We start from the raw sequence: 72,089 nt of genomic DNA, 5'->3' as shown, positions 1-72,089 counted from the left end.
CTTTCCATGGCTCCCTTTCCCCACTCCCTGAGATAACCCCTCAAACCACCCAAACTCAATTCTTGTCTCAGGATCCACTTTGAAGCCTCATAAATCAAGACACCTGGTTTAAGTCATGTGCAAGTAATTTATTGTAAGTGAAGCTAAATATTAAAATACAAAAAACGTGGAATATGGTGTTTAAAGGAAATAAACAATTTGGAGATACCAAAATAACTCTTAAAATAATTTATTTTTGTGTTGCAGGCATCTGTTTAAAGATAATACAGATATGCAGAAACTAATTTAGTTTCTATGGGAAGATAAAAAAGAACTGAATTATTGCACTCAGGTCTTTAAAATTCTCTTGCATTTATATTCCAACTCTGGCTTATTAAAGGGATCTGTGCTCTGTTAACATACACATGTGCTTACAATATAAACAGCTTAACTAGACATCTGCGTTGACTACATAGAAGAGGCAGTTAACTTTTTGCCTTGTTTCTGTTCAATGATCTTGATATTTTAGCCTGTTGGCCAGATTGAACAAGATCGTTTTTTTTTGATACCAGATGTGTCACAGTTTGGGCTTGCATTTTGCAGGTGCTCCCCCCAGCTGGGAAGATGGAAATTTGCCATCTCTCAGGGATGATGATTCAGGATAGAAATATAAGTGTGTTAAAAATAATTCAACATATTAATGGAGGGCTTTGTCCCTTGTGAGCTGCTTATGCATAACATATGAGCAGACCAGCAGCTGTTCTATATTTTAAAAGGAAAGTTAGAAAGTTAGATGCATACAGAGCTGTTCAAAACATGAGCAACTGCTTGAAGTCATGGAAACAAGATTCAACAATAACCTTTTATTTGTGAAGCTTCCCAAGAAATAATAATCCCACCAGGCTGTGTTCAGGTGGTCTCAGGGCATTGAGCAGTTGTTCGGTTCCATCATTTGGATTCACTCCATCTCCCTTATATAGTGGTAGAGATACTACCTTTATTAGATATGGGGATTGGTTTCTAGCTGATTTCTACTCTCCAATATTTAATCACAATTTTATAAGTACCTATTTTTTCCCCTTTCACTTAAATATATTGTGAAAGACCTAAAAGGTCTTTTATGATGGAGTTGTCAATTGTGATATCGTGTTCCAGCCTGTAAAGTAAGAAGCCTTTAGCAGATAATGTTCATTGTACCTATTTCTTTCTTCAAGAATCACTTAAGATTAATAATATGAACCAACATCAAGGAATGACACTATTCTTCACATTCACAACTTGTCTTACACTGATTCTGATGGCAGGAAGGACTCCATAAGCCTTTTTGTCCAGCTCCTGGACCAGGACAGTGTTAGACCCACTCCATATTCACCACTCTGCCTCTCAAAGCCCCCCACCCCCATCCCCAGCTCCTTTTGGATCTTTAGTAATAGGCTTTTCTTTTCTTTTAGAAATTGCTGTTCTCTCAACTATAGTAAGGTCTACATGATTGGTCCTTGCATTTCAATTTGTAGAGCTCAAGAATATTTTACGTAACACATTTATCTTTCTCTGGAGTTAAAAGAACAAATCAGCTACAGTTCTTGAGAGTCTGTCTCTCTTGGGTTGGTATCTGTGTTATTTCAACTCAACTACATGTGACAGTAGCAGTGACAACTGGTCATGTAGCCAGCAAGGTTGATCCATGACATGGAGTGAACATTTTACAGGAAATATAGCATTTTATAGGAAGAAGTTTGGAAGGAAAGGGATTGCCTGATGGTATTGGAATCTGGAGTGTGGCCAAGGAAAAGTGCTTCAATTTAAGTCTTAGGACCTGTGTTCTAGGCATCGTGCTCTTGCTTAACAAACTGTAACCTTGAGCAAATCTTCAAAACAAGATGGCGTCTAAGTTCTAGAATCCTGTTTTATTACTATTATTATTATTACAAGGAAGGGTGTGTAACAGGAGAGATTTTGCTTGGAGGAAATGGTGACTGCAAGTTGTCAAAGTATTTTTGCAGGGGTGGGGAGTTGGCAGCTGAGGGAAGTCATCCTTTTTTTGAGATGGCCTAACCCCCATCAGGCCTTGCCTAACCCAGTCAGAAAACAATTCCGCCTATCTGGAGGGCACTGAAGTCTCAGAGCCCAGGCCAGGGGCATTGGGATGGTGAGTGGTGGAAATGTCTAGGAAAGTTCTCATTACACTAAGGATCACCGAGTAGACATTTCCCAGAAGCACGTTTGAAGTGTGGGAACCCATGACTGGCCCTTTTTTCCATTGGTGAAACAAGGTAAAATGGCTTTCAATTTAACATGAGTAATTATATTTCAGTATCAGCAGAAAGTAACAAAAATGTAATTTTACAGAGTGAATACTAAAAAAAGAAAGGTATTTTGAATTGTAATTTAAAAACTTAGAGCTGAATTGGATTATTTATTGTATCTTCATCCTCGATAATGAACCCACATTGTTGAAGATCTGGTTTAGGGTGGGAACTGTTAATATTTTTTTCTTCTGCCAATGTCCAATATTCAAAGAATACTCAGGTGCTTTCAAAGATTTGGTAAATAGAACTATATCTTCTCTGAGTGCATCCTTGGGGTAGGACTTATAAAAACTTACAGTTTTATAAGCTGGAAAAACATCTTTTTTAAACATCCTGGTTTTGTAGATAAAGCATCATAAAGAATCCAAGATTTTGAGTGACTTTACTAAGGTCTCTCAACTGGTAATAGAGAAGAGAGACTAAGAATCTCGTGGTTCTTTAGGATGACATCACACTGTTAGATTAGCAGAGACATTTATCAATGAATGTTGGCAAAAAAAGATAGATTCTGACAATGAATTATTTTTCTATGATTTCCATATATGAGAGCTGGTTTAAATCAACCATTTCCTAGGATGACAGAAGGAAGGAGTCTTGTATAGTCTGAAAGAAAAGCAGAACTTTGTCGTACTGATTTGGTTTATTTTTAGTCATATTTATTTTGAATTTCAAATTGCATTTAAAGAGAACATAGTGGAATCTCCCTGCCATTTCCCTTTCTATCTCTTCCCCCTCCCCCTTATTTTGGATTAGCTTCTGCATATCAGATAAAACATTCAACTTTTGGCTTTCGGAGTCTGGCTTATTCCATTTAGTATTATAGTCTCCAGTTCTATCCATTTATGATCAAATGCTGTAATTTCATTCTTTATGGTACTCCATTGTGTATAAAAACCACATTTTCTTTATCCATTCACCTGTTGAAGGGCCCCTTGTTTGGTTCCATAACTTGGCTATTATGAATTGTGCTGCTATAAATATTGATGTGGCTGTATCCATTTAGTATGCTGATTTTAGGTATTTTGGATATATAAAGAGGAGTTGGATAGCTGAGTCATATGGTGGTTCCACTCCTACATTTTTGAGAAATCTCCATTCTTTTTGTTATAATGTTTGCACTAATTCTGTGCTTCTCCAGAGTGGCTATACTAATCTGCTGTCCCACCAACAGTGTATGGGTGTGTCTTTATCCCACATCCTCATCAGCATTTATTATTATTTGTATTCATAAAAATTGCCATTCTGACTTGAGTGAGATGAAATCTCAATGTAATTTTGATTGGAATTTCCCTGATATGGAACGTTTTTTCATATATTTGTTGGCCAATTGTATTTCTTCTTTTGACAAGTGTCTGCTTAGTCATTTTGCCCCATTTTTAATCAGATCGTTTGTTCTTTTGGTGTCAAGTTTTTTAAGTTCTCTATATATTCCGAGGGGCAGGTGACAAAGATCTTCTTCTGTGCTGTAGGCTCTCTCTTCACACTCTTGTTTCCTTTGTTATGAAGAAGCTTTTTAATTTTATGCCATCCCTCTTACTGATTTTTGGTTTAATTTCTTGTATGTTGGGGGTCTTGTTAAGGAAGTTGGTTCCTGTGCCAACAAGTTTGAGTGTTTGTTGGGTCTGTATTTTATTCCAGAAATTCAGAGTTTGTGGTCTAATTCCTAGGTCTCTCATTCACTTTGAGTTGATTTTTGTGCAGGGTGAGAGAGAGAGGTCAAGTTTCATTCTTCTACTTATACACATCCAATTCTCCTAACACCATTTGTTGAAAAGGCCACCGTGGTGGGCTAGGTGAAGGGGACTGAGGGGGAGGGAAAAGACATGGGAGAATGGAAGAACAGCTGAATGAATCGGACCTAATTTTGCTATGTGCATATATGGATATACCACAGTGAATCTCACCATCATGTCTATCCACAAGAAACTAACTCAAAAACAAAATAAAACTACCAAAGTAAATAGTAAAAAAGATCAGTATAGTAGAGGGAAAGGAACACAGGGAGTGGGGAGGGAAGCAAAAGGGGAAATACTGGAAACTGAATTAGATCAAATTATATTCCATGATTTTATGTCAAAATGAATCCTAATGTTACGTATAACTAAAAAGAACCAATTTTAGATTTTTTTCAATCTTTTTGTAGGCTTCTGTCCTGCATCCAGAGCCTAGGTCTCTGTACTATGCTGAAGCTGAAAACAAACCACAGGGAGAACGCTGAGAACCCTGAAAGCCAGGAAATGTCTCACACTTCAGAGTCACAGGTTGTTCTGCTGTGCAGGAACTGAGGATCCCAAGTAGCCCTACTCCTGAGAACCAGGCAATGGATCACTAGGCAATGCTGAACTGACGTGGATCTGGGGCGAACAGTCTGGGCCTCTCAGAACACACACTAAGCCTGGATCGGCTGAATTCAAGCTCCCGTTCGCCTGCTTCCCGCAGACAAACAGCTGTAACTCAGCACTAATCCATCCGGCTGAAACAACTGGTCAGCCCTTCTGTTCCTACGGAGGTAAATGCCAACTGAGCCTTCATAGGTAGTGGCCACAGGTTTGAAACGGGGCTTGGAGAGACAGTAAGGACCCACCCGTTGCATTGGTCACCCGGCAAAGGGAAACGAACTGTCGCCATTTGCAAGAGATACCACCATGGCAGAGAATTGACGTCACCAGACTGCGGCGGAGGAGATAACTTCATTGAAACCTGCGGCTACAGGTGTGTAATTCCCTAACCTTCCCTCTCCACACATTGGGGAAACCTTAAGGGCCCCTCCCAGCTCTCCCGTGAGCACGACAGCCAGACCGAGAGAATCAGACGTGGCGCGGGACCTGCGGCGCGAAACTCCCGGCTACCGCTCCCACCAGTGCTGACAACTGAGGTCTCTTGCACCAGCTACCGGAGGCGTGGCTACCGGAGGGCAAGTAAAATTTGCTGAGGATTCTCAGCCCCAAGCTCTACAAACTTAGGGTCTGAGGGAATGGCAAACTGGAAGAGTGTGCCCAGTCATTCATGAAAACAGGGCTCCTGGGAGCAGCAGACCTGGCGTGTAGCCAGTATTGTGGTGAGCGGCACCCGTGAGAGGGGCCTGGCTAGAGGAAAAGTGGGAAGTGACTAGACACAAGAGGAGGCCCTAGGCACTCAGGATTGGAGACTCGCCCAGTCTGGGAGGAGCTGCTGCACAGTGATTGGCTCCCGCGTATTGACAGGAGAAACTTGACCTGGTGGGCACAGCGCCACCTACTGGAAGAGAAGTTAATCAAACTCTAAGACTGCATTTATTAGTTTTTTTTTCTCTTTTTTTTGATTTGGGTTTTTTCTTTCATTTTCATTTTTCTTTCTTGTTGTTTTTAAAATTTTTTTTACAATTTTTTTTAAAAATTTTTTTCTTCTAATTTTAATTTTAATTTTTTTATTATTATTTTTTAAAATTCTTTTTTTCTTTTTTTATTTCCTATTTTTTTTCTTCTTTTGTCTTTTCATTTCTTTTCAATTTTCATATTCCCCCTTCCTTGAATTCTACCTGCTTACTCTCATTCTCTTTAGTGACTTCTTCCCTTCCCTTCTAATACCTTTTCTCCCAAGCATCAAATAAATTTATAGGAGTAAACAGTAACTCAGCAGTCAAACAGAACAAGAAGTAACATGAGCAACTTGAAAAAGCAAGGAAGAAAAGGAGTACAAACAATGCAGGACAGCCTAAATATTCAGGAGGACCTAGAGTCATCAGAAAAATGGTCATATAAAGAACTCAAGGAACACCTTAGACAGATGGAATGGAACCTTAAAGAGGATACAAGACAGCAAATTCAAGCAGCGAAAGAACACATTGAGAATGAATTACATAAACGGATAAAAGAAGAAGTTAAGCATCTTTATCAGGAGATAGAGATTATAAAAAATAATCAAACAATAATTCTAGAAATGAAGGAAACGATAAACCAAATTAAAAACTCAATTGAGAGTATCACTAACAGAGTGGAGCAAGTAGAAGCCAGAACGTCAGATAATGAAGACAAAATATATCATCTTGAAAAGAGTCTAGCCAACTCAGAAAGGCTGGTAAAAAATCATGAGAAAAACATGCAAGAGTTATGGGATAACATAAAAAAACCAAACTTACGAGTCATCAGGATAGAAGAAGGTACAGAGATTCAAACCAAGGGAATGAGTAACCTGCTGAATGAAATAATTACAGAAAACTTTCCAGAAATAAAAAAGGAAACAGATATACAAATTGAAGATGCATACAGGACACCGAGCACACAAAATCACAGTAGACCAACGCCAAGACACATTGTTATGAAGATATCCAATATACAGAACAAAGAGAAAATATTAAAAGCTACAAGAGAAAGGAGACAGATTACATTCAGGGGTAAACCAATAAGGTTAACAATAGATTTTTCATCACAGATGCTGAAAGCAAGAAGGTCATGGAACAATGTATTTCAAACACTGAAAGACAATGGATGCCAACCAAAAATTCTGTATCCAGCAAAATTAAGCTTCAGGTATGACAACGAAATAAAAATCTTCCATGATAAACAAAAGTTAAAAGAATTTGCAGCCAGAAAACCAGCATTGCAAAGCATTTTGAGCAAAACACTACATGAGGAAGAAATGAAAAACAATAACCAAAACCATCAGTGGGAAGTGCCCCGGTAAAGACAGAGGGCGAGGGGAAAGATAATCATGGAGAAACAAACTAAATTTTTTTAAAAAAGGATAAATAATCAAACATGGCTGGAAGTACAAACCATATATCAATAGTAACTCTGAATGTTAATGGCTTAAACTCTCCAATAAAGCGACATAGGCTGGTATCATGGATTAAAAAAACAAATCCAACAATATGCTGCCTCCAGGAGACACATCTGATTGGAAAAGACATACACAGGCTGATGGTGAAAGGATGGGAAAAAATATACCACGCACACGGTCCTTGTAAGCAAGCAGGGGTGGCCATCCTCATATCGAACAAAATCGACTTCAAGACTAAGTTAATCAAAAGGGATAAGGAAGGACATTATATACTGTTAAAAGGAACCATTCACCAACAAGACATAACAATTATCAATATTTATGCACCAAATAATGGTGCTGCGACATTCATAAAACAAATTCTCCTCAAGTTCAAGAATCAAATAGACCACAACACAATAATTATGGGTGACTTCAACACACCTCTCTCACCATTGGACAGATCCTCCAAACAAAAGATGAATAAAGAAACTATAGAACTCAATACCACAATCAGTAACCTATACTTAACTGACATATATAGAATATATCAACCATCATCAAATGGATATACTTTTTTCTCAGCAGCACGTGGATCCTTCTCAAAAATAGACCATATATTATGCCATAGGGCAACCCTCAGTAAATATAAAGGGGTGGAGATAATACCATGCATTTTATCTGATCATAATGGAATGAAACTGGAAATCAATGATAAAAGAAGGAAGGAAAAATCCTACATCACATGGAAAATGAACAATATGTTACTGAATGATCAATGGGTTACAGAAGACATAAAGGAGGAAATAAAAAAGTTGTTAGAGATAAATGAAAATACAGACACAACATATCGGAATCTATGGGACACAATGAAAGCAGTTTTAAGAGGGAAATTCATCGCCTGGTGGTCATTCCTCAAAAAAAGAAAAAAACCAAGAAATAAATGAGCTCACACTTCATCTCAAAGCCCTAGAAAAGGAAGAGCAAACCAACAGCAAATGTAGCAGAAGGCAAGAAATAATTAAAATCAGAGCAGAAATCAGTGAAATTGAAACAAAAGAAACTATTGAAAAAATTAACAAAACTAAAAGTTGGTTCTTCAAAAAAATAAATAAGATCGACAGATCTTTAGCCATGCTAACGAAGAGAAGAAAAGAGAGAACTCAAATTACTAACATACGGGATGAAAAAGGCAATATCACAACAGATGCTACAGAAATACAGAAGACAATTAGAAATTATTTTGAAAACCTATATTCCAATAAAATAGAAGATAGTGAAGACATCGATAAATTTCTTAAGTCATATGATTTGCCCAGACTGAGTCAGGAGGATACACACAATTTGAACAGACCAATATCAATGGATGAAATTGAAGAAGCAATCAAAAGACTACCAACCAAGAAAAGCCCAGGACCGGATGGGTATACAGTGGAGTTTTACAAAACCTTTAAAGAAGAATTAATACCAATATTTTTCAAGTTATTTCAGGAAATAGAAAAAGAGGGAGCTCTTCCAAATTCATTCTATGAGGCCAAAATCACCCTGATTCCGAAACCAAAGACACCTCAAAGAAAGAAAACTACAGACCAATATCTCTAATGAACCTAGATGCAAAAATCCTCAATAAAATTCTGGCAAATCAAATACAAAAACACATCAAAAAAATTGTGCACCATGATCAAGTAGGATTCATCCCTGGGATGCAAGGATGGTTCAATATATGGAAATCAATTAATGTTATTCAGCACATCAATAGACTTAAAGATAAGAACCATATGATCATCTCGATAGACACAGAGAAAGCATTCGACAAAGTACAGTATCCCTTTATGTTCAAAACATTAGAAAAACTAGGGATAACAGGAACTTACCTTGACATTGTAAAAGCTATCTATGCTAAGCCTCAGGCTGGCATCATTCTGAATGGACAAAAGTTGAAGGTATTCCCTCTAAAATCTGGAACAAGACAGGGATGCCCTCTCTCACCACTTCTATTTAATTTAGTCCTTGAAATACTAGCCAGAGCAATTAGACAGACAAAAGAAAGGCATAAAAATAGGAAAAGAAGAACTTAAATTATCACTATTTGCGGACGACATGATTCTATACCTAGAAGACCCAAAAGGATCTACAAAGAAACTACTAGAACTAGTAAATGAATTCAGCAAAGTGGCAGGATATAAAATCAACACGCATAAATCAAAGGCATTTCTGTATATCAGCGACAAAACTTCTGAAGCGGAAATGATGAAAAACACTCCATTCACAATATCCTCAAAAAAAAAAAATACTTGGGAATCAACCTAACAAAGAGGTGAAAGATTTATACAATGAAAACTACAGAACCCTAAAGAGAGAAGTAGAAGAAGATCTTAGAAGATGGAAAAATATACCCTGTTCATGGATAGGCAGAACTAACATTATCAAAATGGCGATATTACCAAAAGTTCTCTATAGGTTTAATGCAATGCCAATCAAAATCCCAACGGCATTTCTTGTAGAAATAGATAAAGCAATCATGAAATTCATATGGAAAAATAAAAGACCCAGAATAGCAAAAGCAATTCTAAACAGGAAGTGTGAATCAGGCGGTATAGCGATACCAGATTTCAAACTATATTACAGAGCAATAGTGATAAAAACAGCATGGTACTGGTACCAAAACAGGCGGGTGGACCAATGGTATAGAATAGAGGACACAGAGATTAATCCACAAAGTTACAACTATCTTATATTTGATAAAGGGGCTAAAAGCATGCAATGGAGGAAGGATAGCATCTTCAACAAATGGTGTTGGGAAAACTGGAAATCCATATGCAACAAAATGAAACTGAATCCCTTTCTCTCGCCATGCACAAAAGTTAACTCAAAATGGATCAAGGAGCTTGATATCAAATCAGAGACTCTGCGTCTGATAGAAGAAAAAGTTGGCTCCGATCTACATATTGTGGGGTCGGGCTCCAAATTCCTTAATAGGACACCCATAGCACAAGAGTTAATAACAAGAATCAACAAATGGGACTTACTTAAACTAAAAAGTTTTTTCTCAGCAAGAGAAACAATAAGAGAGGTAAATAGGGAGCCTACATCCTGGTAACAAATTTTTACTCCTCACACTTCAGATAGAGGCCTAATATCCAGAGTATACAAAGAACTCAAAAAATTAGACAATAAGTTAACAAATAACCCAATCAACAAATGGGCCAAGGACCTGAACAGACACTTCTCAGAGGAGGATATACAATCAATCAACAAGTACATGAAAAAATGCTCACCATCTCTAGCAGTCAGAGAAATGCAAATCAAAACCACCCTAAGATACCATCTCACTCCAGTAAGATTGGCAGCCACTATGAAGTCAAACAACAACAAGTACTGGTGAGGATGTGGAGAAAAGGGTACACTTGTACATTGCTGGTGGGACTGCAAATTGGTGCGACCAGTTTGGAAAGCAGTTTGGAGATTCCTGGGAAAGCTGGGAATGGAACCACCATTTGACCCTGCTATTGCCCTTCTCAGACTATTCCCTGAAGACCTTAATAGAGCATGCTACAGGGATACTGCCACATCGATGTTCATAGCAGCACAATTCACAATTGCTAGACTGTGGAACCAACCCAGATGCCCTTCAATAGATGAATGGATAAAAAAATGTGGCATTTATACACCATGGAATATTATGCAGCACTAAAAAGTGACAAAATCATGGAATTTGCAGGGAAATGGATGGCACTAGAGCAGATTATGCTTAGTGAAGCTAGCCAATCTCTAAAAACAAATACCAAATGTCTTCTTTGATATAATGAGAGCAACTATGAACAGAGTAGGGAGGAAGAGCAGGAAGAAAAGATTAACTTTAAACAGAGACATGAGATGAGAGGGAAAGAGAGAGAAAAAGAAAATTGCATGGAAATGAAGGGAGACCCTCATTGCTATACAAAATTACATATAAGAGGTTGTGAGGGGAATGGGAAAATAAACAAGGAGAGAAATTAATTACAGTAGATGGGGTAGAGAGAGAAGATGTGAGGGGAGGGGAGGGGGGATAGTAGGGGATAGGAAAGGTAGCAGAATACAACAGTTACTAATAGGGCATTATGTAAAATTGTGGATGTGTAACCGACGTGATTCTGCAATCTGCATTTGGGGTAAAATTGGGAGTTCATAACCCACTTCAATCTAGTGTATTATATATGATATGTCAAGAGCTTTGTAATGTTGTGAACAACCAATAAAAAAAAAGAAAAAAAAAGAACCAATTTTAAAATAAAGCATGAGATTTTTATGTTTAATGGGGATCTTTATAAAGGCACTCATATGTTAACTTCTCAAAGTTCTTTCCAAGGTTTCATTCCTATATAAAAAAAAAAGTTTACTTGCTACTCTTTTTAGTCAGAAAGGAAACTAAAATTGGGTGAATTTAGACTGTGAAATTAGTGGATGAATTGTCTGGGAATCAGTTTCTTTTCAACATCCCAAATAAGAAGGACTTATAGATGGACACCATCTGTTGACTGATATCTGTCAACTAATGAATGGGTAAACAGAATGTGGTATATCTATACAATGGAATACTAGTTAGTCACAAAAAGAAATGAAGTACTTATACATGAAACAACATGGTTGATCCTTGAAAACTGTTAAATGAAAGAAGCCAGATACAAAAGGACACAAATTCTATAATCCTATTTATATGACATGCCCATAATAGGCAAATCCACAGAGATCTGAGGTAGTTTCCACTGGGGCTGTGATAAGGAAAGAGTGGACACAGACTGCTGATGGGCATGGGGTTTGTTTTTCCAATGGTGAAAATGTTACGGAACTACATGGTGGGAATATTTGTATAATGTTTAAAGCACTACTGAAGTATACACTTGAAAACTGTGTGCATGACCACATTGAATTTTGTGATGTGTGTTCTACCACAAATTAAAAGAAAAGGGGATTGAATCAGTGAAGCTTCGGTATAGCATCCCTCTCCGTGATCTGTGATTTGTGAATAGGACCAAGCCTTGAGATTCAAGGACATTCATTATCTTGGAAGTTAATGGTTTCTATGGATTTTGATTTCATATACAGGATTTGGGGGTAAAGGGAGGGCCAGGGTTTATGTGCAAATATCCCAGAGACTCCTGTTACTTCTACTACAAAGACTCTGCCTTTTAGTTTAAGAGTGAACAATCTTGGAAGGTCTCAGGCTCTTTTCTTTTTTACTCTATGCAGACAAATCACTAGATTGATTACAAATAGAAAGGTTTAAACCAAGCCTTAATTTATCTGGACTCCTCAACAGTCATGTAGGCAGGTGAGGCGCATACCCTCACCTATTGGTCAGACCTGTTCCTCCTCCACTGGTCCTGCCCCTCTCTAGCCCTGAAGGGCCCATCCCCCACTCTAACATAAGGAGCTTGTGTTTTGTTCCTTGGTCTCTTGCTGAACTTTCTTTTTGACAATTCTTACACATTCAGTCCACCATGAGAGACCTTCATTTTAGCAGCAGGGTTACTTGGTGACAGAGGTTATTCATTTGTGCTTTGAAATTGGATGTAAGAAAAAAATTGGTTGTACACTTTCTTCGTGGCACGATTCTAATAGTCTTTGTTTCTCCATTTCTTAACACACACACACACACAACACGCACACATAAATATAATGGTTGTTCTTGCTCTGGGTCAGTGATTTTCCCCCAGATATAAAAGTTATATTGGCTGTTATTGGCTACATTAAGAGACCTCCAAAGATTGGGCAATCTTCTAAGAGAATATTTATTTTTATTTAAAAATATGACACATCAAAGTGAAGCAGTTACATTAAAAACAAAATAAGAAGACCTAAAACCTTTTCCTAGAATTGGAGGAAGGGATTTGCTTTTAGTTCACACTCACTCTTGATGCCAGGAATAAGAACCATCATCATTTTCCTCCTTTGTGGGCACTGAGTACAAATATGAAAAATTTTACTTATAAACCAGTGAAGTGTTAGGACTTTAATTTTATTTAGAAATTAAAACTCCCCCAGTAAAATACCTTTTCTTCATTTTGTTCTGCATCTTGTGAATCCCTGAATTCAGGGATGTTATTACATTTACTGGATTTGCTTCTTCTGTTCAACTCCAATGTGGTTTAGAAAAAAATTTTTTTTTCTCCTCTGTTTCTCATAGATTTCTCAACAGAATAATTTTCTAGGAGATACTTGATTCATTTGGGGGGAATTTGGGGAAATTTTTCTTATTGGTTTTTCATGTTCATAATAAAGGATTTCTGACAAAAATTTAAAATACCCTATGGAGACCAGCTTATTGTACAATAATGATTTATTGTATGTAATGAACAACCATCTGTAGACTGATCATGAAAATAAAGACCAACACAAATGTGGGAGTTCCTCATTTTCTAAAGAAATATATCTTTATTGACTTTTTCCATTTTCTTACAAAGCAGTTAAAAAAACCTCATTCCTGCCCTAGCATGCTATTCAATGTTAGGATGACTGCCCCCTTAAGAGACTGTTGGTGGAGCTGTCTTAAGGTTTTCCTAAGCACCACAGAAGAGCAACATCGCTTGGTCCCATTTTTACAGGATAGAATCCAAGATTCACCGGATAATGTATGCTTAGCTCTCTTGAATAAGACCAGTTTAGTGAATTAATGTTTGAAGAAGACCAGTTTAGTGGATTAATGTCTAATTTACACACATTAATACAGACAAACCTTGAATCTTTACAGATTAAATGCCCACTTTATACCATGGTGTAATTGTGTGAATTATGGGTGAGTGTACAGTATATAGATGTATATGTATATGTACTAGATATATCTATAAATAAAATAGTGCTTTAAGGTAACAATATTCTTTGGTTGATTTAAATGCCTGTGGTAAACTCTGGTAAAAGGCTAAAAGGCAAATGGCCCCACTATAATTGTCAATCTTAACACTGAGCTTGTGCGGAAGGTCCCTATACTGTTGACTGTTAGCATTTCCAGGTCCACGATGTATTCTCTTGGTCCTGTTAGTGACTTCACGAGTACAAGCATGGCACTTACAGGACTTGTTTGCTAAAATAAAAGAAGAAAGAAGAGGGAGAGAATTAGTTTTCTTGGAATAGAGTTTCTCTTATTATACTTCCAATGAGAATTAGGGGATAATTAACTACTAGATAGGTAAGAAGTGGGATAAAAAAAGACAAACTACTACTTATCCCTTCCTGACTCCAAACCTTCTTCATAGTTATCCTTGGACCTAGCTCCAAGTTTCAAGGAGTTGCTTTTCAAATAGTTTTTCTTTTCTATTCCTCCCTTTCTCTGAATGTTTCTTAAACCCTTGAGAAGTTTCAGCTATTATAGAGTCCAGAGCTTGGAATCAGATCATTTTTGAACTGGTAAACAAAGCTGTAATTTCTCATTTTCTTGACATTGTGCATCTATTTACATTCTAGTGGGTGAAGAGAGAGGGAAACAGTTAATTTCAATAGAATGTTGCAAATATTAAGGAATATGGGGATACTCAGGGTGTGTGCAGACAGGTGCAAATACATGGGAAAAAGAGGAGGAATCCTAAAATATTAAGGAAAGGCTTTGGAATACCCAGGGAGAGTCCCCAGGGATAAGTGGAAGTTCTGTAAAGCATCATGTTCAGAAGATTAATTAAAATTAATGCAGTTTAATTTTGATGAAAAATGTGACACGTGTTGGAAAGAGGAGAGAGATGATATTGGTGGGGTGGGTAAGCAGATGGTGAATCTGAATGACAAAGGATACAGAGAGAGATTCAGATTTAGCAATCACCTCAAGGGGTGGACATCAAACCAAGGGAGAGAATGTGGATATAGTAAAGCCAGAGTTCTAGGAGAGGATGACACTGAAGGAGTAGGTAGAGGAGAAACCAAAGAAAGAAGCTGAGAAGAAATAAATGATTAGGTGGGGGAACAGATGAGAGGCCAGTTGTGTCCACCAGAGCGGAGGAGGATGAAGATTCTGGAATTTTAAAGTGCCTTTTGGATTTAATGTATGGAGGTCATTAGTGGCTTTTTTCCCCCATATCAGCTTTCATATGGTAGTGGGAACAGAAGACAGGAGTGACCAGGAAGTGATAAAGCACAGACCATGATTACAGACTGCATTTAAACAAGCTAGTCTGGCAAGGGAGAGGAAAGGTAGGGCAAAATCCAGAGGGAAAAACATGTTGAATATGTAGGAAGTAGAGGGGAGTCTGTCAAAATAAGACTCTGGAAGAGATAAAATGAAAAATACACGTGCTGGATAGATCTTGATTGACAGAAGCGAAACCTTGTTTTTGGAAACTTGATGGAGGATCCAGAGACTTAAGTTTGCAGTGAGTGGCATGGGAAGTACAGCTGACTCATACCTATTTGATGTCAGTGGTTTCAGAGGAGTAGGAGGTGAGGTCACCTACTGAAAATGAAGAGTGCGAGGACTTAAAGAATATGGGGACATTTGAGACCAGGGAATAAAGAAAAATGGAATAAAAGAAATAAGAAAAAATAACAGAATTGTTGAGCATACTGAACACCCATCTGAAATAGGAGACCAGAATTTTATAGGATTACTAGTCCATACAAGCTGGGTATGAAAATATATATGGATTTATGGGATTCATGTGGGGCTGCCAGATGGAGGATTGATGTGTTGGTGACAGGGTAGTTTAAGTGTCCACCAAGTAGCTGATAGACTGGAAGGGGACAGGGGATTGGAGGATCAGGGAACTAGCATTACTTTGAGGGTGAAAAGCACTGTGTGAGAGTGATGACGTGAGAGAGAGAGCAGGGTGGTGGAGGGGAGGATGGTCACCAGAGACCAATACCTGAGTGTGGCCATGGGGGTTGGTGTCATTTTGTTCTGCATCTTGTGAAATCCTGAATTCAGGGATGTTATTACATTTACTGGATTTGCCATGGGAGATGAGATGGCCAGGGAACTATAGGCTAGGGCACTGGATAATTCTAACAGTGCCCAGATCAGGTTACAGAAAGGAAATGTCTTCATGATGTAGCCCTTCCTTATTTCAGACTCTTTTCTCTTCCCACTAATCACCCACTCCAATACACTCTCCCCGAGTGATCCTATCCATAACCATGGCTTTGGTTATTATGCATTTGCCAGGGACTTGGAAGTCTGCATTTTGAGTTCCAAATCCACAAATCCAGCTTCAAGTATCTCTACTTTGATTTTTCACAGGGACCTGGAATTAATTTATCCAAATGACCTTTCATCTTTCCTTCCACACTGGCTCCTTGTTCTTCTTTATCTCCACTATTTACTGTTGCTCAAGACAGAAACAAGAAGGGTCTTCTTTTTGATGCATCTTTCTCCTCAAACCTCCCAATAGCAAATGAGTTACCAAGTCATGTAGTTCTTCCAGTATCTTCTTAAATCTATTCTTTCTTTGTTTTTTAAAACTCCTGGCTACCACCATAACTTCCTATCTCTTGAATGTGTAACTGGTCTATTTCCATTTTTGCCCCACTTCAATCCATGTTCTGCAATGTAGGCAGGCATCATTTTAACCTGAAAGTCCAATAGAGACTCCTCTATCTGAAGGCCTTAAAATACTCTATAAGGTTTGTGAGATCTAGCTCGTTCTGCTCTCCAGGATCCTCTCAGGCTCCTCTGCCTCTAGCACTTGGAGTTCCAGACCAACTGCACTTCTATATACTCCTTTAGTTTGCTATTCTTCAATTTGTCCTTGAGTTTAAATCTATTTGTACCAGAAGGCTGATCTGATTAGGTCTTCTGCTTACATACTTGTGAGCAACCTTTAAACTCTTTGTTGCAGAGGTCAGCACCCTTCTGAGCACTTGCACAGAGTCTAAACTATTATCTCCAATGGGATAGGAATTAGCTTGCTTTTATTTATTTTTGTGCCTCTAGGATCGTCTATAGTGCTTGCTTCTTGGAAGCAATAGCTGTAGGTAACAGTAATACTTTGAAGGTGATACTTCACTTTCAATTTTGTGTACTACTTCCTTATAATATGTCCCCCTTTCTAGGGAAGGAGCTTTTCTCAGTATTCTCCCAAAAGGAATATAAATAAAATCCTATATTCCACATATCCTTTCAAGGATCAGGTCATGTCTCATGACTATCAAGAAACCTCCTTTATCTATTAATTTTTTGCTGTCTTTAAACCATGGATTAAGTATAATGCTGGCTCCTTCTTTTCCATAGATGTTAACTTTTGCTGCACAATTGTAGTCAGAAGTCTTTGAAATCAGGAACTGTGCATTACCTGTCTTTTTAATTCTTCACTATGGAGCCAAGAACATAGTAGTGCTTAATTATGGACTGCTGGTTGATTCTTAGATGTAAGCGGAATTTCAATGAGAAATTTTGTAGGATTTGATCCAAGTGCTTTTCGAATTATGTGATAAGAAATAGTATTGATGTATTTTTTTAGCATTTAAAATAGTTTTTTATTCAAGTAATTTAAAATGATTTAACTCTGGGATTATCAAAATTGGCAATATTTTATATTATTCATGGGAAAAAGGCTTTGTATTTGTATTTGAAAAATCAAGTCAATAACTCAATAAATCAAGTCAATGAATAAAAATAACTTTCAAAGTGTCCTGTTTATTGCAGAGAAAAACCATGTTGGAACTTTAACTGCTGAACCTACTAGGAAATTTTATTTCTTAAAATTATGGTGTAGAGTTCAAAATGGAAAGTTATTTTTAAAGGAGAATTTGAGATGAACCTATCATATTACCATGGGATTACTGATAATAATATCTGTTTGGGCTAGAATTAATTAATTGGTACTATCTGAACTGTGTAAAACTCATTTACAGGAAACTTTTTTCAAATAACCTAGTGCATCTCAAATTTAAGACACCAAATGCTAAAGAAGTTTATTTTTTCCTACTAGAAAAAATAATGATAGTAATAGATTGTATTTTGGGTTGGGTTTTTCTCTTCAGAAGTTGGTCATGAGAAATTAATCATTTCTAATTTACTGGCAAAGAAAGAGAATCACATTGCTTAAGCTGGAAAGGAAGTCAGTATATCAAAGAACAGGATAAACGTGTAAACATTAAAAAATCTGTAAATTCGACCACAAGGATGAATTTCCCAATTTGCTTTCATATTCTCAAAATGAAATATTGACTTTAAAATCTGATTAAAAAGGAAGAGTGCCCAAAGGAGTTTTGAAAAAAAAAAAAACTGTAACTGGATGAATAACATCCTGAGCTTGAAACAGTTACGGTAACCCTGCAAACTGCTTGGTGGGGTGCCATCATTTTCACATGAAGTGGTGAGCTGTATTTAAAATGTGTCAGAATTTTAACCTAAAATGAACTTGTTGAGATTTTGCGGGGGAGAATGGAGTCCGGGAGATCAGCTTGGAAGGCTCTGGAGAGACTGGGGAGGTGAAGCAAGCAGCTTAGAGAAAAGGAGGCTGGGGCTTTGGAAGCAAAGATAAACCAGGAGACACTATGAAGAGAGAATTCAGAAGCAAGATTTCACATAGGTAATAAAAGACAGGGAAAAGACCTGGGTGAGCCCACACTACCCGGAAGTCAGTGGTACATGTGTTGACTCATACTGTGCAGCGGGGTAGGTCACTTCTGAGACTGACAGGTTTTAGTTTTGCTGTGAATGTAAACTATCTTGCAAATGTAGCAATAAGGAATTCATGATTTTTGAAAAACTCTCCAGAAATTATTTTTCCTACATACAGTAAAATGTCATTGATTTGTAGGTTTGTGTTTTGGCAGTCACACACAACTCTAGTACTAGAGTCGGCAGTTTGGTATCTGTGATTTTAGGGAAGCTACTTAATCTCTCTACATGTTGTATTTGTCTTCTGTAAAAAATCAAAATCAATATTAGTATCTATCTTATGGCATTACCAGGGGATTAACTGAAATAAGATACACTGGAGGTCCTTACACATGCCTACACACAAAACTCTAAATGTTAGCTTTCCTTCCAAGTGAATACAACATGACAAACTTCCACCTTTCTTGATAGCTGCCTTCAGGATACTTACCCTTAGGTAGAACTCTCCATTTTCATTTCCAGATTTAATCCGAAAAGTATTGATGGTATTGGCATAAATAGTTGTGGCCTGTATCTGGAAGATATCTGATGGTACAGTCCTGTCAGAGCGGATGCTCATGTATTTGTAGACTATGGATTGGGGTAGTTCCCTGCACATAGCATTTGAGACTGGGCAAACACATCGGCTGTGGAGACAAATAAAAAAGCATTCATTGGTTTGGTTGGGGAGTAACAGAAGAAGCTCACTTTCAAAAGTTCTGATGATGTTTCTTACTTCTCTGATGTTAAAATATAGGGATCTTGACAAGGATTTCGTGGGTAACAACGGAAGCCACCATGATAATTCCAACACATTTCATCCTCTCGGCATTCATTGGCGGTCTCACACTCATTGATATCTGCAGACATAGGGTTTAAGAGTATATTGATCAAGAAGATTGTGTAAGTGGCAGGAAAATTGTGTAAGTTTCAAGGAAGGCAGTATATAAGAATCTGAACTGCTTTTAGGCACAAAACTGGGTGGAACCTGAATTCATTACATTGAATTCAGGACAGATGTAGTTGAGCCATTCTGCACAGATTAATATGTATCGTTCTGTGATTTTTTAAAAAATCAACTACCAATTGTTTATCTGTTAAATTCAAAGTCAAATGCTAACCATTGAATTGGCTTATATTAAAAAAAAAAAAAGAAGCCAACTGACCAAATACCCTACCAGATCCTTCCCTCAGGAAGATGATAATTTAGTTGGGAACAATTACTTATAAAGCAAAATGGAATTAAATAGGAGATAGGTATAAGGACACAGGAGGGCTTGAAGTGGAATTGATTCTTTCTGCCTGGAGGATTAGGGAAGGCTGAAAAAAGAAGTAGGCATCTCAGGTTGGCCTTGAAGGGTGGTAGTTAAATGGATTTTTCATTGCTAGGGTGGGGAAGGCTTCCCAGGATGAGAAAGCAGCAAGCAGAAACTATGCAGAGGGCAGCTGGTCCTCTGTCTCAGGAGCTCAGGAGAGAGAAAACATCTAGAAAGGTAGTTTCAGGAAGTAGGCATGCTGAGGGATAGATGAGGGGTTTCCATGGTCCAGAGGAAGGAGCACAGCGGAAGTGATGTCATGAGGTTTTCCGCCTTGTAGAACACAGATATTTAAGGACTGTGTAGAAGAAGGGGCTGGTGCCAAAGAGTCAGAGGGAAGAGTTCCAACTGTGAGTAGGCTAGGCTGGACAAAGGCTCATTTCAGATTTGGCTATTTGGAACTCTCAGGTGATATTTGAAAGAACACCTTAGTGAGCCATTGCAATTGTAACCACAGAAACAATTAAATTAATATCCATCTCCCTAAGTCTAACTCCTTTACATTTGAATACTGATTTATATTTTATCTCATATAAACACTTTCTGAATCATGCCTTCCCCATCATTGGATATTTTCATTCATTCATTTACTCATTCCACAGGTAATTTACTGAATCCTTGCTGCAAGCCAGGCATGGGCTGGGTGCTGGGATATGATCTCTCTTTTGTATTCCCATACCTGGTACTCCGCTTTTAGGATCTTTATTGCTTTCTGCTTTGCATTATTGAAATCTGCCAGTTTGTTTTCATCCTTCTATTGTGAATTCCTTGAGGGCAAGAGCATTGTACCCACATTTTAACCCTTTTTATCACCTAGTGTTATTGAGTTGGGACATTGGCTTTTAAGAACATTAAGTTTTGCTTCACAAAACTGTGTGAAGACAGGTGAAGAAGATGTTATCTCCTTTTGACATGGAGAAAAAAATCCACCATGGTTCAGTGGTGGATTCAAGTTCATGTAGTTAGTGACAGGCATCTTTCCAGCACAAGGTTCTCTAGGGAAGAATAATTCCATGCCTTGTCTTTAGAGAATTTTTTTTTCTTTTGACTTCCAATTGGCTAAACTTATCTGAATTCCAGGAGGAAACTGGAAAAGTTATGCAGTTTCCAAGAGTCAGCCATAAGAAGTGTCTTCTTGGACTGGCTATGGCTGAGGACAGAAAACCTAACTCTCTCTGAAGAAATTACAATTGACTTGCCCTTTCAGCCTTTTTTTTACCTTTTGGAAAAATAAAGGTGATGTTTAGCTCAAGGGAAAAATGAAGACTGGATTGTTATATGGAGTCCAACAACAGCACGAGGAAGCTTTATTCTATAACTTTGGTTATTACTTTTGACAGTGTAGAGTCTAGCATAATCAACAGCTTAACCATTCTGGAAGGCTGTTCAGAAATGAACAGTATTAAAATATTTGAGGAGCATGCGTCTGCATGTATGTTTTTTTTTCTGTCTGTTTAGATAAAACACACACACACACACACAGAGTTTTCATTTTTGTAAGCCTGTGGAAATGAGAAAAGTTATTTCATACCCAAAATAAGCCCTTAGAGGAACGTAAGAATTCAAATCTTCTGAATTCTACTTTGTTCTTATAGACAGGGCTCAGGAGGGATGGTTTCAGTGGGGGAAAGCAATTGGTTGATACTTTAAAAGAATGCAAGTCTCTTTCACAAACAATATCTTGGCTCACTCAGATAATTCTGAAGCTACATATCTTCAATATAACAACATTCATGAACCTCCATCTGTAATTTCAGTGCATTTTCCATCTTTACTCAAAACAGATATGTCTCTGGATATATAAGTCAGGCAAGTAAGATCCTACTGTACATTAATTTTCTTTTGTCTTTGTTCAATATCAACTCCATTTATGATCAGAAACACATGGACATTTGTTTGAAGGACTCCAGGGAAATTGGTTAAAATATCCTACTGGCTAACATTTTCCTGCATGTAATATTCATGCTAAAAGTCTCAATTAGGGTTCAGTAAGTAAGACCTATGGAATGCAATGTTTCCCCACAATTAACATTTACAGAGTTTCTAGTAAGGGTTATAAAGATGTTCATTAAGAAATGAACGACATTTTGATTATGCACATACCTAGTGGTTGGAGTCTAGCTTCATGCTACAAAAACCCAGGTCATGATGTTCCTCTAAGTTACTATTTCCCTACACAATTATTATATAGACTGAGACTTTCCAGTGTTTCCTTTCCTTGATCTTTTCCTTTCTTAAAAAGATCCTTATTGTCCTGTGTGTACTCTTTCCAATTCTGAGATTTTAAAAGTCTCTAAAAAAGACTTACTATTAGTTCCTGACATTGCTGAGCATATTCCATAAAAACACCTTGAATTGTAGGAACTTCATAGTTTATGAATTATTTTCACATTATATTGTTTCATTCCCACATCTCCTTTTTCCAAAAGAGAGAGCTGAGACTCAGAGAAGTTTGATTTGCTCACTATTGTGTAGATAGAATGTAGTACGTCCAGATTCAGTATGCAGAAAGGCAGTACATACAGCAGAATGCAATACATACAGATTTTTCTGTCCTCAAGTTAAGCCATTTTTTTATACTTTCACTGTTTTGTGGAAATTTAAGTATTTATAATAGTTTTCTCAGGATTATCTACATGTTTTGTTTTATCTACTAGTCTTTTTCCTCTTGAAGAAGTTTTAAACTACACGTGGTATTGGAGGTACATTTTCAAATTTTGGCACATTTTCAAATTTTCCTAAAAGACTCTGAAATCATACAATTGTAGATGGTAGTCTCTTGCATCTATGTGTAGGTGTGAATACCACCTAAGTATTTATTTTGTAGCTGGTACAAGATCATTAATTATTTTTTGGCTTAACAGTTTTTTTTCCTGAAGAATACAGGCACATTTTAGTACATATTAGGATGATTTTCTCATCATCTAAATTACTACATCATTTATAATCTTGGTATCTTAGAGAATTAAGACTAAATTGAGGTTATCTCTAACTCACATGTTAAATTGAGGCTCTAAGCTCAAACTCATGGTGAAACATTTTCATAACTGAATCTTTTCTGGTAGATGCTTGGAAGAGATTATATGTGCCAGTTAGTAGAGATATTAACATTTTCTTAAAACTATTTACACTTTTTGGAAAGGAAAACTGTTACTCTAAATTCCAAAGAAAGTCAAGACTAACATGGAGTCTCCTCTTTATGAGATGTGCATTATCTCATGATGAATAGAGACACAAAGAGCACTAATTGTGTATTCAATGTGGGAAAAATGAAAATCTGTAGTAGAGAATCCTGTAACTTCCTTCAGGTTCTTCCTGGGTAAAACTAAACACTTCACATGTAAGAAAACAAATTTACCTTGACATGTTCTGCCTCTCACCACTTGGTATCCCTGGGGGCACATACATGTGAATTTCCCAGGTTCATTGACACACTGATATTGACACAGGTAGTTTGAGGTTCTGCATTCATCAATATCTGTTGAATCAGACAAGATCAAAGACACAAAGTTGAAAAATTTTCATGCCACTATTTTGGTAATACACTTTTTAGATGAGCTAAAGGGAGAGAGAATTTTTTTAATATTTATTTTTTAGTTCTCGACGGACACAACATCTTTGTTTGTATGTGGTGCTGAGGATCGAACCCGGGCTGCACGCATGCCAGGCGAGTGTGCTACGGCTTGAGCCACATCCCCAGCCCCTAGGAGTTTTTATTTTTACCATTAGTTTTACTGATTAATTGTGGACAGTTTAGTTAACCTTGGACCTAACTATACTAGCTAAACAGACTTAATGAATTGGCTTGTGGGACATGTACTTCACTTTGTGCTCCCGCACAGGATGCAGATTCATGTTTGTCTTCTCAGAAATTGGGTGACTCTGCTACTAAATTCATCTGAGCTTTGAATTCCAAGCCCATTCTCTGTGCAAGTTTTCAGAGGTGACAGTTTGGCAGAGTCTTGTCTTCAGAGGAAGAATGCTTTGCATATCTGAATAGGGATGCCTGTATAGTTTGCTCAGAATTGCAGAAGCAGCTTCCTTGAGCTGTCTCCTTATGGTTTTGAGCATAATGGTATGATGTGAGGCTTCTCTGGGTAGGGTATGAGCTTTATGGTCTCAAGTGAATCTGAAAGGGATCATGAGGAATTTAAGGACATCAAGTGTTGATGGTATCCCCTTCATGGTATCTTATGCTGCTTGAATTATTCAGAGGAACGGGCACAGTCAGGACTCTGAAGGTCATCCATCCAGTAGATGGATGACCAGTGTGCTGTCTTTTTACTTATACGAAACTAAAACCTAGGTAGCTTAAGAAATATATCCCAGGCACACAGTGGCAGGAATAAAGCTAGGGGACAAGTGTCTTGTTTTTTTTTTATTGCAATGTTTTCGACATGCCTTCAGCATTTCTCAAATTCAAACATGCACAGCAATCACAGGGCATCCTTGTTAAATGCAGACTCTGCTTTAGAAAGTTTGGGCTGGGGTCTGAGATTCTGAATCTCTCAATAAGCTCCCAGGAGCACTGGTGTTATTGGTCACCAGCTCACACTTTGAGAAGCAACACACTAGAACATCCTTTCTAATGATTAGACCCAGCTAGCATCTAAAATTTCAGTTATTTCTGTTTTTTTTCCTCTTGGTAACATATGAAGAAGCCAACATTAAACTATATGAATTAGATTTTGGAATAGAATTTGTGTGAGTAAAAATTTGTTTTCATCAACAGCTACACGATCAGAGAAAGCCACACGAATGACAAGGGTGGACTCTTATTGCATGTTATTTCAAAAATATTTTACCTTCACAGTTGAGCCTATCACTGCTCAGCTCATATCCTTGATTGCACTGACAGATGAATGAACCGAGAATGTTGTAGCACTGCTGAGCACATTGGTTGCTGGCATCACATTCATTTATATCTGAAGGGAAAGGTTGTAGATATACACATGTCTTTAAACATATATTTGCTCTCTTGTACCTATATCATCTGATGATAAATGAGTAATTCCCTAGCTGAATTCTTTGCCCTGCAGAAGCTCATCCGAGAAAATCCATTCAGTTTCATATTTGTTGGAACAACTTCAAAGGTCTGTAATATACTTCTTTTAGAAATACCAGAATGTTTTCTTCTAGGTACGGCAGTTTGATGTTTGATAAATCTTCCCCAAAGAATTTAATGCTTCTAATAAATAAACATTCCAGTGTCTATTTTCTTTTGTTGTTCAGATTCAAAATGCCAAGTCTATAAATAATTGTTATAAGACACTCATACTGATACGGTCTCTCAGCATGCTGTAGTGAAGATTTGTCTGTGCTATTTATTACTTTTTAAATGGTTTCTGTTAAATTCCATTACAATTATAACATAAGCCTTTGAGACTCATACAGAGTTTTGCAATGCTCTGAGGCACTGAAAATATTGTGAAAAGGCATTTTTCCTGCACTAGATTCTTTCATTGTCATGCCAATCTTATAATTGTGTGTCGTGACATTGCATTCTGAAAGGGGAGAAGAAGCATGTAAAAATCAGATGCACTTTCAGTGGAAAGTTTATGTACTTGAACTTCCAGTAACCCCCTTGGCACCATTATCATCTATATCACACCCTGTTGACGAATTGGTGTGTATATCAATTGATCTATAATTTGAAAGAAATTTTGATACACTTACAGAGGAAAGCTAAAACCAAGCTTTAAAAAGGTTTCCGTTCACATGTTGATGTGTTTTAGGAAACACGTTAGTTATTGTCCTTTCAGCATTAAATGATTGCTCAAGGGAAGTTGATGGAAACCAGTTCATTAAAGAATGCTGAAAACTGGAAGTAGTGCACCTTGATATGGGGTCTCCTTTTTTTTTTTTTAAGACAGAAATCAGTTAGGATGGCAGTCTCCTCAAGACTTACCTACACAGGTGTAGTTGTTTGCCGCCAACTGAAACCCGGGGTTGCACTGGCAGTAAAATGAGCCTGGAGTGTTCACACATCTTTGGTGGCAATATGGAGGCACAGAGCACTCATCTATGTCTAGGTGACCAGCACACACAGAGAGACAAATTATTGACTTACCAAGTTTTCAACGGAGATGATCTAGAAAACCTATGTAGGGAAGACTTTATTTAAAAAAAAATCCGTTTGTTACTAAAATTCGGGTATAGGTGTTTTAAGTATACTTGAATCAGCATTCTGGAGTTAAATAAGATGTTAAGAACGAAGACTGCATACCCCAGTGTGTGATAAATAAGCCTGGCTAGGTGGGTTGAGACTTAAAAGAGTAAAGTAAATAAGACCACTTCACATACATAAGAGAATGTCCATGTGGGGAGCTAAAATCTTATGAATGAGGTAAAAACCAATTAAGCAATGCAGCATGAAACTAAAAGAAAGGAAAGGAATTGTAGAGTATGTGTGGCTGGTGACAGGGGCTAAGTCACTGAAATGTTCTGTGTCCTGGGGTTTCTTCTGCACACAGTGAAAGGAAGGCTTGCCATATGTATCTTAGGAAGTTTTTGTGAGAGTCAAATGAAAGAATACTGTGGAAAGAAAGGATGCACAACAAGTCACCTCTTGAGAGGGCCCTGCTGACACCGATGAGGTGTTCCAGATGGTGTCTTTCTCAGACAAATATTTCCAACCATAAGATGCTCAACTGAGAACTTGCAGAGGAAGACGAACACCTTAGAAGCATAATAAAATGTCACTAATTCATGACTCTATGCTTAATGACAACTCCCACATGGCATGTGTCATTCAGAGCAAAAAGTATGCAGGTACAAGGTAACACTGTATACAGACCCTGCCTTTTGGTAAAACGAAATGAAACAATGTGGAGCTGTTTGGGTACTTTAAATATGTGAGAGGCAGTGTGCTCAAGTGGCTTCAAGGTAACCTAAGTTTGGGTTTTCACTCTGGCAATTACGAGCTTGGTCTTAATTCTCAAGCTTCCATTTCCTCTTCCATAAGTAATAGTGTAAAAAATATGATGGAATTGCTGGGAGGATTATATGAAATCATGTAGGCAAAGTTCTTGGATCTCAGCAGGTAAAAATAAATGGGAGCTATTATTAATAAGCTGAAAATATTTTTAATTTAACCTGCATCTTTTAAGGATTTTTTTTATAGTTGTTGATAGACCTTTATTTTACTTATTTATATGTGGTGCTAAGAATGGAAGCCAGTACCTCACACATGCCAGGCAAGTGCTCTACCACTGATCTACAGCTTCAGCTCCTTAACCTGCTTATTAAAATAAAGTGTATTGTCTGATCAATGTCACCTCCTCAAGGAGGTCATTTCTCCCACACATATAAAATAGTTTATTCTGCCCCATCTATTTCTTTATCTTTATTTCTTTAGATGGATCACTGAAGGCTTGCTAGAGGAGGTACTCTGAACTGGGACTGAACAGAAATTTACTAGGAGGGAATTTCCTTGAGCCCTTTGCATCACTTGACATTGAGTTATATGTTTATCTGCCTCTTGTTTGTCTCCCTCACTGCAATGCAGGCCAAATAAAACCTGTATCTTCTCCTTAAGGTAAAAACAGTGGGTCTTTTTTTTTATTCCTGATCATGCCATTTGCTTAATATGTGGAACAAGGACTGGCATAGTGGGTGCCCCATAATCATTATTTGAATGAATGGAAATTTAAGGCTACTTAGCACAGTGCTTCCTAGTACCTTGTATTATAGGCAGGTTCCAGTATTGATAGTCAGTTATACAAATGGTAATTTCTAATAGTTACGATTTTGTATAATCTGTTTGTTCATTATTATAGCCAGTATGTAGAACAGCGCCTGGCACACAGTCATCCCTAAAATAATTTCTTGCTAAATAATGCATGTCTTCTCAACCAGTGGACATTCATCAACCATTGTTATATGGTAACATTGTGTTTGGCGCCGCCAGTTTATAATGATCTGCATCTGCCTAGTATGGAATATAGGCATGAAGCAAATTTCCCCATGGAATAATAAGATCAATAATAGACAGGTGTACAAGGGATAGAAGGAGCACACTGTGCTACACAAAGTGTGACCTGCTGGGTGCTGCTGGTCCATGGACTATTTGGATCGATACAGAAACTAAAAGTACATGTTTAGGTATAGCAATTTACATTACCACAATATTTTTTTATTATACCTTATAGATGTATTGGTCTTGCAACAGGTTAGAGATCTGCAAAAGGATATTTCATCATAGTTGATGAGGAAGGAGTGACCAATTATAGTTGGATGGATCACCGAAGGCTTGCTAGAGGAGGTACTCTGAACTGGGACTGAACAGAAATTTGCTAGGAGAGTATGTTCTTGGAGCAGGAAAGAACTTGGGTGGGGGTACTGAAGTGTGACAGTGTATGTGTATAATTAGTCATGAAGGTCTCTTCCTATTTTCTCACAAAGGGCTGTGACCATATTATGTTCCTGTCTTCTAGGTTCGCCCTGCAGTAGGATGAGTTAGTTCTTTCTTCTGGAACGTTTATTTTATTAACTAACACAATAGGCAAAGCTCTGGTGTCTGGGAGTTTCCCCACACTCTTTTCCCAAACCATGGCTCAGCTGCTACAAACCCTGGGTGCTCCTTAGAGGCTGGGCACTAACCCCAGCATCTAGGCACGGCCCATGGAAGGCAGAACTGGGCCACGGCCCACGAGGAGCTCAGTGCTGACAACCTAATGTCAACAGCTCACACTTGTGGGTGAAAAGTGATTCCCTATCTCCACATCCTCACCCTCTATTCCTAAGAGAAAATAAGGCCTCTTCATTGGCCTGTGGTAAGAGGCGGTATATAAATAAATGGACAGAGGGACTCAATTACAGAGTTTCAGGGCTACTGCTGGGCCTCACTATTGAGCCAGGATGCTTTATTTTACTTCACTATTTGCCTGTTTACCTCCTCACACTGTGTTCTTCCACTTTGAATGCAAAATATACCCATGGAGCATCCATCCTCTGTGTGGTGGGCTCTCTTTGAGGACTCTGGAGCCAGCAGTGACACAAGCTGACCTGGCCCTTGCCCCCAGGGAGCTGACACGCTCAGACCCTCAAGGGAGCAGGTATTATGCTTGGCTTTACACTTAAAACACTCGGCACAGGCTGGCAACAGTCTCTGGCCTTTCTGTTAATCTCTGCATGATGATGGCAAGCAGCTGCACCACACAGGGCCTGTCTCTGTGGTGAGTACTCCTGTGTGTGAGCTCCTGAGGTAGGGATGCCTGCTGTCTCCACAGGACACATGAACAAGGAAAGACACTGAGAACTTAAGTTCTCAGTGCTTAATGCCTAAAAATGCCTTGGGAGGATGGAGCTGGGATTTGAACTTTACCCTTTGCTCTGTGAGCTATGCAGCAGTGCCAAAGCCACATCACCAATGTATTGGTGCAATACCCGCTAATTTAAAATTATTTTCTTGGTTGCCCTGTGGTCCAATTTGTACCACAGATTTCTGCTTTGGCTTAATCTGTAACACTTTGCTGTTCAGGATAGGCTTAACCTTTAAGGCTAGTGGTTCTTGTTAGATGGAGAATGGATTGGTAGTCAGCGAAAGAGGAAGTATCATTACTATCATTCTTCAATGGATATGGGTGCTTTGCTGTGAATGCCTGAAGATGCTCAGGCAAGACTCTTGTTTACTGCCCCATGGGACTTACCCACACACTGCTCTCCTCGCTTCTGATACCCTGGCGGGCAATGGCATGCAAAGGAGCCTCGTAAATTGATGCACACTTGGTCTGCTCTGCAGTTGTGCGTCCCTGCAGTGCACTCGTCGATGTCTGTCCAAGACATGCAACACAAACAATGTTTTAGTAGATTGTGTGAAGATTTCATCATTTCTTCCATTTTGGCATTGCTTTTCTTAAACTGAATTTTGACTTTATTCTTAAAGCATTACACTTTTGTTACATTGAAAATATTTTAAATTATAAATCATTTCAAGAATTCAGTAAATAACTTCATAGATAATGGTTTGTTAAAACACCAACATTTTGCCATGCTTGTCTTGGCTGCTTTTGTTTTGTTAAGAAATAAAACATTGCAGATGCAGCTAAAGCCTCACCCCATCTTCAACCCCTTACCCATCATGTGCCAGTCTCCTAATAGGCAGAAGATGGTTTATACTTTTGTTAAACAGGGATTAGGTGTGCATCTAGTTGGATACAGTAGTTTAGTGTGTTTAAAAATTTTAATAAGTTGTATGATACCTGGCTTTTCCACCCATATATTACATTATAATTTCTATTTACAAGGCTTTAAAAATTTGCCCAGTAAGTGGGTATAACTAATATTATACATTTAATTTCCTGTTGCTTTTTAAATTTTTTTGCAAATGGTAGAGAAACATTTGTGTATAAATTTTTCATTGCAAATTCAAAATGCAAGGGATTCAATAAGATCATATCCCTCTAGGAGACAAAGACTGGTGTAGTTTAAAACACACAATTTCCCAAAGCCTTTTACTATTTCGCCAAATGTTCCTTAAGGAATAAGCAGGTCATTGTTCTAGAAAAGTAAAACAAACAAACAAACAACCCAAAACGAACAACTCAGCTGTACATATAAAACCAGTTTAGAGAATTTGTTTCATATGAAAATGTGATATAAAATCATGTGTGTACATTCAGGTTTACTGTCATTTATAAGTGAATTCCATTTTGCCTTATCTATATCACCTTTGTATTCATTCAAATCTCCCACATCATGAAGTTAAATAGAACAAATGAAAGCATTATACAGTTTTGGCATTCTCTAATTGAAGACTCTTAAGTGTCATTAAGAGTATCGTATGACATGTAATTCTGAGATGACACATTTTGCATGAAAACTGAGATAGAGTTAGGGGATCTTAAATCATCATGTCTTAAATCATCACTATGGTCTACATGGGGGTACTCTAGCAGAAATAGTGGACCAAGAATCAATTTTTTAAAAAATGACCGATCATCTGAGTTCATGCAATCTCTTCTTTCTCTTTCAGAAGCTTAGAGTGGGTGTTTGTGTTTTTGCCTCATTTTCCCATGTTTTCAAGGTGAATTGTTGCACTATGCAGTGTCCTAATGTAGGAAGACCTGGTTGTAAGAAGTCTGTCCTCAGATAACTGTTTCACTTAGCTGGGCATGGAAATGATAAAAGAGATTCTTCCACAAGAAAGAGGGACAGAAGGTGAAAATACTTGAGTGTTGTACGGCTATTTGTTGGATAATGAACGCATCTACTTACATAATTCTTTGAACCTGGTGATAAAGTTTTAGCTGAGTTTTCTTGGTATGTTTCTGGCTCTGTTTTGAAATTTATCAGTACTATTACTATTATTGTTAGTTTCAAATCAGTGATTGCAAATTGTGCTTTTTGGGTACGATACAATGGTTCGATAATCTTTTTGTGAGATTAATCTGCTCCTTTTTGTGTCTTTTATTATTTTCTCATATGCACTTGATGAAAACCTTTCTACTGGGGTTTCTTCAGAGCTTTATGACTAGTTAATGCAGAAACGACAGCAGAATTCCTATTGTTTTATGTCAAGAACCTTTGCCAGCATTTGCGGTGATAACAGCCCTGAGAGATATGGCAATGTCAGATTCAGATGTGGCAGGTTTCCTCAGCACACTCTGGCAGAAGATCAAGGACTTGGGCTGCTGCTGCATTTCTAAGGGAGGCCTCACCAGTGACTGAGGCTTATTCTTTTGGAGACATCTCTCTGCAAACTGCCTCCACCCCATTGCATTCTCGATGTCCTACCATTTCCTTCCTATTTTCACATTGTTTATTTCTCAGTCTCTTTGATAAACAAGCTAACATGTCCAGTGGAATCAATGCATCATTAAATAGTTTTTAAATACAGAAACCTGTGCTGCTACTCCTTAACTATAATGTCTCCTTAGCTCCCAGAGGGTTATTTAATAGAAACAAACAAAAGTTAAAGTAATTTAATAAAAACAAACAAACCAAAACCAAAATACCACTACCTCCACTCTCACTATGTTCTTTTCTCTTCTCTATCAAAAACCAAGCAAAGCTGGCAGTGGGTGCATGCCTGTAATCCCAGCAGTTCAGGAAGCTGAAGCAGGAGGATCACAAGTTAGAGACCAACCTCAGCAATTTAGAGAGGCCCTGACCCAGAATAAAAAAAAAAAAAAAATTAAAGGGGATTGAGGTATAGCTTAGTGGTAAAGCATCTCTGAGTTCAATCTCCAGTATCAATCAATCAATCAATCAATCAATCAATAAATAAATAAATAACATAAAACAAGCAAAGCTGCAGTGGGATCGGCCTCACCTAATGTTGACTAGTGATTATACTTTCTACTTACCTGGACTTCCAAAATGGTCAAAAAAGTAGTCTCTGTGACCAGGAAAGCAGGCTTTTTGTTTTGTTTTGTTTTTTGGTTCTGGAAATTGAACTCTGGGGTGCTTTACCACTGAGCTACATTCCCAGCCCTTTTATTTTTTGACAGGGTCTTGCTAAATTGCCCAGGCTGACCTCAAAGTTGCAATCTTCCTGCATCAGCCTCCTGAGCTGCAGGGATTATAAGTATGTGCCACCATCCCTGGCTCCAGAAAGCAGATATTTACTGTATTTCTACTTATTGCTTCTCTGACTTCAGTTTATAATATATTCCTCCTTGCTTTTAGCAGGTTATCTAGTGCTGAAGTCTCCCAATGGAATGAATTTCTTTGATCTATCATCTATTATAGTATACATTTATTTGTTTACTTAAACAATTACTTTCACTATTTAAAACAATTGCTCTTTAACATCCTGTTATTGCACATTTACACAGCTATACAAGGTCACATCAAAATCATTATATGTTGATAAACTCTCTTATATTTGTCTTTTCTACTTGTAGGCATTTCAATATGCTTCAAAAATCACTAATTCAGCCAATACAAACAATGTCTTTTGCAGGCACCTCTGCGGTGTGTAGTCAAAAATCCATTTTCTACATCTATACTGGGGGTGGGGGGGTATGTGCATAGGCAAGAACAATGCTTTATTTTTCAGGGAAACTATTCAAGTCTGTCAAGATTTTCCTGATAATGAAAGAATAAATACTCTGGGGAGAGGAGTTTGTATTGTGTTTTTAAATTATCTACCATTTATTCTCGATAGTTAAGCTTACTTGGTTTTTTAGGTAGTCAGCATATGCTGTGGGCCCTGGAATCAAGCTCTTTGAGGATGGAATCTATATCTTACTTTTTCTGTGTGCCTAGCCCAGTAGAGTGCATAGCACATGGTGATTTTTCAATACTTATTTGCTCAATAAATGGATGAATGAGTCATTACTGTTTGCTGGGAATTGATGCCTAGAGTTTAAGGAAAGTAGGGTCAGTGCTTTAATCTCATGGAACTAAAATTTATAGGATAGTGTAACGTGCAAGAACTGAGAAACAAACGCAGCAAAATCAACAAAGTATCGGTCAGTGGGAATAATGTAAAGCGATTGAGTGCAGAAGAGTCCATGAGGCATGAAGCAGCCTAAGAAGGAAGCAGCTTTAGGAGGTTTGCCAAGGAGGTGGGTCCTCCGTTGCATTTTGAAAAAGATGAGATACATGAATTAGCAGGAAAATGAGCTTGTTTCTAAGGAGAAAGCTGTTCCCATTAGAAAACAGTGGTAAGATCCAGTTGCTGTGCATGAGGAGAATGGAAGGAGCTGAAATCAGCACACTGGAGGCACTGTGTGTAAGGAGCCTGGTACAGTGCCTGGCAGAAGTTGCTCATAAACTGCTGGCTCAAGTCATGAATAAAATTCAGGGCCCTTCTATATGGGTAATATGAATTGTAATGCATTTTGCTGTCATATATGACAAATTAGAATACAAAATAAAGTAAAGCCCTAAAGGTGGGATTAGAGAGTTTGGATTATACAACACAGCAAGCAGACCTGAACTATGCAGTCATAACCTAATGTTGACATTAACAGAGAACAAAATAATAGAATGTGCTTCCTAAAATATCACAACATATTTCATCATTATAATATATTAAGAATAACTAATGGCAATATTTGGTGATTCTCTCATTTTTCAAAAATGTGTCCACGGTCTCCCTCCTAGTGATTTATACTATTCGTGGGTCCCTCTCTTGCTGACTTTGGCAACTTTAGTTGCTTTAAATAGTCCAGACTAATCTTTGCTCAACTGTTTCTTCTAGCGTCTTTATCACACTGGCCGTCAGTCGATGGAACCACACATTTGATCTCTTCTCCAAGCTAATGGAAGCAATGGTGTCCACATCACTGTGGTGTCCATTAAGTTCCTGCTTAGGCCTTCATTCTCTCTGTTTTTTGGCTCCCTCCTTTCCGTCTGACTCATATTTCCCAAACCCCTGACTCATGCTGCTTTCTCTCTCTTATGCAACATTTTAATCTCTGCAATGTTCTTTCCATAATTTGATAACTTACCACGACATGGAGTCACTTCAGTGCGTTTTTATGGGCAACAAATTATCTGCATTTTGAATGCTATTGACTGCTTATTTAGACTGTTCTAATTTGTGCTGCTTTAGGCTTAAGAAATAATTCAGAAGTACATTTGAATAAGCCACTATAGACTATTAATGGGTGTGCCCTGAAACAGGAGGAAGGGGATTGAAGTGATTTTTATTCTGTGATAGCTATGGGATCTAGGGTCATAGTATCAATGAAACTTTCTAAATGAAATAAAAGAGACTCACTAGATAGAAGTCTTATAGTAACTTGGAATATTCATCTTATTTTCCAGTATAATCCTGGAAGGTAGGAACTAGTTTAGCAAGAGCTGAGGGTGTTGTTGTTTTACTATTGCCTTATTTATTAATGGCAATTGATAATTATAATCTGAGTAAACAAGGTGTTAAGTTATATTGATTGAAATCATAATCAAAATATATAATATTTTATATAGCTTCATTTATAATTTATTAAAATTCTAAAATTAATTGGGATGAAAATGCTTTGCAGAATGAAAAGATCTATTAGTTGGTGAGGGAGTCAGATTTACAAAACCCAGTCCTGTAGAAAAGGTGATTGCATCATCCACAATTAACAGATGAGGAAGGAGGTTACTGAAATGTAGGCTCAGTGAGGTAGCTTGTCTAAGATGACACAAAGCAGAGATTCAAACCCAAGAGTTCCAGTTTACTTCTGTAGTTTAGTTCTTTAGAAAGGCTTATTTCCTAAGAGTCACTAGATAGCAGAGTTTTTCTTGTAGCCATACAGAATTTATATTTCTCGATAATCTTGTAGCACCTTGAGTCCTCCCTTGAGTCTTTCTTTTGCTTACAATAACATTCAGAGTGCTCCAAGTTTTCTGTTTCCCTCCCCAGTTCTTAGCCAATTATCAACAATTTTTGTCAAAGACCTTCTAGTTCCCTTGCTGCTTCCTTCACAGTACTGGAATCAGATTTATCTGGGCCAAATGCCCAGTTCTAGTTAGCTTTTCACCCTTCGGAAATTATCAGCTAGAATTCACCCAAGCTAAGCAGTTCTAGTGGAGAAAATAAATACTGATATTAAGTAAGAGAAGAGAACTGTCTTCATTGATGGCCAGCATTAGATTTATAGTTCTAGATTGTTATCAGTTCTGGCAAAACATATTGTTAATAATTTGGTGTGCTTTAAATGATAAACAAAAATATCACCAAAGTCAACGAATATCAGCCTCCTTTATTCATTGTCTTTGTTTTAGAAAGTGACAAATCAAGCATCCTGGCAGTCCTTGGCATAGCAGTGTTTTATCAGACTCTTGCAATATGCAGTTCCCATATGGAAACATCATGCTACATGTACTGGAGTCGTCTTTTTAGAAATGATGAAGAATTTGCATTGACAATGGACCCTCAATCTCTAGTTTCCTCTGTGGATAACAGCTTTCATTTGCAAGATGACTGGATGAGGTTAGACATATTCATAAATGTGGGAAGAAAACCAACTGATATATGTGAATGATCAATCTGTGACTCATCTGTACTATACACAAACCAAATTAAACAATCAGTCATAGGCTAAAACAGAAGAACAAGCAAGAAAACAAAGGCTTTCGAGCTGATTCATTTCAGCTTTTTTCACACACTGGCAAAGTGGAACTTACTGCTTTCACAACCTTAAGAAAACAACGTTTTCTATAGATAAATCCTTGTTTCGTGTCAGTGGTTATTTTCTGGCATCTCAGTGACTATATCATACCCAGCTAAACTCTCCTGTTTTTTTTTTTCTTTGTCTTCTTAACTTAATTATCCATTAAAAAAAATGGCTGGGGAAAGATACCCTGAAATTTGGGTTATTACAACCAATCATCAGTCTGTAACCTGTGGAATAAGATTGTATTTTGAAACAAGGAGTATTATTAGTCTTTGCTCCAAGGTGGCTCAGTACTAGGAATTAAAGACCCTCTGTGTGAAGGTTCAAATTTGTTTTATACGGGTTGGACTTCTGCTTCAAACTGAATGGGCTTGGGAGGAATTATGATCTCAACTTATTATGGGATGCCTTTGCACTGATATTTTAATTGTGTTTTCCTGAATCCTCACCACTTCATCTTACCTCTCCCCCATTCTCTGTCTCCCTGGTCTCAAATCAAACCCTGGAAACTGATGAACTGAATGGAGATCAACTACATTCAACTGAGCATCAAGCCCTACATGAGCCCTGTGAGTTGATTCTTGGCCTTCCTCCCTATGCTTTACAGCCAGCTTAGAGAGTCTCCCTAGCCCAAAGCATGCACATTCCAGGCTTACTCCTTCAGGCAAATCATCACTTGAGGTCACAAAAGCCCCTGGCTAAGGCAATGCCAATTATAACAAGCATGGCTTGGTGACCTCCTAATTATATGAGACCAATTACATTATATTTGTTCATTCAATAATAAGCAGCTTTTGTGCCCACTAAATTGAGGCATAGTACTAAATTTGGTGAGTGTAACTTGGCAATACTTCTCCAACTCATTAACTGCCTAAAGGTTTTTCAATAAAGTATGTCTTTGTGCCTCTTGCCTCCAGAGCATGTTGCCCTCTTGTGTGTATTTTCCTGCCCATTTCATCACATCTTACTTAGGTTATTTCTGCACAATGTTCCTCAAGTGTTTTTCTGAATTCCAAATGAAGTAAAGAGGTAGGAAGAAGGGTGATGGCAGATGGACTCACCAAATTTACACTAAATTCTTTTATTCCCCTCTTTTTGGCATAAAATTCCAGCACAAGAATGAGCAGTGTAAAGTATAAAAGTGAGTAAATCTAAATGAATGCTGACTATGCAAAATGATACTAGTAGGCGATTTATAGTTGGAGATTTATAAAATATTTAGAATTAAAATATATGAGAATAATAGCATATAGATTTACCAGAAGGTAAATGGAGTTTACAAATTTTAAGTTCTTCACATTGTCCAATAAGGGTTGAAATTTCTAATTTATTTTAGATCTTAATAAATCATGGAGGACCATTCAAGTAATCCCTAGGAAAAACACTAAAGGAAGAGTAAAAGAATATAAAACTACAACATTAATGGAAGTGAAAATGGAATCATACAAAATATTTCATCAATTTACAGAGAAGGCAAGAAAGAAAAAAAATGAAGAGGGGGAGAAGCTAAAATTTTCTGGACTAACAGATGGCAAATGGTAGAATGTAGTTTTAAGCCTAAATATGTCAGTAGTTGCATTAAATATAAGTGGACTAAATGCTCTCTGAACTGCTCCCCCACCATTATGAGACTGATTTAAAAACAAAACCAAAATATGCTATTTCAAGAGACATTATTTCAATACAGGGATACATAAATTAAAAGAGTTGGAAAATACACCATGCGAACACTAAATAAAATAAAGTTAACTTAGGAATTTTAATAGCAAGTTCACTTAAGGGGGAAAAAGATTATTAAAGAATAAAAAGAATACTACATAATAATGAAAATTTGAATTCACCAGGAAAATGCATATACATTTAATCACATTATCTTAATATAGATAAAGCAAAAGTGGATAAAACTAAAGGATAGAGCAGACAAAACACAATTTTGGTGAGATCTTAACACATTTCTCCCAAGAACTGAGAAAACAAGCCTATATTTTCAGAAATTAAAAAAAATATATAATTAACATGATTAAAATTTTTGAACTAATTGATATATATCAATATATAAAAAATTGGGCTGGGGATGTGGCTCAAGTGGTAGCACGCTCGCCTGGCATGCGTGCGGCCTGGGTTTGATCCTCAGCACCACATACAAACAAAGATGTTGTGTCCACCGAAAACTAAAAAATAAATATTAAAATTCTCTCTCTCTCTCTCTCTTTTAAAAAATTATATATATATATATATATATATATATATATATATATAAAATACACTTATTTATATATCAACTAGTTAAAAGTTTTCTGTATGTCTTTCTATATGGAATACATAACCTTTCTAAGGATTGAGGGAACATTAAAGGAAATACACAAATTCATAAAGTCAAGGATCATATTTTTTTTCAATTATATGGAAGCTGGAGAGGAAAAATAAGAAAGGCAAGGGGATCTTGAGAAAATTAGAAAGGAGGCTAATAAAATAAAGAAAGGGAATAGGGAAGGGAAAAGGGCAATACTGGGGAACAATATCAACCAAATTATGTCATTATGTCATGTGCATGAATGGATATGTAGCAATGAATCCCATCATTAAGTATAATGCACCAATAAAAATATGGAAAAAAGAAAATGGCTGTATGCTAGCCTTAAGGCAAGTCTAAAATAAATTGCGACATACAAACTATGTTCTCTAATTGTGCAAATAAGATAAAAACAAAGCAATGACAAAAACAGCAATGGCAGCAATAAAACCAGGGAGGGGGGAAAACCCTTGTTTTGGAAAAGAAAGCATACACTTTAAAACAATCTATGTCTTAAAGAAAATGGCCAAATCCAAATTGGAGAATAGGAGAAACTGAATGAAAATGAAAATATTACATATCAAAATCTGTGGGAACAAATACCAGTACATAAGAAAGCCTAGAACCCCCCCCCCACCCCTTCCTTGTACCTCACATCAATCTTATCTTTCTCCCTTATCCTCATTCTGTAAGAGTCATAATTGGCTATAAAAATGGACGTCAGGGTTTTGAAGGGCTGCTTAGAAAAGAAGGAACAGACTCAATCATGTATTTCCAAAAGGTGGAACTAGAATGAATGGGCAAAATTCAAGGAAAATAGATTTTAGTTTCATGTAAGGAAAAATGTACTCACTAGGTATTTGAATGTAGGAGGTAATATGCTTCCTATCTCTGGACATAGTGCAATGTGGAACCTAGCAGTGGGTGGGGATTTGGTTAGTTGTCTGTGTTTAAGAATGGTGGTAAGGTGCTGCAGGCCAATATGGTAGTGTGTAAATGGTGTTTTAATCTGGATGTTGAGGTTCAATGTTCTATGTTACTACACAATTAACTTTTCTCTAAACTTGGTAATGTTGATAATAAAAACAAAAGTTGAAAAACAGATGCTGCATCTACCCTAACATAGAAATTGAGAATATTTGACAAAATATGGAAGATCTGTATTCTTGTTTGACATATGGTGCACATGTATCTATCATTGTATAGTTGTGAAGTTAACTTTTACATTTTATAATGTCTCCTCTAATACCTGAAAAACTTGCTTGATGATAAAATGAATCAAGGAAAGATTTCATTTTTAAAGTGGTTATTTTGAGGGCTAGAGTGGTGGCTCAGCAGTAGAGCACTTGCCTAATATATGTGAGGCATTGGGTTCGATCCTCAGCACCACATTTAAAAAAAAAAGTTATTGTGGTCATCTACAACTAAAATATATTTTTTTAAAAAGTGGCTATTTGTTTCCTTCTTCCTCCTTAACCTAGAAAGCAGTTTGAGAAGTCTTTGACTTGTTATTCCTTGTTCTGTATTAGTATTTTTCATGTTTATTCAGTGATTAAAATGTTAAATGTGAACAACTTTCAGCTTGTGCCCAGATCTTTGATAAAGTACCATTAAACCAAGAATTTTAGACTTCTTGGTTTTGTTTCAAATTCACATTGTAGTTAGCATTTTCTCCAAGTTACCCATGAATATCACGCACACTTAAATCTAATTTTCTAATAAACTATGTTGGCAAAGACTGAGATTTTTTTTCCCTCTCTGTGTTAAAACACCTTCAGTATTGTGAGGCAGGAGTATTCAAACAACTGCTGAGCATCTGTAGAAGGAACGCCTCAATGTAACAGGGGACAAAAGAAAATACTGTTCAATAAAATGACTGACCCTATGAGTATTACAAGTCTGGGTATTTCTGAGAAGTCTTTGAACTTTTAAATGAGACTGGGGCGTTTTATCTTACATTTCCCTGGTAAGCTTGGACTATACAGTCTCTGAGATCTCTTTCAGTTTTAAGAATCTGAATTAATGGTTACTTTGATGAATTCTGGAGTGCTGTTTAAAAAGCGTTCATTTTTGTCTCTCTCATCTCTCCTCCCCTCTCTGACTGACTATGTTGGATTCTGGGAAATCTGAATAACATGCTCTTGATTTCATGAGATCTGGGTCACAGGTGTCTATTTCCTCTTCCTTCCTTTTTCATTTTTTTGGCAAACTTCTCCTGTCCTCTAATCTGGAGGATCAAAGCAGAGTCTAAAAATGGACTCACCTTCCTGGATCAGAGTAAATGGCTCTGTTAGCCGAGAATAGAAAGTTCACTTCAATCTTTAAATGCACTACTGTGTACCTGTAAATTTACATACTTGTAGGAATTTAGAGTAGCTTAATGTCTGTTTGGCAATGTAAACTGAAACACGTCTTGTGGGGAAACATGCCCTGTATGTGGTTTCTTGTGTTGGTAGGGTACAAAGGCATATGGACCTGTGCCAGTGATACAGTTGATGTGTAAAGGCAGATGCCAAACTAAGCCAGTCTTCAAGAGAATTTCTTGGCATGAATAATAACACCAATGGGGAAAAGAAACCCTACATTCTCAGACTTCTTTTATGTGTACTTTACATGGTTACCATATGCAGCACATCCAAGTTTTATTTTGGAAGAAAATGGAAACATTGAGCAATTCATATTGTTAATTTTAAAACTGGGCTAGGATAATTTTTCCCTAGAAATGTAATAATTTGTTTATGGAAACCCCTAAATAAAAACTTTTGGGTTCAGGCACTTATGTGGTTAATGTGGATGACTGTGAAGCGGCCAGATAGGTGTGAGGCAGTCCCCTGTAGGTGACCTTCATTACAGATCTCTTTTTATGATTCTGAGAAGTAGAAGTATCAGGCTATTCTCTCACTGCCAGTTCTAAATTATTTTATTTGAGATTATATCTTTCCATAGTTGCTTATGCCAGCTTTTTTTCTAGGCTTGTTAAAACAAGAATAAATGCTTACGTATAATTAATAGCAAGAATTAGCATTTGAGTGAGGACTTGATCTTTTTAGAAAGTCTGAGAACTTCAGAATAATTTTTTTTTCTTATGTAGCTCACTGGCAGAAAAATAACAGAGCAGAAGAGTGTGTAAGATCATGGGTTTTAGAATCTATTCAACTCCAAGTAATATCATGCTTTAGTTGCACCTCCTAGGAAAGTTATTTAGCCTTTCCAAGTCTTACTTCCACATTTATCAAGTAGGGATAATACCGAATTTATAATGTTATTGTGAGAGCTAACCACAGTAATATACACCTGTTCCTTAGTAAAGTGCTCAAAAAATTGTTCTTTGAGTGAAAAGGCTCTAAATTGATAATAGATCAGGGTGATATTTCTGTTGAATACAGATGGGAAGAAACAAAAAACTGCAAAAGTCATGATTTCTAATATAATATTCATGTGTTTGCATATAATTAAACATCCTATCTTCGTTTCCTTGCTTATTGTCATGTTTTGAATAGCATCCATCAGGATGACTGAAATCCAGTCAGGAGGAACATCATAGCATCGCATGACCTTCCCCTTCCTTTGACATATTCCAGACAAATGGATACAAGAGCAGGCAGTCAGCCTTTCTTGAAGTTATTTCTCATTAGGGAAATTGCAAATATTCAAACACAAGGGATCTGGCAAAACAAAATAAATCTAGCATCTTTTGCATTTCAAAATGTTTTGTGATGGGAAAGAACTGTTCATGACTACAGGACCCTTTCATGGCAATGGAGCGCTAATGTTTATAAAGACTTCTTAGCAAGCATAGCATTAACTAGAGCTCTGGTTAGAGACTATGTGTAAATCCAAGAAAGAACTAGTGGGTGAACAAATTCTGGCTATGGAAAAAGGCATGATCCTGTGGGACAGGACATTATAATCACCATCTTTGAAGGCAATAATGAAACCATAACTCAGAACTAGAGAACAAATGGAGTGATATTTTTCAAATGTCATCATAGTAACTGAATATAAGGTAGGATAAGGATCTCTGGCCATTTGTTCTAAGGAAAGTCTCAGATTTAGTCTAAGATGAATGGATTGGATTCACTAGATGCCTGACTTCTCAAATGAGCAGGTTGCAAACATAATGGTGATCTACAGCACTTATGCCTGTACTTAATGGAGCATCCATGAGTCACATCTCATAGGAGAGTTTGATCAGGAGCCAGTTTTTGTTTTTTAAATGCTCTGCTAGTACAGTAAAATCATGGCATATTAGAAAAGTATTCTTTTGGAAAGCTAATTTTGGTTTCTTTGAACATCAAACGATCCTTTCCAAATGCTTTCATTATAGCTACAGGTAAATTATATGTGCATATATGATTGCCTATTTGTCCCATATTAAGGGTGTAACAGAGAGAATTAGCAGGAAAAATGAAAAAGCTTAAAGCTTCAGGCTTATGGTGAGATCACGACAAATTAGCAGGTAGTCACGTTGACTTCCTTTGTTGTCCTTCAACCTATCTGTCTCCATCCTACATTTCTGGCTTCTTTCTTCTTCCTATTTTAAATTCAATTCTGCATCATGCTTCAGACCATTCTTCCAGCTGGAGAGCTCTGATTGCTGCCATGTGGCGGTGGTATAAAGACTCCTTTCTAATGGTCTGGAGGCCAGGGGTGCTGCTTCTTGGGGAATGGTTTGAGGGTGCTTCTCCTCTGGCCCAGGGTGGTGGCTCTCCATTGAGACCTCAGGAGCTTGGCCAGCCTGCCCCTGCCATTTTTCACCTTCCTAGTGAGGCTGGGTTGCTGTCAGGCTCTCTGGGCTCCAAGGCCTGCCTGTGACTGTACATGTATATGTTAATAAAGTGGCAGATGGCACTGTGTGATTGGTCTGAACTTCATTTCAACAATATAGGTGGTTCTATATACAAAGTAGCCTTTCCTTGGGCTCCAAGTCACCAGCGTATCTTATGGGACCCTCCACATCAGCCATGCTGCCCACTGCTATGTTCAAGACACTCTTGTCACTTGTCTGCTTTGTGAGCCTTCCCTTAATTAACTCCTCTACCTTACCAGGACTGATTCCTCTTCAAGGTCCTCCTTATATCTACCTCTTTAATATCCTTTTCCTAGGTTCATTTGGACAACTCAGGCTCACCAGTCATCCAACTGACCTTTGGGACAGCTGTATCTATGATTTATCCTTGTTACGGAAGAGAAGTAGTGAGCACACCTGCTATCACTGGAAACTCAACTGATTTGATGAGGTTCTTGATGACTATTCCCCACCTCATCTTTAAAGTCACCCAAGGATGAATCTGTGTGTCATAGAACTCTAATTGGCTCATGGTCCTATACAAGTTTTGCTCTAATCAACAAGTTCTGGCATTTTCCATTGAGAAACTAGCAGCTGGATAACCCCTGGCACATATAAGTGGCTATATAATTTTATAGTCTTAACCAGTTGAAGGTAGCAATTAAGCCCTCCATTAGATTTAATGTACACTTTCTAGCATTGTTACATTGTAAAGAGGCAAAACCCTTAAATAATATTTGATACTTCCCTAGTGTTTTACAGTTGTTGCTACAACAACAACAATTTTTTTTTGTTGTTACAAAATTAGAGAATGCTCTGCCAAGAAAGGCCAATATGTAGCTTCTGCAAAGGCTGAATTTCAATTTTGTTTTTCAAACCAGTGTTCCAATAAGTTTTAGTACAGGCTCTCAAATAGAACAGACCTTACATAGTAAAAATCCTTAAGACTTACAGTTATAGTCTGTGTGGAGAGAAATTAGAAGTGGCCTGAAACAACACACTAAATGCTGAGTGGACTTTTAAGGCTGATTTGATGTCTGCAGCTTTTCCTTGAGCTAAGATGTTTTCTCTACTGCATTGTTTGATAAAAACAAGCTTATGAACAGAAATGTTGCTATTTTTAGAATAAAATCCATAATTAATTTGGATTTGTAGCACTATCGTAAATGGAAAATAAAACTAGTCCTAATTAGTTATACTAAAATTATGTAAGCTCATTAATAAATTATAATTCAGAAATAAATTTAAAAGTAAGTGGTGTCTTTTGTGCACTTAATTCTTCAGTGAGCAAAGAACATGACTTCATTTAGATTTGCATATGTAAATTACAATTTGACCTGGGGCATTTTTCACTTCATATAAAGGAAAACTGATTATGTCATTTCTCATCACTTCAGGATGAGAAACCCAAACTTTTTAACATGACATGCAAGGCTCTTCATGATTTGACTCCCGCCTATTCTCACACTCTGCACACCGAAGTCACACAAAACAACTTGTTCCTTTCTTGTGTCTTCCACTTACAATCTTAGTAAATGCTTCTAATTCTTCCTGGAACATTCTTTCTCCTTCCCTCCTCCCCCAGTTCTCTAAAATCTAATTTCCACAATACTCTAAGACTGAGACCTGGTCTCTAGGAAGTCCCTAAAATGGGACTCAAAATGCTACCTTCTAATCACTGTTTCCTCCTAGACTGTGAGCTCTTTGAGGGCAGACTCCATAACCTTTTCTCTTTGAATTCTCATCACCTAGAACACTTTTTATAATAGTTACCCAGTTCATGTTTACTGAATAATGTCACACTTTGAAATTATGTGTAGGGATCTAGCAACAGGACACCTAGAGTGTTTCATGCCATCTCCTCAACATTAACTAACAAAGCAAGGTTAAATCCCACCTCCCGTCTTATTCCCAATCCACACAAAATAAAAAAAGTAAATCTAGACAACTAACACATCATCTCCAGATGACTCCTACTCTTGAGAAGTTAAAGTACAGGCACAGCTACTGCTTATGAAGAGTTTCAGAATGAAAACTTAAACAGGTCAATATGTGGACAAACCAGGTGTTTTTTACCTTTGCCAAGTATCTGTGGGGAGGCCTTTAAAGAAAACATCTACAGAGTTGAGAATGAAGTGAGATCTAAATCCAGCTAAAATTCCTTTGCATTATTCCATAAACTATATATTCTTATGTTCTTAAATTCTGCTAAGCTGATAAGCATTCTAGCCTCACCCCTATTCCTAAATCACTGGTCCTCTTTCTGCTCCCCTTTAAAATTTTATTCCACTCATCTCCCATGCTGCCATTTTTTCAGTACTTGGGATGGACCTCATGGCCTTGCACATGCTAAGCAAGTGCTCTACACTGAGCTGCAGCCCCAACCTTAAAATTCTTATTTTCAGATGAAGATAATTTTCAACTGGAAGATGCATTTCCCTTAGATGTATCAGGATAACTTATTGTTCTCTGTTTATGAGAAGATTACTTATTCATGTTTATTTGCAGATGGATAATAGGAAAGTATGCAGGACAGTGGGCCTATGGATAATTGCCTTTTGCCATGATTTCTGATAATTGTAAAAACCTAACAATCAGGGCATGATTTTGTTTAGGTTGAGTTCACTGCATTTTGAAGGGTCACAGTCTTGTTAAAATAAGAGTAATTGCTATTAACTGTCCACATTTAGGTGTAGTTTATAGTTGGAGACTTGCTCTGTATTTATTTGATCATATATTACAACTAATGAACATTCTCCAGTTTAAAGGATGTGGGCACAAGGCAGAAAAGAAAAGCTGATTGTTCAGAAAATCATTTAAGGGCTTAAGTAGCTCCTAACTGGTTATTTCACAGGATGTGGGAGCTAAAATTACATGATCTTATTAATTTACAATCGATGCTTACCTTTATAATACCTATGAATACATCGCTAAAGAATATCATAACCATTTACCCTATTTGCAGTTGAACATGTTTAGAATCACTGTTTGACTCAGGAGAAGCACTTACATGCAAAAATAATGAATATGTTTGTTAGAAATAGTTGGAGAATATAATGCTAAGCAAAGTTAGCCAATCCCAAAAGACCAAATGCTAAATATTTTCCTGATACAAGGAGGCTGATTCATAGTAGGGTTGGGAGGGAAGCATGGGAGGATTAGACAAACTCTAGTTAGGGCAAAAGGGTGGGAGAGAAAGGGAGGAGGCATGGGGGTAGAAAAGATGGTGGAATGAGATGGATATCATTACCTTAAGTACATGTATGAAGACACCAATGCTGTGAATATACTTTGCATACAACCAGAGATATGAAAAATTGTGCTCTATACATGTAATATGAATTATAATGCATTCTGCTGTCATATATAACAAAGTAGAATAAAAAATAAATTAAAACATAGCTTTAAATTAATTATTCATATCCTGAAAATAGTCCTTGGTCAATTTTCTGTCTCTTGTCAGCATTGTTACTGCATATACAGTACTTGAGAGTAATCAATTCTTTTCTGAGAAACTCACATTTCTACAAATTAGAGTGACATCTGCCTTCTCTATCCCCTCCCATATGCAGTTTTATTAGGATAATTTAACCCATTTAACCATATGTGTGTGTGTGTATTTATTTATTTTTCTTCTTCATCCTATAAGTGTCTGGAGGTAGTGTTTACATTATGTCACTCATTGATTAAAATCTTTCTTATGACAGTATTAAGTCTAAACTTCTTAATCAAGAATTCAAGGTCCTCCTTAACCATCCTCCAATGAATGACTCTTCCAATCTTTCCTGCTGCACCCACAGTGGCCTCACTTTCCTTTTCCCTGAAGAGTGACACAGACTCTCACCACTATGCTATACTCAGGGTGTCACCCATCAAAGCCTGCTCTTTTCAGTTTGAGTCACATCATTCATGACCCTCCACTCTCTCTCTGAAAAGTCTTAACCAGGCACCTGGTGGCAGCCACCAATCCTTCCTCTGACTTCTTCAGGGTTATTTGGTAACCACCATTTACAACTGACTACATGAGAATGAATGTTCTCAACTAGTTCATTAACTTGAATCGTTGAGATGAAGTATTTGTATCATTTAATTTTTTAAAATACAACCGTATCTACCTTTTCTGATGGACTGAAAAGTCCTTGCTAGAAAGGCAGTGTGCCTGGTGTCTAGTACAGTTTGCAGGCGCATTAACCTAATGCATGAATAGAGGACACAAATTGAACAGAGCATGTGTCAATGGCACAGATTTCAGGGTATATGGAGAAATATATCCCAAATTTACATTAACATATTGGGGTCTAGTGAGGAAAAGATAGAGTTCTTAAAAACCCAGGCTCTTGATATTTAAATTATCCTTTAATATCTATGAGACAAAAAGTAGTGATCCAACAAAGTATGGGCTTGAAACAGGCTCCTTTGTTTCCATAATCCCTTAGTGGAGCCCTACATGTTTGGGAATGTAAGAGCAGCATGAGGTTATGGTGATGATCTGACCACATCATGTCCTGTCTTCCCTTCTACCATAGGAGAGATTGTGATCTCATTCTCTGGGAAGTGGACTCTGCTCCAGGACATCCATAGACAGACACTTGGAAGGATTAAGTGCAATACAAAATGGGATAAAGACAGAACAAACCTTACTCAGAGAACACGCAGGAGTTGTGGGAATAGGAGAAAATCACTGCTGAGCTTTATAATGTTTTTCCTTCTGAACCTTTGAAAAGATCAACTCTGGTTTTAGTTTAGTACCCACTCCCACCTCTCCACCCCCACCCCCCACACACCAAAGAAACCTACATGGCCACTTCTTCAAATTTGTTCCAGATGGATTTAGTCATAGAATGATTGATTAACCGCTCAGTTGTGAGCTCTGTGGTTAAGCTCAAAACCTATAACAAACTGGTTTGGAGCCCTGTTTCATGGTAAGTGGCAGAAGAGATAATCCTTAAACTGTCATTTTAGAGTTAGTGATGAGGAAAGAGGAATTTAGTGGGACTACTTATGTCAAGAGAATGTATTAGCAAATGGATTGCTGAATATGAGGAAATCTTATGAGCATGATGCTTTTTTACTTCCCTCTGGGCTACAGAGTAAAGGAAACCAGACCCAACTGGGAACCCCCCCCGATGGTGACTCCAACTCTTATTGCTGGTTTCATGAACCAAACCAGCCTCCCCAGGATGCTCTAGGCCCAAGGCCAGAGGCTGGCCTCTATAGGGCTGTGAGGCACCCACTTATCCCATAACCCACTCAACAGGCCATAAAGAGTTTTATTATTGGCATCAGAGACACCTGAACAAATCTGGAAAATAGAGTGAACCAAGGGGAAAATGTACTATACTTCATGCAGAGCTACGTTATGTACTTTCAAAAGCAATTTAAGAATGTTTGGTTCATTTCAATATTCTTTACCAAATCTTCCTTTGGATTTTAGTTACTACTCCTCTCCTCCTCCTCCCCCTCCTTCTCCTCCTTTTTTTTTTTTTTTTTTTTTGGTACTGGGGATTGAACCCAGGGGTACTCTACCACTGAACCACATCTCCAGCCCTTTTTTATAATTCTTATTTTGAGATGGGGTCTTGCTAAATTGTTGAGGCTGGTCTTGAAATTACCATCCTCGTGCCTTAGCCTCCCTGATCACTGGGTTTACAGGCATGTACCATTGTCCCCAGCTTGGTTAGTCTTCTTAATAGCTGAATTTACCCTTCTTTATTCTTCCTCTTGGGTTGATTCGCAATCTGGCTACTAGACTGTTTGGGAAGAGACTGAATGTGGTTGGTGGGTTGGTGGCCATCCCTTCACATCACCGGCTGGTTTTATAGGTCCCCCTATACTATGTTCAATTGCTTGGTTTCTATCTTCACTGAGGTTTTTTTTTTTTTTTTTTTTTTTTTTTTTTTTTTTGTGTGTGTGTGTGTGTGTGTGTGTGATATATCTTTTAACAGAAGCCACCACCCTGTCTCTTATTAAGATACCTTCTCTGCTGGACCACAAGAAAGTTCACATGGAATTTTGTTGCTTCTGAATTTTTAACTCTTACATAATCTATTTATTGCGTGTTTTAAGCAATCATCCCCTAGTAGACTTTAGAGGCTAAAGAAGACTTACACATATTTAAATGTAAAGATGATGATTCTAGGAGCAGGTAACCAAAAGAGAACAAGAATTTCTATGGGAGAGATGAGAACATTTTTTTCCCCCTGTGATTCTCTAAGAAACACAGATATAACAATGTCTAGAGCAAAAGATAACATAAAGTAAGAACGGGTTTATTTTCTTTCTTTCATGTAACAGGCATGTAACTACATGTTAATCTGCAAAATGAAAGGGGATTTTTGTGCTTGCTCATAACATTTTTGTTTTATGGATATTGTTTATTTGTAAAGTGGACGAAAAGATTTTAATGAAAGAAGACATTTTAAAATCAAAGGAGATAAGAGATATTTAGGAGTGAATTTGGAGAGAAGTTCCAGGTCAATGAAGAAGAAAAGGGTGTGCTTATTCAACAGGGGCTGTTAGAAGCACCCAGTTTCCTCTTTTGGACAACACTTCACCTGTACTGCTAACCACACCCACTAGGCTGTATATCCAAAAGAGTTATCCAGTCTCTGGCATTGCTAGAGATCGGGGAATGCACTTTGCTTTTAACTCATATTTTGCTTTTTGAAATACTTTAAAATTCTAGATTTAACTGGAAAGATTGGGCTGGAGTGAATTCAGGGGGAATTTTAATTAAAGATTGTGGTGGCAGCTTCTGACCTGACTCCTAGTGATGCCAGCCTCCTGGCATTCACACCTTTGAGTATGGCTGGAGCTAGTTATTTATTTCTAAAGAACAGAAAATGGCAAAATAGGTGGGCTGACACTTTTTCAAGTAGGCTACAAAAGACAGTGACTTAGTGACTTTAATTAGCATTGTCTCTCTTGATGGCACCTTCTCTTGCTCCCTCCCTTACCTACTCTGTTGAAGGAAGCTGCCCTGTTAGGAGATGCTCTATGGAGAAGTGCATGCCCAAGGAATTGTGAGTGGAAGAACTCATGAGGACCTGAGGCAGGATGTGAGTCCTGCTGGCAGCCACTAATTAGCCATCTGGGAAGGGTATCCTTCCCAGGCAATCCTTGAGATCTCTGCAGCCTGTGAAAGACCCAAAGCCAGGGGACTCAACTAAATCACACCTCAATTCCTGGCCCAGAGAAACTGGGCTTATTGTTTCAAGTTGCTAAATTTGGAGTCATTTGTTATGCAGCAAGAGATAACTAGCACATAACCTTCCTTACGGTACATAAAAAGAACAATGCATAATCTCAGACAAAACCCACAGTTTGTGTTGTGTACCTGGTTTGAATCTAAGACTGAAAAAGATTCCAAAATGTGAAATGAATCACCCTGTAGACTTTAAATAGATTGCTCTTTGTTGAAAAGCACTCCTGTCCCAGTGAAGGCAGGAAATCTTAACTCAAAATCAAGAAAATAATAAAAGGTCGGTCATATTTAGTGCTGACACTTTTATATTTAAAAGAGTTTGGATTGATACATGCAAAAAGTATACTTACTGTGCACTGAAGTTAAAATAACTCCTTCCTGAGCTAGAATTCAGATGGATTCCTGGGCTGTGTCATGAACCATAATAATTGCTCATGTCAGTGCCTGGGGGAACGACTGCAGTGATGTAGCTTTTAAAGCATCAGTGACTTGGCCCAGACTTTTAGCAAACAACCAGTACTGGGTGTGAACTGCTTTGTCAATAAAGCTTCAGGTCATTAAAAACGTCTAGTTTTCTGTTTCTGAGTCATTAATACTATTATAATCATGGAATGCACCTGCATTCTTCTCAGGGCAGATTTCAACTTGCTCTGGTATGTTTTCCTCATAGAAATGCCATCCAAGAAGTAAAGAAGAACTGTCATCAATACACACAGTTTAAGGGCTATATCAAGAACTATGCCATTCTCATACTTCCACAAAGCTTATAACCTAGACAAAATGTACCCTCTTTCTTTCTTTCTTTCTTTCTTTCTTTCTTTCTTTCTTTCTTTTCTTTTCTTTTCTTTTCTTTTCTTTTCTTTTCTTTTCTTCCTTCCTTCCTTCCTTCCTTCCTTCCTTCCTTCCTTCCTTCCTTCCTTCCTTCCTTCCTTCCTTCCTTCCTTCCTTCCTTTCTTTCTTTCTTTCTTTCTTTCTTTCTTTCTTTCTTTCTTTCTTTCTTTCTTATTTTGTTTTGTTTTTGGTACCCGGGATTGAACCCAAGGGCATTTAACCACTGAGCCACAACCCTGATCTTTTAAAATTATTTTTAAATTTTTAGACAGGGTCTCACTAAGTTGCTTAAAGTCCTCTAAATTGCTGAGGATGGCTTCAAATTTGTTATCCTCCTGTCTCAGCCTCCTGAGCTGCTGGGATTACAAACATGCCTGGATCTCTCTTTATTTTGAACAATAGCTGAGAAAACTGAAGACAGGAGAGATTAACTGTTTAAATACAGTTGAGGAATCACTTAGGGGAAGACCCAATGGAAATTTTTGTCTTTTGCTTCATTACATGGATTTTTCTACCATTCTTTGCTGCCAAAGACTATTTTCTAGAATCCTCCTGAGCATTCAAGCATAAACACATTCCACTACTGAAGAAAATTCTGTTAATTAGTAAGCAAGGGAAGTATCTGTATATTATACCTGTAGCTATTACAATGTAATTTATGTCAGAGAGACTGAATATCTAAGTAAAGGAGGGAAATAAATTTTTGAAAAATCGCTACATGCAAATCTGATTCTACTCAGATTATACCACATTTTGCTACCACAGAAAATGAAGCATAAAGAATCATTAAACATCAGCTTCTTGGTGGGAAGTGCACTGTCAGCTACTGGAAGATATACTCTGCATACATCAGCAAAATCCAAGCACTTGTTAGAAAAGTGTAATATCAGTTCTTAACTCAGACATACTGAGTCAGAATCTTTATTTAAAAAGGATTCCCAGGAAATTCGCAAGCTCATTAGAGTTTGAGAGGAATTGATCTAGAATGCAGGGCATATGGAAGAGTCTTGGACATATATTAAACTTGATTCTGAATTTAAAGACTCTTCTACTGGTTCTCTTTCTCTGGAGAGCCCTGATTGATGCAGCGGTTCACCTAACTGTGACAGAAGAGAGAAATTATTTCTCCTCTTCTAAGGGAAAGTGTAATATGTCTTTCTGCTGAGTAATAGCTTTGACATAATATTGTGTCATCTATTGCAATAATTAAGACATTCAGATTCTTCAACTCTATGCAAAGCCTTGGTAAGAAGTTGAACCTGCACTGATTCTTCCCTAATTCAAGATTTACACTGAGGAATAGGCAGGCCCAGTGCTTGCAGATAATTTTATCCATTTCTCAAGAATTTTACTTGATTTTTTTCTTTATTTTAGGCTCTGGAGAAAATTTCAAACATCATTCATTTTAAGTCAAGTAACTCATGCAATCTTCCTTATTGAGGTCTTCTTTATTTTTTCTAATCAATACTCCTGTACGCTTGTCGCTATAAATCTTAGACCAGAAACTGTACTTTAAAAAGAGCAATACATTGAAATCCTAATAAAGTCCAGAGTTTAGTTAATAGTAATATGCTGGTGTTAGTTTCCTAGATTTGACAAACATATCCAGAAATATGATATTAAAGGAATCTGAAAGTGAGTGAGGGATATATGGGAATTCTCTACAGTGTCCTTGAAACTTTTCTGTAAGTCTAAAATGATTACCAAATAAAATGTTTATGAAAAATAAGCAAAAAAAGAGCAAAACACAATTTAAACTATTTTATAACTGATTCACACATAATTTTGGTAATGTGTATGTCTCCCTATTCCTAATTTTGATATTATAACCATAGTTTCCAGTAATTTAAAAAAAATTATCTATTAGAACCCTACTACTCTATTGTGACCAAGTTTAAAAATGGCAACTAAATTGGTCCAGGCTCATTTTTTAATAGAGTGATATTCTGATAAGTCTATTTAGGGTATTAACCATCTGTGATAGGCAAGTTTATTGGAAGCTTCTCTTCTGGCATGGTTACACAAATCATGTTTTTACTCAAATTAAAAAATCAATAAAAAGATTTTTATAGTTTACTTAGAGTTGAGCTCTAATTTATAATGGTTTTTCTATTTAACAAAGTTTTTTGAATGAGCTATTCACTGAACAATCTTTCCTGTTTTTTTTTCAGGGCTATCATTAGCAGCTTAAATTGCACCACAATTAAATTCCCATGTTGCATTTAGCTTCTTTTTATCATTAGCCCTCCTTCTCCCAATCACTGAAGGAGGGAGGTCATACAATTGAAGTTCAGAACAAAGCATCTTTACCAGTCTGTGTGGGAGGATTTTTCTCTCTGGCTTCTTCCCTGGATTAGGGTTCGTATGATACACCAGGTCATGAACTGTGTTAACAAAAAAGGCCCATAGCTTTTACTGTGAAGTTTAATTCATCATGAATGACTGGAATTTTCTGCCTTGCTTGATGAGTGTAGTTTTATTCTGAACTTCCTTCTTACTATATAATTTACCAAAGTCTGAAAAATGAAAGAGCTTGGTGATTCAATGTTAGTCCCAGATAAGGTATTATTTCCACTCTATGATGGTTTATCTAAAAAGTTAACTTTGCTAAAAAATTCCATTGAGTATAAAATACAAGGGTGGGTCAGGATGGAATCCAGGTAAATCTTTCAGAAAGATTAGAAATGAAATGACCTGGATGTGCAGAAGTATAAGGTGACAAAGCCTCAGAGGTTAAGCCTTAGGAGTTTCATTTCCATTTTGTTGACTCTTTGTGTTATTCTGTTTAATACAATTCTTTGTTGAGCAAATAGTGTAGTAGCTGTCCAAGGTGCCCTAGTTGTTTTGCAAGAGGTACACAGATGCATTTAGAAAGTGGTTTCGAGTGCTAATTTTACAGAAATAATGAGGGCAGAAATGCATTTCAATTTATTTTGGAAGTCTATCAGCTTTGATCAGTTTGGTAATGCTACTTTCCTACTAAAAATAGTGGTGAGTGTAAGTTTGTGCCTATACATGTGTATACATAGATATGTGCTTGAGTAGGTATGTGTATATGTACACTTGTGTGTGTATCAATAGCTGAAATGAACTAACTTCAGGCAAACAGGGGGTGTGTATCCTGTATAGGCAGGTATCCCAAGTGTCTTTTTAACAATCTCTTCTGGGATGCTCTCTTCTCTTTTAGAGAAGGAGTCTTTTAATATCATCAACTACTCAGGAAAGAATATAATGAGAAGAAAAAAACCCCATTTTATACAATAGCATCTCTTTAGACCTTAAATTATGAAAAATAGTGATTAGAAAAAAAAAGTTCATTGGCGAGTTTTGCAAAGTTGAATGATACCAGATACACAAATTGCTCACATATTTTAGAAGAATGATTAAAGTTGGACTAATTCTTGAAGAAGCCTCTCCAAATTAACAATGCTAAGGATTCAACATCAACTCGGAAAACAGATGTACACTGCTTTTTGTAATTTTCGTGTACTAGAACATATTGGGATATTTAAGCTTTTAGTGAATTTAAAAATGTAACAGTTTGATGGCAGACTTGTGTGAGTGCGTGTACAAGTTGGCTTTGCTGCGAAATATTCCACAAGTGAAATCCAATCATTACTGATAAAAATTCTTCCCTAATCCAGGTTCTGATAGACCTCGTCTCTGGGAAGGGCAATGAACAGGCCTCCAGGAGCTGTTTTCCATTTTGAATTGTGTTCTGTGGCTCCAGTCAAGGGATCAGGATTAGATTCCTTGCAAAAACAGCTGTTCAGAGTGAAAACTTATTTCGCCACAGTCCCCAGAGCCTTTTAACATTTAACTATATGCACAAAGGCAGGTCTAACTCCTGTCATGATTCTCACTTTAGCTGGGCCCAAGGAACGCCATACACACAGTTTGATGGCAGGCTCCAGTTCCATTCCCTACTTTACTTTTATTTCACCTTCACTTCAAGTATAAGCCAGTTATCAACTCTCACGGGGCCCTCAGTGAGCCCTGTACTTTCATCCCGAGCCCCCGAGAGCTGTGGTTTTCCTTCCCACTTCCCTAGCAATACGGTTCTTCCTATTTGGGGGCCAGATCAGAACTGCTCTTCTTAAAGTACCTACATTTAACTAACAGCCTTTCTTGGGTTCTAAAAACAGATTTTAAAAGGATAATTTCTGGCCTCTACTCCCAGGAAACCTCTTTATTTCACAGGCCTTCATCAAAAAGCCTTCAGGGTCTTCAGAATATCAGAGAGCTCACATCAATATCTTCCAGCCTTACACAAATAATGCCTAATCTCATGTACATGTAGAATCTAAAAAAAAAAAAAAAAGTCATATTCTTAGATTCAGAAAGAACCATGTGGTTACTAGAGGCTGGGGCTGGGGGTGGTGGAAGATGTTAGCCACAGGGTACAGTTTCAGTTAGATGGTTGAATAAGTTTTTGAGATCTATGGTACATGCCAGAAACTATAGTTGATCATAATTTAATGTTATTTCAAAATTACTAAGACAGTAGATTTTTACTGTTCACAGCACGAAAAAAGATAAGTATGGTAAAGGATGTTTTAATTAGCTCGATTTAATCATTCTATAACATATGCATCTATCAAAAATCACACTGTGCCCCATAACTGTATTCAGTTGTTTGCCAATTAAAAGTAAAACTTAAAAGATGAAAAAGAATTCCAACCTTATGATTATCTTCAAACATAATACATATTAACATTTTTCCAAACTGTATATTTTCATTATTCACCATGAGCTTTCTGAGGAAGGATATGTTGATACAAAGATGCAGAACATGATTTTGGAAGTTGTTTAAGCCAAGGCTAGATGAAGTCACTACTATTTTGTTGGGGGGATTTACTGAGGGAGGAACCAGTCATAGATGTGGACCCTGCAGCACTATTACTTTCTGATTTGGTCTGTGTTCCTAAATTACCTTGCTAGCATTCCTATCAGAAGCACAGTGCCCTGGGACTTCTTTGGGGAGTCTGTTCTGGGACAGAAGGAACATAGATACCCGGCCTCTCGATAGTTCTGCCTGGCTATGAGATGGGTATTTCCTCTGATGTAAGAATCTTAATTTCTACATCAGTCCTATCAACTTATTATTCTCTTCTCCATTCCAGGAAGGAAATAGACTTTAGTCCTTGATTATATTTCTAGGGACACGTTTTCTTTTTCTGTCCAACTACATATTTCAATAAAAATTTGTGGGACCAACTGTGTCACAAACTAGCTTTACTTCTACTTTTGGTAATTAATTGTGATGTCTGTGTGTTACTTTAGTGCCCTGTTGTTTGTTTTACTGGTTATTTGGTAACTCGTGTGTTGATTATGCCAAGTCCCCTAAGGACCATGACAATTTTTTTTTTCCTTTTACTTGAGACTGTCTATCAAACCACAATAGAAAGTGATTCTCAGACTTGATTGACTTTGTTGAACACTAACCAAATGCTTTTGTGTTCTTTTTCATCCATTTATCTATGGTCATATGAAATGGACAACTGTAAACTATCCATGCTGCTGCCAATATCTTGGCACTCAGCCTTCCTTTCATGTCATTTTTTAATCAAATGTTTGCAAATCATTTAGGTGTAAACCACAAACCTGCAATTGTGTCTAAATTCTTACAGTGACTGCTTTCTTCTTGCCAGCATTTGAAGGAAGTTTTCTTGATCAGTTTTACTTTTGAGTGTGCAATTTGTGGTTACCTCCTGGAAAAAGCAGCATACTAATGAATTTCAGATGTGGCGTGAATTACTTATTTGTACATTCGTGCAAAATCAAACACATTTGGGACAAATTTTGTTTACTCTCTTGTTTCAAAGAATAAAATTGTGCCAGTAATTCAACAAGTGCAAAGGCAATCCTTACAAAAGGGCAACTTGTTGATTTCAGAGAATATAGCTTGAGACTTTCTGCTGGAGAAAGAAATAATGAGCCAGTACCAGTGCACATTCCTGAAGTTACCCAGGCTTGCAATTCTACTCTAATCTGTTTCTTTGTGATTCTATGTGGAGAGAGAAATTCATTCCACAGATTAAGTGTTAACCAGTCTTAACAAGAATCTTCTTATCTTTGATGGGAAGTAAATCTTTGATAAAGTTTAAATTGTACAGAAGACACTAATGTGAATACCCTTCAAATATCTGATGACTAACAGAGTCTAAATGTAATAAGATGGTTAACTAAGCACCTTCTTCTAAAAAGATCCCATATCACTTTGGTGACTGAAAGATGCATTAAAACTAAATTCAGAGTCAACATCTCTCCTTTTTGTAGCTTTATATGAACTAAACCTCCAAACAGCATTGCTTCATATCACAAGTTTGTACCATGAGCTTAAGGGGGGGTCCTGATGGGAGATAGAGCTAACATTTAGCACCGATCATTACCATAGCCAGAGTACAACTTTTCACCTACTGGCAATTCAAGGATAGTTATATTATTTCATCTTTGTAGGTTATGTATAGAGAGCTGCAAGTCTCTCCTGTTTTTTTCAGATGTGCCTTTTCCTTGAGATTGTACATATTGAGTCCTTGCTTCAGGGATACAGTCTTAACCAGGACTCATGACCACCCATTTTCAGGAGTCAATGTACTGGTGACAACAGTAAGAAAAGTGAGATAAAGAAAATAATATATTATTCTATCCCACAGAACAACAATTTGTTTTTTTTTATGCTTTTTCTTCACCACCCCATGTCAAGTATTCTAACCCTGTCTTCTGATTTATACAATTGGATGTAGCTTCCTGAAGTTAAGATTAAGTTAGGGTATTGATTCTGACTTGAGCAGGCATCAGAATCATTGTTAAAATGTAGATCACTGGATCCCATCCCAGAGTTTCTGATTCAGTAGGTCTGGTATGGGATCCAGGAATCTGTATTTCTAATAAGTTGCCAGATGAGTTCATGCTTCTGGTGTAGCAACCATACTTTGGAAACTGCTGAGTTGGGTGTTTAATGGTACAATCTTTTATTACAGAAAAGAGATTATACTGATTTCTTCTTCTACCTCAAATGGTTGGCATTCAATTTTTTTTTTTTTTTTGTACTGGGAATTGAACCCAGGGTACTTAACTACTGAGCTACATCCCCAGCCCTTTTTATTTTGAGGCAGGGTGTTGCTAAGATGCTAAGTTATTGAACTTGCGATCTTCCTGCCTCGGCCTCTGGAGTTGCTGGGATTACAGGTGTCACTCTGCCCAACTTGTCATTCAGTGTTTATGAAGGAATTTTAAGGACACTTTCTGATTGTGTGTGAATCAGATATGTATATTCTCACATGCACATTAAAAATATCTCAAATTGATTAGAAGTCAATGTCTACAATATTTTGAAAAGTAAATCATAAAACAATGCTAGATTTTTCAGGAGTAAATCAATCACTTCTATTACATTCCCTCAGCTTACTTAAAAAGTAATGAAGTTTTCCCTCAAAACTCAACTCCTATCCATTTACATAGCTTTAGAGAATTTTCAGGTACTCAAAGGTAGTTAACAACTAAAAACAATGAAGAACTATAAGCTGGTTAAATGCCCATTTTACTTTCTGCTTGAAGTATTTTTTGGTTAATATCATAATTTACTCTATAAAATTATAGCCTTCTTTCTGCAAAATGTCTATTTTCTTAGATCAAAGCTATTCATTGGGCTGTGTAATTATATGCAACAAAATTTAGGCTTTTCCTTACAAAACAAACGAGAGACCCTAATAACATTAGTAAGATCAACAGAAGGGCAGTGTTTAAAAGCTGTTTGGTAATGACAATGCCAGGTATGATGAGCCACTTGATTACACTATAATTTATAAATCTTCTTTTGGATATGAGACTACTTAAATTCAAAATGAAAGAAGTCAAAGAAAGGTGTCCCTCCTCTCTGGGAGGCTATACATGTTAGTTCAAGTTTCTCTTTTTTAAAGTAGATTTATAGATAATAACTTGAATTTATTTCCTTTTCAAAACAGTATTTTAGCTATCCTTCTATTTATAAAGAAATGTGCAGAACATAATGGATGGTAACCAAGAATGAAGGTTTTTTGCTTTTTTTCTTTTTAAGCTGAGCATAATTTGATGTTTCTTTAGACTTCTATAAAGAGCCAAAAAAAAAAAAAAAAGCCCACACATGCTTTAAAAAATGTTTTACTTGCTCCTGCGACACAGGTAATAATGATAAAAATAAAATAAAATCGTTGAAAATACAGCTGAGAGTTAAAAAAAATTAAATCTTTAGTAAACTGAAAAATTTATAATCGAAGCTTGGTCCTTAATTTGGCCATGTGGAATTGTGAAAAGATGAGCTGGTTATGGTATGACATATCTAAGTCTGTAGGTGCTGATGTCTAGGTATTCCATCTGTGCAAAGTCTAAAACAATGTGGAGACCTGCTTGTTGGCAAACTGGCAAGTGGGATCCCAATAACTGCACAGGAAGGCTCTAAGTAATGCAAAATCCATGAAGTTTGGTTTTGGCTTTGAAAAGTTTAAAACAAATTAAAAAAAAATAGTCTCACTGGAGATACAATGCCTTAAGTGAACTAATGACTCTAATGTTAGGACTTTCTCTCTTGGCTATGAGCTGCATGGGGTTTGGTTCTAGGGGTGTGCATGCTGGGGTGATGAACCATCCTATTTGCCTTCGTTTGAGGTGTTTCCAGAACCTTGGAACTTGCAGTTTTCAAACCAGGTCAGTGTTGGCAGATGGAGACAGTTGGAACCCCTCGGGTATGTTTTCACATCTCTCAGTGACACCTTATATAATATAAGCCAGGAAGTGTGCTCTGGATTTGGCTCTATAATCAGCTTCATTAGGCATCTGTACTGAGTTCATTTCTTGATGGCACAGTTTCTTTAGCATGTTAGTAATCATATCTGTAAATCTTGACTGAGCTGGTGATGGCTTAATTACTAGCTATGCAAAATGCCCTACTTTTAATTTTTTGAAAGTTAATTAAGCAAATTAGGCACTTGATGCTTTTTCTTTTTTTGCCAGTTCCCAAATGATTTTTTCCCCTACAAAAATGGGCTCTTAGAAACTTATATGTGATTTAAAAAAATCTTTTCTTGACTTGAGCTAGTGATTTGTCACTCCTTCTTTTGAGAAGGATTACATAGAGACTTTGTAAAAACAATTTAGAAAATCAGGCATAAGCTATCAATGGGTTATAATAAATCCCCTATTCATACCTCTTCCTTTTGGTATAGATAAATATCTGCTGTCTTTGAGGTAGGTGATATCTCATGGAAACAACTAATTATTAAAACTTTGTCCATGCATGACTCCAAGTATGTAACACCAAAGTGATTGTCATGTAATTCTATAGCTGCCAATGATAACACTAGTTTTGTGAAACTCTCCCTACCTTCATTTGGCTAAAATTGGAAAAAAAAAAAAAAACAGTTGAGTCTGACTCTTTGGATATTATGTTATATTTCAAGCCTTTCCTTTTTTTGTAAAAAACAGAAATCTGAAAAAATACATGAAAAGGAATAAAAACATGTTTTCACTAAACTGTTGACACAGACAGCTGGTTAAAAGACATATTTATAAAACAGTGTACATTAAAAAATCTAATATTATTTAAATTAGTAGGAACTCTCTGTGATTGGTATACAGCATTCAAAGGCAAAGTTGATTTTAAGATTGAGACACAGTACAGATCTCAACCCTTACATTAAAAAAAAAAGTTCTTAGTTTTAGGTTATGTAATGATAAACTGTACCTGTTGAAAAATATATGTGGAAAAAAGAAATTTTTTTTTGTACAAATGTGACTCATAAGTAGGCATTCACTATTCTTATCCAGCCGACCATGGTAAATGTGTTTGGCTTACTGGGCAGAAGTATGCAACATTTAAAAGGGAGTGGAGATCTTTATTAAAACAGAAGGCTCCTCAAACTGCATGATGATGTCAGGAATATAGGTCCTTGGAGCACATTATTGTTTTAAGCAGAGGTCCCCACACTTTCACATTGGTTATAAAACGTTATTTTGTGCTGCTGGCCTGGAATGAGAATGTCATACATCTGCAGGCAATTAGAAGAACCTGGACTGCATGTTTGATCAGCTCAATAATAAATGGGCACAAGTGTGACTCGACTTATGTTAGTCAGATTCCCTAGACAGATTATCCTGTTGTTATCATATGAAATAACCCCCCTTTATCAACAATTAAGTAAATCCACATTTATGGGCACTTTGTAAAATTGTAAGGTGGGAAGAAATCCAACTTGAGCCTTAAGTCATCCAAAAAACTTTTAACCCTACTTTCAATGGTACAGATCCCAATCTGAGATTTTAGAAATCGGCTCAATTATATAGAACTGTTTTGGTTGGAAATACCCTGTTTGCACACAATCAACACATCTGTATTTAAATTTTCTACAAGAAGGTAATTAATAGTTTCAGTTTATAACTAAAAGAAAAATCCCAAAGAAGCAGAATTAGAAATGTCTTAATATGTTAAAAGTAATTTTGGAAGGTAGTCTAAATATAATCAAGAAAAATTAAATGGAATTTCATTTTCATTATTCAAAGTATAATTTCTACTGTGACCAATGGGTATTGTAAGTCTTGAATATTTCATTCTAGAATTCTTTCATGCAGTTTTAGGCAGTGTTCTTAAATTCAACCATAGTGTCAATGATGGACTATAAACCACTTTGGGCAATAACCCATTCATTTTCTGTTTTTTTTTTTTAATCTCCCAAGTACTTTTAAATTTCTAATATCTGAAAGACTAAAAATAACTAAAAACAGAAAAGTCAGTATTAAAATCCAACAAAAAATTTTAAATTCCAGGAAACATACCACCAAATCTTCCAATTTAATTATATTTTTTAAATAACAATTAAAAGTTTGTATATATTAAATAAACTCAAGGTAATTTTAATCCATATTTACCCAAATACATATATAAAAATAACCTCATCAGTTTATCTCCTTGACATAATCCTTAAATTAAATATCAAAATATCAAGCAGATGCTGAAACATTCATCATCAATATTGGAATTCTGACTCATGACAGTAACACGAAACAGATGCTCAAATGATGCTCCCTCTGAAAAGTGACACCATCCCTGCATGGGTTAGCTCTCGATGTGGGGTAACTTAAAATTTGCACACAAAATATGAAATAATAAAAGTCAGAGCATGATAGATTTCCTTACCTATAAGCCATTTAAAATCTATTGTCTCTTATACAGAAGATAAAATGAAGCACTAGTAAATAGGACAGCATCTCAGGGCACAAGGAGATTCACCTTCCATTGATTGCAATAGCTCCATGACCCCAACTTCGTGGAGGAAGGAAGGTGTTCTCTTCCTCACTCAGAAGTCGGAGATGAGAACTCCTGGGTCCTTTCCACTGGCCAGTGTGCATGTGCCATGCACTTATGTGGTGGTGACAACGAGCCCCATAACATGGGTTCTACATAGTTAGCTCCTAGCAGTGTGAAAGGAGTCCCACAGCCCCATCTCATTAACACAATCTCCATTATCAGGCAGCTCTGAAAAGGTTTGCTAAGAAGGAAAAGGGAAACAAAATCCCTAGCACAGTCCAGTTAGCTAATACCCTACATGTCTTCAAAGCCTGAGATTCTTATCGCTGTGCTAGCATGAGTCTACAGCTGTTTCTAGAATACACAGTGATGTGTACTCTCTGAAAATAAACAGAAAAGCCCAGGCAGACGGTGCCATGGTGCAAGTGATTGAAGCAAAATGTGCTCAAATGAGAGCTTTAAAAGAAGTAAATGTGAGCAGTGGAGACTCCCTCCAAGGTAGTGAGGCAGGAGCCCTGTTTCTTTATTCCTGAATGAGGAAAATACGTCAGTATTTTGATAAGTTCAATGACAATAAAGCTTGAGAAACCAATGGGAGACATTTATGGAGCACTATTTCAAATTCCAGACAAATCACCTGACTGCTGCTTCTGACAACTGTGACTCTGGTGCCCTCCTGCTGGGGGTTTGAAAGCCAGATCTGCACTTCCACCTGTGTGACCTCCAGTTCTCAAACTTGGCTGCATACTGATCCACATGGGGTGCTTTTAAAAAATACTGATGCCTGGAATCTACCTCTGGGAACAGTTATTTAATTGTGCTAGGGTGTGGTTTGGCCATTGAGAAAGTTTTAAATGTTCCTAAGTGACTATAAATAGGGACAGCTATGGGAGGGGAGGGAACCACTGATGAACTTTCTGAGCCACAGTTTCCTCACTTGGAAAACAATAGCAACACTGATGACAATTACCTTTTAGGATTACTGCAATGATTAAATATGCCAGGGTGGACAAAGCACTCAGCACAGTGTCTCACTGGAAGCCCTTGGTAAACATGAGCTACTGCTATTGTTCTTACCAGGGTCAGGCTTGGGTGAGAACCTTCTTGATAGCATAGTAAGTCATGCTCACCTTGGCACACGTTGTGATCGCTTTGCTCGTAGCCTGCTGCACACTGGATCCGATGGGAAGGGTTGGAGGGAATGCGCTGAGGGTCAGCTGGGTTCCGCCGGATGACAAAGTTATTTAGGCCAGTATGTACTTCAGGGCCTGCGACTGCAGCAGCACTGGCCACAAAACCACCCCCAGGCACCACTCCACTGGTTGCCATACTACTGGCAGCTACACCCCCGGTGGCTGCGCCTGAGGCTGCTTCAGCTGCTGGTGTTTCTAGCTGAGGTTGTTCATTATTGACAATAATCTGGGCTGTTTTAGGAAGGCATAGGTATCCTCCATAGTGGTTGACACATTTCATTCCACCTTTGCAAGCGTCAGGGACAATGTCACATTCATCAATATCTGTGGTCAGGAATAAAATAAGTCAGCAATCTTTTTAGCGGGAAAATGGAACATGTAACTGTATGCACATGCCTTTTTGATACAATACAAACAGGACAGCAAGAGCAACACAAGAGGTGGAGACAGAAAGTTGTGCTCAGATGGGAAGTCCTTGAGGCCAGCTCACCTTTGCACTGCTGTCTTACAGGGTCCCACTCATATCCATCAGTGCATTGCTGCAAAGAAAACATCAAAGATGGAGCCAGAAGACAATTGGTTGTTTCCCTAAGAAGACACTCAAAATCATGCTCATGGGCAACAATCCTTGGGCTGGGGTCCTAGATATACAAATGGGTAACTTAACATTCTCGAGCTTTCCTCGTTTTAAAGACAAATCTATGCATTGGTTTGCTTCAGGGTTCCCTTCTCAATCAGCCGCCTTCTGAACTCTTGGGTTTGGTACAGTTGCCCATCACCATCTTTCTTGAATCCTTTTCTTTGTCTTGAGATTAATCTTCTTCAGTCTCTCTGACTACACTATTAGTCATCCCCTTTCCCACATTGTAAATTTTACCAAAAAAGACAAAACATTCACCAGGTTCTTCCTTCCCCCAGCCCTGACATCTTCCTTCTCTCTAAATAATCCTGAGCAATCAAGCTCCTGGCTTTGCTCACCATGATTAGCTGCTTCTCACACCCGGCCTTCCCCTTCACTTTACTTCTTATGGGTTCTCTCTTGTTCACTCCCTGAACAAGCCATCTATCAAGCATGTAGGGATGGTCCTAGGCCCTGTGGATGCAAAGATCATGAAGACCTTGTCCCAATCCTCAAGCAGCTCATGGGCCAGAAGAGGAGACAGGTAGTTGGACAAGTTGGAGCAAGATGTCAGTGGTGTGACACAAGGGTGTATGTGGAAGGGCGGAGGCACTCTGCCCTGGGCTGAGGGGTGGGTATGAACAAGGCAGAAGGAAAGGCTTCAAAGGGGAGGTGACAAGTGAATTGGGCTTTATGGAATGAGCAGGATTTTCCCAGGGAGATGTGGCTATTTTAAGAAGGAAGACCATTGTGAGCCAAGGCACAGAACTGTCAGAGGGAAAGGATTTCAAGTAGTTCTGGGTGGGGGAGTGAGGTTAGAAAGGTGGGCAGGGCCAAATGTAGGAAGCCTTTCCTTGGGATGGAGGGAACTAGATTCTACCCAGAAGGTCCCTGAATGTCAAGCTTTATTATGCCTTAGGATGAATTATCTAGGGTGCTTTTTAAAATGTGAATTCTGATGTGCTCCCAAACAAAGGATCAGATTCTATAGGTCAGGGCCAGAGGCCTGGAATCTGAATTTCTAATAAATATCCCAGGTGATTCCCAAATAGGTCATCTATGGGCTACATCTTAAGAAAAGTTACTGTAGGTGCTAAGAGTCCCCTGTAGAATTTTAAAGCTCCAGAGACAATTTGATCAGATGTTTGCTTGAGAAAGACAAGGTGAGGAAGATGCTTCAGGAAGGATTATGCAAAAATGGAGTAAACAAACAAACTAGATCCTTTTAACAGAACCAAGAATTCCTCATTCAACAAAGGATGTACGGCAAATAACTAGCTGAATGGAGGTAGAGATATCCTTTGAACTATTTAACTGACATCTGAAATTTACCAGGATGATAACTAAACTTATGTTATTTCCCAGACTAATTTTTTTTTCTATTTCCCCCAACACTTCCAAGGTACCACCACCACCTTTCTCAAGACCCATGAACATGAGCTTTGACTTCTCTAATTGTTTTCCTTCGGGCTCTGCCTACTTGAGTCTGATTCTATATCAACCACAGTAGCCACATTTCTACCTACTACCTTCCCTGGCCTCATGAGGCTACAAGGCTCTTGATCTGACATTCTGCAGTAGCCCCTATGATAATCATTTTTGCTCTATTGATTTCTAAGAGCTCACAGTGGGCTGCACACCTCTCATAGCTCATTATTACCATCTCCAGGTTCTCTCCACCCCCAGCTCCAGCCCATCTGCCCTCCTGGCTTTGTCTTGGTCATTTCATCCCCAGTAAATGGTGATGTCACACTCTCTGATTCAAGTACGTCTTTAGCCTTTCTAGATCAATCTGAGGTCATAACTTCTTCAAGAACCAGCCCAAAGTTCTATCTTCTTTACTATGTTGGCCAGCACTGACATTAATCACCTCTTTGCTTTTCTATTTCTTTAGCAATTTATATAATCTGAATAATATTATTTGTATTTACTTAGAAACTTTTTTAGTTTTCAACAATGCCTTCCTAGGGTAAATTCCCTGAGATAGAAGGCTGAATTTTCTTAGTAAACAAATAAACTTAAAGTTTTTAAAATTATTATTATTATTTTTTGGTACTGGGGATTGAACCCAGAGGTACTTTACCATTGAGCTACATCCCCAGCCCTTTTTATTTTTTAATTTTGGGACAGGATCTTGCTAAGTTACTGAGGGCCCTGCTAAATTGCTGAGGCTGGCTTGGAACTTGTAATGGTCCAACTCAGTCTTCCAAAATGCTGGAATTACAGGCGTATGCCATCTTGCTGGCCACTTAAATTCTTTGGATAGTGATGAGAGATGCTTATGCAGATATTTGTTGAGTCAGTAGCTGCCCAAAACCAGCCTTCAATATGGAAGGGGAATATGAGGCTGTCTTGTATAAGCCCATCCTTCCAAAAAGTATCTTTCAAACCAGGCAAAGATGGCAGTTCACTTGAATAATCTGTATGGTAAGTAGTGAAGACTTGCAGTTGGTTGTAGCTATTTAGTTCTAGAATATTTTGGACCTATTATTAAACAAGCCTAGACTGAATTTAGTTTTACCACTTGCTGGCTGTGTAGTCATGTGCAAGGTAGACACTCCTTCTGGTCTTCAGTTCCATCATCAACAGGAGGAGCATGATGCCACTTACCTCTTAATTTGCTGTGATGATGAAAGGAGATAGTCTCCATAGTGGAGTACTTGAGAATAGGTACCTCTTGTCCTTTATGTCCTTTAACTATGGATTATTAGGCATACACAATTCAAAAGAGAAGAGACCTAATCTTAGCATAAAAAGGGCATCATATCTGGAAAATCTATTAGAATAATAGTGAACCCTGGTTAGTAGTCTTAAAACTACAGTGCTTAATCTACAGGAAACTTTCTCTACTAAAAATAAGTCAGATTTAGGTTATTAGCAAATAGAAGGGCATAAAGTAAGCAATTGTAAAGTCAATAAAGTCTTTTATTATGTGATTACAAAAGGGAAAAGCAAATAAAATTTTAGTTCCCTGAGAAGGTAGTAAGTTTAACCAGAATAATAAAACATTTTCATTTGAAGATAAACAGCACATGCATTAATTTCTCTTGCTTTATTTATCTTCAGCAGAGGAAGCAACTGCATTTAACATCAAGTTAACAAAATATTTATATTATACTTTTTTATTTATAATTGATCTGAACAACAAAAAGAAACATTTGCCAGATGAATACTAACATTCTGGGGTTTAAAAAATAGTGAGATAATGTTTATTATCAATAATTGACATAAAATCACTTTTAAACTTAAAAAAATTTTCTTTTGCATTCTTTTGAGTATGATTACTTAATTTTTAAAATTGGGAGCAAATAGAAAAATGTGTTTTTCATATTCTGAACCAGGACAAATGTCATTCACTTCACAATAGACAAAAAACTAGAAAACACAAAACAGAGATGCAAACTCACCACAAGTGAGGTAAGTCCTGTCTTGTTCTGTTCTCACCACATCTATTTTTGGTAGTGGGAGTGGTCAGATGATATTTTTAACATTTCATTATATATTGGTTATATTCATGCATTAACTAGTTAATCAAACACTATTTGGAAATATCAGAGATACTAATCAAAAATGCAAAGCAGAGTTGCACAAACTGCATTTTAAATCTGCTTTAGCCAATACTGAATCCTGTAGGGTACTTATGTGAGTTATACTATAAGTGAATATATAGCCTTTATAAATTTAATAAAGGCTGCTTCCATGACAAAAGTCATATGCACAAATGGGATGTTGTGCTTATATCATGGTTGACATTCTTATTTGACTTGCTGTTATTCTGCACTTATTGATTTCATTTGCATGTATGTAGGAATCCAAGTTTCCTGATTTCTTACATCCATTAATTTATTAAATGTGTTGGAAACATGTGGCTTACTTTGATTTTAATTTTACATGGGTTTCCTTTCTTTTGTTCTCATACAAATCATTACATTTTTTTTTTTTTTTTTTGGTCTTCATCTCAATTGGTGATCTAAATGAACTTTAAAAAGGATTCTGGGCAATTTACAACAAATCTTAAATGTGAACCACACTAAAGTGGTGTTTAATTTATTACCCGTCACAGAATACAGCTAGCATTCACTGGCAGGGGTGGGTAAAATCTTTCTTGTGTCATAGAATCCCACTGAACATTCTTATCTCAAATTCCATCTCCCCCTTACCGTGTATGTGATGGTTTCTTCGGTGTCCTGTGATTCGACCAGCGCCAGAGTCAGCATAGTTAGAAAAAGGGCTTTCAACATTGTGAATCTCAAAGAAAACACAGGACAAAATCGATGTTTAGTATCTGCTGCGGGGGTTGAGACTCGCGCGGGGGAGTGTGTGGGGGACTTCAGCAGTGAAGTAACAGGCAAGACAGGGAGGGTGGGGAGGCCAAGGCTCTACAACACCCAACTTCTCATCTGCTTTCTCATTTCTCCTCCTCCCCCCCCCCCCAACCTTCCCGGTAGCCACCAAACAAGGCAGCAAAGACTGAAAAACGGCTGCAGAATTGCATTTCTCTTTATTCCATTCATCCATATTCAGAGGACATTCGGCGTGTATTTTATACTGCACTTACACAGCAGGCTCCAGAAAAAAAGGGAATTGAGGAAAATCAAGAGTAATTAATTTTAAAGGCGACGGTGAATCCCTTCTCTCCCGGGGTGGGGGTGGGAAGTAGGGCAGTAAATCTCTATTCCCTTGAATTTTAAGGATTTCCCTATATGCTCACCTCCAGCTAGTGAAGTTCCTTTCATAGCTCAGCAAAAATATCTGCGAATCAATATGAATTACATGGCCTCAAACTTTTTTTTTTCCCCTTAACAAAATATCAAAACAAAATTCGGAACAGAACCTCAGGTTCTGTAGAGGAGCAGCCCAAAGCGTCTGATTCCCTTGTATCTTATCAATCCCTAGGTCCCTGACCTGCTACCTTCAGGATCCGGCTGCCTAGGGGCGGAACCGTGGACCGCTCTGCAGCCCCGGGGGTACCAACTTCGGGGTGGCGGGCCCTGGCGCCTCCAGCGACGTTAGGTCCCCTTTCTCAACTATAAGCTAAGAGGCGGTTGTCCGTCAGAGCTGCTTAGCGCTCCAGCTTCTATTTTAGCTCGTGTGGAATCCAAGTGTAGCTTAAACTTCTCACATGGGTCTCCTGAAATCTTCAAAACTACGTTTACAGGCAATACCCTGCCGGTCGTAGGCGCGCACACACATGCCCATCCCAACAGATGTCAGCAGCACTCGCACGCGCTGACAGATCGCATTCCTAGACCGCACACCTCCACCTCCCTTTCTGCCTGAGAGACCTGGCAAAGTCCGGGGCAGTTCTCGGGCGCTCTGCACCTCGCAGGTCACCCCACCTTACTCCCGGGCGCGCAGCCTCGGGGGTGCTGGGCGTGCTTGGTGCGATCCCCCATAGGGGGCTCCTACCTGCGCTGCGGTGCTGCGCTCCTGGCCGGGGCAGCGAGGGGAGTGCGCAGGGGAGGGCAGCCCGGTGGGTCTGAACTGGCGAAGTCTGGCAGCGGATGCGGCGGCAGGAGGAGGAGGAGAAAGGGAGGGAAACGGGGAGGGCGAAGGGGGGCGGAGGAGAGAGCGGAGGGAGGCGCAAGCGCCCAGCCAAGCGCTGCAAGCCCGCGGGGCAGCGCGCCGCGCAGCTGGTTCTGCGCCCCCCAGGGCGGGTCTACGCCGCCCAGAGCTTGCACTCCCCTCCAGTTCCTGAGTTTCTTGACTCATCGGGACCCCAGGCCTCAGAGGGTACATTTGAGAAGTGATGCCCTGCTTTTGAATCAGCCTTGGTGATGCTCAGGGACTACAGGGAGATTTCTTGGGTTCTAAGAGGGGCAAATGTCTCTCCTTGAAAGTTTCAAAAAAATTTTACCTAGTAGGTGAATCCTAGGAGAGTACATTAATCCTATCCACAGAAATGGTCCTCCTCTCCCACTTCTTCTTTATCTCCTTCCTTCCTTTTCTTTATTTCTTGGCTTTTTTTTTTTTTTTGAGGGAAAAGGTGATTCCTCAAATAAACAAAAATGAGAATTCCTGTATTCATTCAACAAATATTTGTGGCCTACTGTGTGCAAGGTGTTGGGAAGGGGGCCATGGAATTCACCCCAACCAAATTTTGAGGAGAGGTTTACTTTTGGTTTTTCAACCCTCGCTTTCCAGTGGTTCTCCTTTCTCCTCTGCAGTTTATCTTTTTTTTCTGCTGGTTCACTTGTTGGAGTCCCCAACGCTGCTTATTCAAAGTTGGATATTTTGCGTCTTCCCCCTTTCACCTAATGGTGGAATTTTAGGAATCTGGACAGATATTTTTTTTTTCTTTTCACTGAATCATATCACACAGATTGGAGTTATCTCTGAAAGCTGCAACTTTAAAATCAGATTAATAGTTTGCTTCCTTGGCAGCTGTGCCTATTAAGAACCAAACCATCAAATACAGAGATTACCTGCAAACAAGGAGGGATTAAGAACTAAACTCTGCCTAAGAATAGAAAGCAGAGGTGTGACCAAGAGTGGGAAGGTGGTAGAGACTGCAGGAGAGAGAAGTTTCTCATGGGTACCCAGACCTTGCCAGCTTGGTGAAAAGTTTTTCATTATTGGACAAGCTCAGAGGAGTTCCATGACCTTCCTTGAACCTTATCTGAACATACAGGGTGTTGATAATTGTATTGAAGATTTTTATTATCAAAATTCCAGTACATCTTTTCCCCAGACACTAATAACATTTAAACTTTCCTTTTCTAAAATGGATCTTTACTTTTTATACAGTAAAAGATCTATCCAGGTGTTTTCTTCTATTTCATTTCAACTCTTTTTACTTGTATTCAGCCCTTTCTCCAGAAAAATGAGGTGAAAACTCTTATCTGCAGCCTGGATCTCTTTCGGTATATCCAACTGTGGACTTGTCTTCATTTAGACATCTAATGGACATTTCATACTGATCACATATGCTGGTCTCATCTTCACCCACCTGTTTTACCAGCTTAATTAATAGAATTTTCATCTTTCCATTTGCTCAGATCCAAGATCATGGATTCATGCTTGATTTCTCTTTTTCTCATATTCAAGTCTTTCAGAAAACTGTTGGCTTCACTTTCAAATAATATCCAGAATTGGACCACTTCTCATCATCTCCTTTGCAGACATCCTAGTCTAAGCTACTGCATTTCCTATCTCAATTATTCCGACAGTCTCCTGATTGGTCTCCCTGCTTACACTGTTGTTCCCCCTGCAGCCCTTTTCCCAGCAGACGTTCATGTGAATGAAATCTTATAGTATATAATCTCTTGGGTCTGACTTCCTTCAGTTAGCATATTTTTGAGATGCATCCTTGTTAGGAGTATCAGAAAGATTTTAATCATCAAAAATTTGTATTATGAATTTTGATAATAAAAATCTTATTCCTTTTTATTGTTCCATTGTGTAGCTATACTCTAATATGAACATTAGCACAGAAATATTTGTGTGGGCATATATGTTTTCTATTAGGTAAATAGGAGTACAATTGCTAGGTTATATGGTAGAGGTATATTTAACTATGTAAGAACATGCCAAAATGTTGTCTGAAGTAAGTGTACCATTTTACATTTCCACCAGCAATATGTGAGATTCCACTTGTTCCACATCATGACAACACTTGCCAATATAAATATTGCCAAGTATTTATCATGTTAGCTATTTTGTTGCTGTTTAAGTGGTATTTCATTATGGTTTTATTTTATAATTTTCTGATGTTGAGTGCTAAACATTTTGCACATGCTTATTGTCTATTAACGTATCTTCCTTTCTGAAAGGCCCATACAAATCTTGTTTATTTATTTATTACTTCTTTTGTCTTATTATTAGTTGCAAGAGTTTCTTATTTTTTATTTAGTTATTTCTAAAGAATAGTTCCTGCAAGTCCTTTATTGGATATGTATTGTTAATTCTGTCTTTGGA

At 37.7% G+C, this 72,089-nt stretch overlaps 1 protein-coding gene across 1 annotated transcript; it reads right to left on the bottom strand.

Annotated features, from left to right (window-relative positions):
- Nucleotides 1-13,346: 13,346 nt before the first annotated feature.
- EFEMP1 (EGF containing fibulin extracellular matrix protein 1) lies at nucleotides 13,347-69,732 on the bottom strand. The gene is made up of 11 exons (XM_081264732.1): nucleotides 69,582-69,732; nucleotides 68,333-68,420; nucleotides 64,044-64,092; nucleotides 63,491-63,877; nucleotides 29,555-29,677; nucleotides 25,813-25,932; nucleotides 24,710-24,829; nucleotides 23,263-23,382; nucleotides 19,325-19,448; nucleotides 19,040-19,235; nucleotides 13,347-14,085 (listed from the first exon to the last, which is right to left on the bottom strand). The coding sequence occupies exons 2-11, from the start codon at nucleotides 68,411-68,413 to the stop codon at nucleotides 13,924-13,926; spliced, it is 1,482 nt and encodes a 493-aa protein (XP_081120858.1). The 5' UTR covers nucleotides 68,414-68,420; nucleotides 69,582-69,732; the 3' UTR covers nucleotides 13,347-13,923.
- Nucleotides 69,733-72,089: the final 2,357 nt, after the last annotated feature.

Source organism: Spermophilus citellus (genome assembly GCF_964194105.1).
Source record: "Spermophilus citellus genome assembly, chromosome: 13".
Taxonomy (NCBI): domain Eukaryota; kingdom Metazoa; phylum Chordata; class Mammalia; order Rodentia; family Sciuridae; genus Spermophilus; species Spermophilus citellus.
This window is presented reverse-complemented; position numbering and strand designations above follow the sequence as displayed.

Coding starts and splice junctions, on each gene's coding strand:
- EFEMP1 (XM_081264732.1), bottom strand. CDS start 68,413: ATGTTGAAAGCCCTTTTTCTAACTATGCTGACTCTGGCGCTGGTCGAA. Junction 63,878..64,043: donor TGTAAGACAGCAGTGCAAAG/GTGAGCTGGCCT, acceptor TCCTGACCACAG/ATATTGATGAATGTGACATT. Junction 19,236..19,324: donor TATATTTTAACATCAGAGAA/GTAAGAAACATC, acceptor TTGTCTCCACAG/CCGATGTGTTTGCCCAGTCT.